This window comes from Hordeum vulgare, chromosome 4H (genome assembly GCF_904849725.1).
Source record: "Hordeum vulgare subsp. vulgare chromosome 4H, MorexV3_pseudomolecules_assembly, whole genome shotgun sequence".
NCBI classification, from domain to species: domain Eukaryota; kingdom Viridiplantae; phylum Streptophyta; class Magnoliopsida; order Poales; family Poaceae; genus Hordeum; species Hordeum vulgare.
Genome location: NC_058521.1, coordinates 120,384,506 through 120,456,594, shown reverse-complemented (window position 1 = coordinate 120,456,594; position 72,089 = coordinate 120,384,506).

Genomic DNA, 72,089 nt, shown 5'->3' with positions numbered 1-72,089 from the left:
CTCCAGATGAGATATCACAGAAACGGAAGCTTGCGGCGGCGGAAAAGTGTTTTCGTAGATGCCTTGATTTTTTCTGGATTTTTAAGGAATTTATAAGCCAAAGACCTAGGGCATGGGAGCGCCAGGGGGGCCACAAGCTTGGTTGCCGCAGCCTCCCCCTGGCCACGGCAACAGGGCTTGTGGGCCCCCTGTGGGCCCACTGCCTTGGCCCTCAAGCCTCCTGATCTTCTTCCGTTCTGCAAAAATTTATTTCGGGGATTTTATTCCGTTTGGACTCCGTTCCAAAATCAGATCTGAAAAGAGTCAAAAGTGCAGAAAAAAAAAGAACTCGCACTTGGCACTGGATTAATAAGTTAGTCCCAAAAAAGATATAAAAGGTAAACAAAACATCCAAAGTTGACAAGATAACAGTGTGAAACCATCAAAAATTATAGATACGTTTCAGACGTATCAGAGCCCTCTCCACCTCTCCATCGAGCTCAGGGTTTCCCCCTAGTGCTCCTCGACCCCTCGCCCGAGCCTATTGCCACCGGAACCACCGTCTCCGACGACCACCCGAAGCCGCAGCCGCCGCCGGAGAAGAAGGGGACGACGCCGTGTGTCCTTCTCTCATCGAGCTGCGGGTAAGTGTGTGTTCGTCGTAGACCGACCGTTCCATTCCCCCTTGTCCAAGGCCTCGTCGTCGTCTCTAGCGCCGGCGATTGTCGCCGGACAGCCGTCGCGTCCCTGTCTCCTTCCCCCTTGTGTGTGTTTAAAAGAGGCAGCCCCACCTGCCAGTGGCTGAGGCCTGCGGCCGAAGCGGTAAGTAGAGGTGCCCCCTCCACTTTACGCCTTCGACGTGGCCTCTGTCAGGTTATTTTTCTTTTTATTTAATTTCATATTTGACGAGCAACTTTGGCCATTTTTATCTTTTTATTCTTAAGTCCAAATAACTTGATTATTTTTGCATTGAGTTGGTACTGATCCCCTCTATTTTCTGGTAAAGTTTTGTATTTTTGTTACACTCATAGAATTTGTGATTAATAAAAGGTGTTATATGACTTTTTCCTTTCTTTTGCTATTTCAAATATATTTCAGAAGGAAACTTTGAAGACCAGGAGTGTTTGAACAATTCCACTGATCAAGGGAAGCCATTATATCCATGTGGTGTAGTATTGCATAGCATAACATACATTTTCATGCATTATGCTCACTTATTTTGCCATAAAATAAATGCCTAATAAATTATCAAATAAAAATATGTGCTTACTGTTATAAATCACTAGGTTTTCAATAACTTAGTGTTTGATATTGAGTCACCTGTCCGGGCATAACCGTACAACCACATCTTGCCGATATGGGAAGGCCGTGACTTGAGCTGATCGCGTGATCTTTCACCGGTACCTCCAAAGAGGGAGGGTTATGCACGCGTGCTACCTTGGGTCTGTAGACAGTGATAACCCTGTGTGCCCAGTTGAGTTGAGTTGGGCCCGTCCCTAGGTGGGATAGTTCAGTTTGGCCATGACGGTGGCAGGTGTCGTGAGGACATAGGGCCACCCAGGGCAAGACTCCAGGGGAGAGTGATTGCCGAGGGTACGATGAGAGAGTCATGGGTCAGGCAAGTTCCATTGGAGTAATGTTGGTCCACCCGAATGGTATGACGAGGTCAGTGCTCCATAGTGTGGGTAAAGTGTGCAACCTCTGCAGAGTGTCAAACCTATTCGGATAGCCGTGTCCACGGTAATGGACAGCCCGACCAGACCTGAGTAGATGGTCAACCATGCTAATATTAGTAATGATGGAAGAACTCTTCAGCTGAGTGGAGATGCTTGATGAGTATCTCGGTGGTTGTTAGAGTACATTCAGACCATGAGGAGTTGATAATCAATATAGCGAGTGGTATTATTTATAATTTGTTGCCATGCTATTGTTTGCTGCATTACTTGGTTATTGTGATCTTGCGAGTACATTCCGAGTTCTCACCTGGCATATCATGCCAGATGCAGGAGGAGCCGAGGACGGAGGTCCTAATGGTTCGTACTAGGAAGTGTCCACAACAATGTCCCTGTGTATGGAGTTGTCGCTGTGTTCCGCTACGCCATAGAAGTACTTAGTAGTTTCGAGGACCCACTATGTTTCATAAATAATGTAGATACTGTCGCAGCAACAAGGGTGCCTTTGGCCTCGCTATCATTGTAAGATATGTACTTGTAACCTTATGCTATCAATAAAGTCAGCTCAGTTCTATTCCAAGTTGTTGAGTGTTTCTAGAAGACATGATCTCTGGGTTGGAAACACTGGTAATCCGGTTCGTTGAATCGGGGTGACACAACGCTTGGTATCAGAGCCACGCTGATTGTAGGACACCCAAGTAGCCGCGTTAGTACGACGAGTAGTATAGAGTCGTCAGTATGCATTTGCTTGCTGCATCTTGAGTGCTTCATTGGATTGTTGCATGGCATGCATCATGATTCATTGTTTTACTAACATTTGGCTTTGTGAGTGTAGATGGCACGAGTTCCGTATCATTTTCAGTATGAGCCTGCACCATCCTCCTTCCCATCACTGCTTTAGAACATCTGGTTTCGACTATACCCTCACGGCGAGGAACCAGTGTACCAGGTGTTTCGGGAGTAGCTTGCCGAGTCCGTGTACGAGTTCCATGCTCAGGCTTACATGGTTGCCAGCTCGGATATTGGCAGCTATTCTTGCTCTACTAAGGGTGGAACGGCTTCTACTCCAGAGATGGCAATCCAGTTTGCTGCAGTGGAGGCTCTCACTGACTTGCGCTACCACGAGGTCGAGATGCAGACTCATCGAGGTTTCTTCCACTACCCCACCCTGTCGCCTTTGACAGGGCGAGTCATTTTTGCTCCTGTAGACCCGGCATGTGACCGTGCGACTGTTGTGCTGTCTCGCTATGTGAGCTCCAGCTATCATACGATTGTATCACTGGCTGAGGAGCTATCCCGTCATCGGGCGACACTTGTTATCGCAACTACAGTGCCACCCCCACCCCAGTCTTCTCTTCCACCCCCATACGCACCACCAGTTCCACCACCACCTGGATTTGAGATTCCAGCTAGCTCTTGAGTGCCGCCAGGCACTTCGTCTGGCACTCGCCGTGAGACTCCTTCTGAGTGGGCCTCACTCCTTGCCACTCCTGCTTCTCCGATGCTAAGACGTCGTGCTCCTTCTTCCTCGGGAGCAGGACCATCTCGTTAGCGTCGCCGTGTGGCCTTTGCTCCGGAGAATTAGGTCAACATCATTAGTTTAGACTCCGACACAGGATCAGACGAGGAGGAGTCAAAGGTCTTCTAGTGTTCGTGCCATCCGCGCCACTAGAGTCGAGGTTGGAGTTGTTGAGCATGCATCTTTGCATATGTCAACTGCCGTATGAGCAGTCTAGTCATGATGTTTCCCGCACTACCTTGCCATGAATGATGTTGAGTCGTATTGTATAATTATGTTATTTGCTTATTCGCTTTTCCATGTGAACTCTTTCCTAGTGTTTTATGACCATGCTTTTCCCTTATGGATGATTCTCATCGATTCGGTATTTTGCAATTGGAACAATAATTTAGGATGAAAGGAAGCTGTAGTCAAGGCGGCGATGGAACCTCTATCCGTCGATCCGCTAGACAGGCAAGTCAACCACCAGAAGACCTACCACCTCCACCACCCCAGGCACCAAATACTGAGCAGATCATGAGGATGTTTGAGGAAAAGAAGAATCAGGATCTTATGGAATTTCTGAGAAGCATGCATGCTATGGTAGGCCAGAATAACAACAACGGGGCACGTTCCAAGTTGTCAGACTTTCAGCGTACTAAGCCTCCCAATTTTTGCCAAGCCGTGGATCCAATTGAAGCTGATGACTAGCTAAGGACTATGGAGAAGAAACTAGACATAGCCCGTTGCGATGAAGCAGACAAGGTTCCTTTCGCCACTCACTACTTAGAAGGGCCAGCAGCTATATGGCGGGATAACACAAAGGCAACATGGCCCTGTGGAGAAGAGATTTCATGGGAAAGATTCAAGGAAGCATTCCGAAAATATCACATCCCTACAGGTATAATGAAGGTAAAGCAGAGAGAATTCCTTGCTCTTACAGAAGGAGGCATGACAGTAGCTGAGTAACTGAACAAGTTCAACAATCTGGCACGATACTCTACACATGACATATCCACTGAGGAAAGGAAGATACACCGCTTCATAGGAGGTCTAAATCATACTCTCCATTGTCAGCTCTGTATGCTGGACTTTCCAGACTTCGAGAATCTTGTGAACAAAGCCTTCATAGCCGAACGAGAGCTTAAGACCGGATACGTTGACCGCAAGAGGAAGTTTGAACCCAAGAAGAACAACAAGGAACAGATTTCACAGAAGCCACGTACCTGGCAACCAAACACCACCGTCTACAAGCCTACTTGGAACAATAGTAACAATACCAACAACACAGTGAGCCAGAACAAGGCCTTCGGCAAACAGCCAGTACTAGAGGATTGCCGCCGCAACAACACCTATTTCACTTGCGGCCAAAGTGGACACTATGCAAAGTAGTGCCCCACTAATAACGGAAAACCATCCTCTAACATCAAGCCGCAGGTCAACACCATTGGACGCTGCCGTAACCCTAAATGTAATCAAGGACGCATCTACCATATCTCCGTCGAAGAAGTGTGCGAAGCTCCAGACATCATTGTCGGTATGTTCCCTGTTAACAACATACCCGCAGTAGTTTTAATTGATTCAGGGGCTTCCCACTCAATTATTTCGAGGAGTTTTGCCACCATGCACCAATTTTCCCCTTCGTTGTTGGATAAAATCATGGTGGTACAATTCCATGGCTCTATGCTCAGAACAAATCTCATATACCGAGATCGGGAAATATGGATACAAGGAGCTACATTTCCAGCTGCACCGATTGCTACCGAATCCTCAGGATTAGATGTGATACTGGGAATGGACTGGTTGACACCCCATCAAGTGTGTATCAACTGTGCCACCAGAACTATGACGCTGGTTAATCCGGCCAAACTAACCATCCAATTTCTTGCCAACAAGATGAAGTCAAGGAAAGGAATGGCAAACGAAGCAAATGTCACTGACATGAACTTGATCCTAGTGGTATGTGAATTTCCGGACGTGTTCCCGAGGAATTACCGGGAATGCCACCTGACCGGGAGTTGGAGTTCGTGATAGAATTAGTCCCCAGTACTGCCCCCAATTTACAAGAAATACTATCTTATGCGAGTTCCAGAGTTGGCAGAGCTAAAGAAATAGTTGGACGAATTACTGCAAAAAGGATACATCCGCCCAGGCATCTCACCATGGGGATCACTAGTGCTGTTTGTGAAGAAGAAGGATGGAAGTTTGAGAATGTGCATAGACTATAGTCAACTAAATGAGGTCACTATTAAAAATAAGTACCCGCTCCCACGCATTGATGACTTATTCGACTAGTTGAGTGGAGCACGAGTATTCTCCAAAATTGACCTCAGGAGTGGGTATCATCCATTGAAAATCAGAAAAGAAGATATACCTAAGACAACGTTCACCACCCGATATGGCCTATATGAGTTTACGGTCATGTCATTCGGACTGAAAAATGCTCCATCCTATTTCATGAGCATGATGAACAAGGTCTTCATGGATTTCCTGGACAAATTTCTGGTAGTGTTCATTGATGATATCCTGATATATTCGAAGGATGTAGAAGAGGACAAGCGACACCTCCGTGCTGTCTTGGAAAGATTGAGATCCCCTCAACTGTATGCCATGTTCAGTAAATGCGAGTTCTGGCTAAAAAAAGTGGGATTTTTGGGACACATCCTGTCAGAACAAGGTGTGGCCGTCGACACCAGTAAGGTAACATAAGTATTAAACTAGAAAACACCAGCCTCGGTGACCGAAGTCTGTAGCTTCCGGGGATTGGCAGGCTACTACCGACAATTCGTAGAAGGCTTCTCCAAGATAGCTAAGCCACTGACGGGATTGCTCCAGAAAAATCAGACATTAATCTGGACGACAGCATGCGAAAGCAGTTTCCTGGAACTAAAAACAATACTAACGACCGCACATGTCCTAGTCCTTCCGGACATTCACAAGAGTTTTGACATTTACTGTGATGCCTCCCGATGAGAAATCGGCTATGTGCTGATGGAGGAAGGAAAGGTTGTCGCATACGCATCTCGACAACTACGACCAGATGAAGAGAACTACCCCACACATGACCTGGAGCTAGCAGCCGTGGTTTATGCCTTGAAAATTTGGAGGCATTACCTTATTGGACAACGGGGTGAAATATATACGGACCACAAAAGTCTTAAGTATATTTTCACCCAGCCAGATCTAAATCTCAGGCAACGACGATGGCTTGAACTAGTCAAGGACTATGACCTTGCAATCAATTATCATCCGGGAAAAGCCAATGTGGTTGCAGACGCTCTTAGTAGAAAGCCAATCACGGTAAATGCATTAATGGGAAGGATGCATCCGAAACTGCAAGAAGAATTCGCTAGTCTCAACATGATACTATGCGGTCCAACTACTCTACAGACCCTGGAAATTACCCCCACCTTCATAGAAGAAATCAAGAAAGCTCAAGGATCATATGAATGAATCAGGAAGATCAAAGAGTCGCTGACAAAAGGAAGGACAATTCCTTCCGAGTGGATAACTAAGGCATTTTATTGTTCGAGAGACGGATATGTGTCCTCGACCAGGATAGCCTCACACAACAAATACTCAGAGAAGCGCATGATTCCGCATATTCTATTCATGCAGGAGGTACGAAGATGTACCAAGATCTAAGAAAGACATTTTGGTGGCCAGGAATGCGAAGGGATATAGCCTAATATGTCGCTTGCTGTGATATATGCAACAAGGTTAAGGCAGAACACCAAAATCCCGCTGGGTTACTACACCATTTACCGGTTCCGCAGTGGAAGTGGGACGACATATGCATGGACTTCATTGCCGGACTACCCAAGTCGACAAGGGGCAATTATGCTATCTGGGTCACTGTGGATATGCTCACTAAAGTTGCCCACTTTATTCCGGTAAAGACCACTTTCAACGCCAATCAACTAGCTCACTTATACATGTACGGGATAGTAAGCCTCCATGGAGTACCCAAGTCGATCACCTCAGATAGAGGCTCTCTATCCACCTCGGCATTCTGGCTACGACTACATCAAGATTTGGGAACCATGCTGAAACACATCACAACATACCACCCTCAGACGGATGGACAGACAGAAAGAGTGTACCAAATACTGGAGGACATGCTTCGGTCATGTGCTCTCACCCATGGACCCAAATATGAAGACAACCTACCCTATGTAGAATTTTCTTACAACAACAGATATCAGACGAGTCTGAAGATGTCACCATTCTAGGCCTTATATGGAAGAAAGTACCGTACCCCTTTGAACTGGTCCCAAACAGGAGATAGTCGCATCTTTGGAACAAACTTGATGCTGGAGGCTGAGAAACATGTCAAAGATATTCTGGAATGCCTTCAAGCAGCCAAGTCCCGCCAGAAAAGGTATTATGATCCAAAGCACTGGGAAGTGACCTTCAAACCAGGAGAATATGCTTACCTCCGAGTAACCCCCATGAGAGGAGTAAAAAGGTTTCGCACACGGGGAAAGCTCGCACCAAGGTATATAGGTCCCTTTCCAGTGATCGCGAGAAGAGGCAGAGTCGCCTATCCGTTAGAATTACCGCCCGAATTGTCAGATGTGCACGATGTCTTTCACATCTCACAACTAAGAAAGTGTATTGCACCACCTATTAAGCAGGTCGATATGAGTGAGCTAGAATTTTCTAAGGATCCAACCTATGAGGAGAAATCCGTCAGAATCTTGGATGAGATGGAAAGAACTGCTAGGAGTAAAGTGCTCAAGTTTTATAAGGTACTCTGGGAACACCATACTGAGGAAGAGGCTACGTGGGAGAGAGAAGATTTCTTGAGATCCGCATATCCATACTTGTTCCCTGAGCAACCGAATCTCGAGGACGAGATTCATCCTAAGGGGGTAGGTTTGTAACACCCTGATTTTTCAAACTTTTTCCTTTCAAAATATTTTGGAGTTTCACTTGCAAATTGGTGGATTTTCAAATTTTCTCAAGCAAGCTGGACTGCAAGTCTCTGATTTCTTGTCACAAGCAACCCAAAACCTTTTGCCTCTTGCCAAAACCTTCCTTCGAATAATTTGCAATGATTGAATCTTTCAAATAATTCTTTTTCTATTTTGTGGAAATTATGGCATCAACATGGGTTGTGAAGCAACCTATAGTTGGGATAAGCTATTGAACCCAAAACGTTTTCCACATGTTCTCAGTATCATATGATTTCAAAATCTTCAAAAGTATTTCATTGCCCAATAAAAATTTTGGCTAGAAAAATTATTTCTTTTCTGACCAGAATTGTCACTTTGTGAAGCAACCCTATTTTTCCTGTTTTAGAAAATTCCCAATAAATTCCCTTAGCTCCAAGGGATCATATTTAGTTCAAATATGTAAAAACATCTGATGGTCTAGTACAAGTTTTGAGCAGGAAAACTCTGCTAATTTTTTGTTAAAACTGAACCTTTGTGAAGGAAGTGCTAGCTAGGGGTGCACCAATGATCTGAAATTTTTTGGCCATGTGTGCACTACTAAATAACACTCCTCCACCAAGTTTCACCATTAGCAGGGCCTGCATGTGAGTGCCATGAGCTCATTTGCATTCTGGACCAGAAAGATGATTTACAAAGGAACTATATTCATTTGATCTTCAAATTCTTTCAAAATTTGCCAGTCTGTAGTATTTCCTATGCTGATTAACCCACACATGCTAGTTTGTCCTAACCCTTACCCATTTGAGCTCTACATCCTCCCCAAGTTTGCAGGAAGAAGCTGTAGTTGATGCTACACTTCGCAGGAGTGAGTGACTGGTCAAACTAGTGATGGATGGTGAATGGTAAGAGTGAGGTCGACGCAATGGACAAGGTCCCCGGGCTTGCGTGGCCTTGTGGCAGCCGTAACCATGGTGACCACGGTACTGGCATGCCATAGTGCGCGCGCTGTGCAGCCCCCTATGGCAGTCGAGCCGCTCGTGCCGTCATTCGCTGCCCCTCCTTGTCCGTGGTGTCGAGGGCGTCCCTGGCAGCCGCGTGGCACCTCTGGAAGGCCCTGGATCTCCGGAGAAGGTCGCCGCCGCTCCCTGCCAAGCTCCTCCATAGACCGAACAGTCGGCTCCGGCCACTGTGGTCATCCGCGAGCCATTAATGGCGTAGGAGACGTCCCGTAGGCCCGTTGCCCTCCTCCATCACCTCAGGTCACTCCGCGACGACCAGCTCACCCCCCTGCTCCAGTTGCCGAGCTTATCCTCGCCGCTTCAGGAGATATCGGCCGAGCTTGTGGCCGACCTATTTAAGGGTCGCCCTGACCCCTTCGAGCTCTCCATCCCGCTCCTGCAGCCTCCAGTCGCCCCCCAAAGAGTGAGCCAAGGCCAAGAGGCCCTCTGGCCTCGAATCATCGCCGGAGCTCCGCCGCTTGCAGCCCCACCATCGCCAGCTCTAACCACCCTCCCCAGAGCCCTCTCCACCTCTCCATCGAGCTCAGGGTTTCCCCTGGTGCTCCTCGACCCCTCGCCAAAGCCTATTGCTGCCGGAACCACCGTCTCCGACGACCACCCGAAGCCGCCGCCGTCGGAGAAGAAGGAGACGACGCCATCTGTCAATCTCTCGTCGAGCTGCGGGTACGTGCGTGTTCATCCTAGACCGGACATTCCAGTCCCCCTTGTCCCAGGCCTCGCCGTTGTCCCTATTACCGGCGACCGTCGCAGGAGAGCCGCCAAGTCCCTGTCTCCTTCCCCCTTCTCTCCGTTTAAAAGAGGCACGCCCCACCTACCAGTGGCTGAGGCCCGTGGCCGAACCGGTAAGTGGAGGCGCCCCCTCCACTTTACGCCTTCGACGTGGCCTCTGTCAGGTTCTTTTTCTTTTTATTTAATTTCAAATTTGACCAGCAACTTTGACCATTTGTATCTTTTTATTCTTAAGTCCAAATCACTTGATTCTTTTTGCATTGAGTTGGTACTGATACCCTCTATTTTCTGGTAAAGTTTGGTATTTTTCTTACACTCATAGAATTTCTGATTAATAAAAGGTGTTATATGACTTTTCCCTTTCTTTTACTATTTCAAATATATTTCAGAAGGAAACTTTGAAGACCAGGAGTGTTTGAACAACCCCACTGATCAAGGAAAGCCATTATATCCATGTGGTGTTGTATTTCATAGCATAACATACATTTTGATGCATTATGCTCACTTATTTTCCTATAAAATAAATGCCTAATAAATTATAAAATAAAAATATGTGTTCACTGTTATAAATCACTATGTTTACAATAACTTAGTGGTTGATCTTGAGTCACCTGTCCGGGCATAACCGTACAACCACATCTTGCTAATATGGGAAGGCCGTGACTTGCCCTGATCGCGTGATCTTTCACCGGTACCTCCAAAGAGGGAGGGTTATGAACGCGTGCTACCTTGGCCCGGTAGGCGGTGATAACCCTGCGAGCCCAGTTGAGTTGAGTTGGGCCCGTCCCTAGGTGGGACAGTTCAGTTTGGCCACGACGGTGGCAGGTGTCATGAGGACACAGGGCCACCCAGGGCAAGACTCCGGGGGAGAGTGATTGCCGGGGGTACGATGAGAGAGTCACGGGTCAGGAAAGTTCCATTGGAGTAATGTTGGTCCACCCGAATGGGATCACGAGGTCAGTGCTCCATAGTGTGGGTAAAGTGTGCAACCTCTGCAGAGTGTCAAACCTATTCGAATAGCCGTGTCGACGGTAATGGATAGCCCGACCAGACCTCAGTAGATGGTCAACCATACTAATATTAGTAATGATGGAAGAACTCTTCAGCTGAGTGGAGATGCTTGATGACTATCTCAGTGGTTGTGAGACAACCCCCGGGCATGAGTAAGTTGATAATCAATATAGCCAGTGGTATTATTTATCATTTGTTGCCATGGTAGTGTTTGCTGCATTACTTGCTTATTGTGAGCTTGCGAGTACATTCCAAGTACTCACCTGGTGTATCATGCTAGATGCAGGGGAAGCCAATGACGGAGGTCCTGATGGTTCGTACTAGGAAGTGTCCACAACAGTGTCCGTGTGAATGGAGTTGCCGCTATGTTCTCCTACGGTGTAGAAGTACTTAGTAGTTTCGAGGCCCCACTATGTTTCATAAATAATGTAGATACTGCCGCAGCACCAAGGGTGCCTTTGGCCTCGCTATCATTCTAAGATATGTACCTATAACCTTATGCTATCAATAAAGTCAGCTCAGTTTTGTTCCAAGTTGTTGAGTGTTTTCCAGAAGACATGATCTCTGGGCTGGAAACACTGGTAATCCGGTTTGTTGAATCGGGGTGCCACAACGGGTCCGTGACCAGTAGCTATGTGCTGTATTCTCTCCAATCTTGTGCTTTAATGTTTAGTCCTTGTGAGCTGCTCTACATGATCAAGGCATCTATGTACTTTTCCTGCTATTGCTATGCTTGGTTTGCTGGGATCCAATGGATTATGAGATTATGTTCAGATTTTGACGAGTTATATATTTGATTATGCTTTTATATTTTGTTCTTGAGTAATTCATGCATGTTCTCCGTTGCTTTTTATTGCTTTGGCCGAGTAGTAGATTGTAACTCCAAGAGGGAGCGTTATGCATGATTGTGGGTTCATGCCCCCTGATGTCTAGCTTGAGTGACAGAAACATGAGATTAGGGGATGTGTTGTTGCCACCAGGGAGAAAACAACGGGTCTCGTGACCACGGTTGCAAGGATTGTTTACCTTATGCAAAGTTCGTTAATACAATTGTCCGTTGCTTTGAGTTTACACTTTGGGTGGGGCTCGCAACTTAATACCAGTGAGATGTTTTGGATAGATATCTCAAGGTGGGTGATTAGTAAGTAGATGCTGATGAATAAACGATTTACTTGTCTTGGCGTATTGCCCGTTACTTTTGAGCCTATAACTTTCTAGTAGCATAATTAGCATTGTGGTGCGTTTATAATTATCTCAACTGCCCAACTGTAATTTGTTTACCCATGCATAGTTGTTTATCGTCTTTTGGGAGAGAGATATCACTAGTGAACATCATGTGACTCTGGTCCATATTACCACCATTGTTTACACCTCCACCAATACTGTTTTTATTTACTTTTCCGTTGCAATCACTATCACTATTCCCGCTTGTGTTTTGATCCCTTGCAAACTACAAGGCCGGAGAGATTGACAACCTGTCTGTACTCGTTGGGAGCAAAGTTATTTTTTGTGTGTGCAGGTCCACATCTTCTGCTAGTGCCAGAGCAGCGGACACCTACTTGTTGATCCTCGGGGTCCTCCTGGTTCGATAAACCTTACAGTCCCCGTGTAAGGGAAATTTGCTGCTAACTACATCTCCACCTTCCACTTGGGGTAACCAGCAAGGGGCGAGAAGTATATCCATCAACTCGTCATTAACCCACCTCCTCTAACTGCCCATGAACTCTTTTGGTCATCACACCCCTCCCGGGAGTCCTCCGACACCCTCCCGGCACTCCGGGTACACTACCGATGAGCCCGAACCGTTTTCGGTGACCAAAACAGGACTTCCTATATATCAATCTTTACCTTCAGACCATTTTGGAGCTCCTCCTAACGTCTGGGATCTCATCCGGGACTCCTAACAACCTTCGGTAACCACATACTATTCCCTTTACAACTCTAGCGTCATCGAACCTTAAGTGTGTAGAACCTATGGGTACAGGAGACATGCAGACATGACCGAGACATCTCTCTGACCAATAATCAACATCGGGATCTGGATATCCATGTTGGTTCCCACATGTTCCATGATGATCTTATCGGATGAACCACGATGTCGGGGATTCAATCAATCCCGTATGCAATTCCCTTTGTCTACCGGTATGATACTTGCCCGAGATTCGATCATCAGTATCCCCATACCTTGTTTAATCTCGTTACCAGCAAGCCTCTTTACTTGTTCCGTAACACATCATCCCGTGGCTAACTCCTTAGTAACACTGAGCTCAATATGATGATGGAGTACCGAGTGGGCCCAGAGATACCTCTCCGTCACATAGAGTGACAAATCCTAGTCTCGATTCGTACAACCCAACAAACACTTTCAGAGATACCCATAGTGCACCTTTATAATCACCCAGTTACGTTGTCACGTTTGGTACACCCAAAGCACTCCTACGGTATCCCGGAGTTGCACAATCTCATGGTCTAAGGGAATGATACTTGACATTAGAAAAGCTTTAGCAGACGAACAACACGATCTAGTGATATGCTCAGGATTGGGTCTTGTCCATCACATCATTCCCCAATGATGTGATCCCGTTATCAATGATATCCAATGTGCATGATCAAGAAACCATGATAATCTATAGATGAACGAGCTAGCGAACTAGAGGCTCACTAGGGACACATGTTGATATATATATTCACACATGTATTACGGTTTCCGGTTAATACAATTATAGCATGAATAATAGACAATTATCATGAACTAGGATTTATAATAATAACCACTTTATTATTGCCTCTAGGGCATATTTCCAACATCTACTAGGCATGGGCACAGTCATGGTACAATAGTCAAGAGGGAGACGCCGAGCGCGCACGGTAAGAAAAGAAAAAACCAACCAAAATTCACGAAAACCAGAAGACCAAGATCTTTACTAAAACTAGAGGTGAACTTGTTTGCAGGGCAAAAAGGGGAGATGCGGCTGCCGTGTCCAACACGGGTCAACCTGGTGAGCTTGTTTACAAGTCAAAAAAAGAAGGGAAAAAGTGGCTGCCGTGTCCAACACGGGTCAGCCTAGAAAGAAATGTGTGTGCCATGTAAAACACGGGTCAGCCTGATAGAAATGTGGCTACCGTGTTCAGCACGGGTCAGTCTGGGGTTAGTTGTAGCATGCGGGGTGTTTTCTTTGATCATTATCCAAGCGCGATGCATTAGGCTTCCACTTGGGCATGGGCATAGTCGCGGTTCGACGGTCATTCCGCCAGCGCGGAGCATAGGGACTTCCATTTGGGCATGGGTGGGATGCCCTCCCGAGGCCATGAAGTGGCTCGTTGTGGGCTTGCACTTAGGAGGATCCGGGGTGTGTACAGCCCCAAACTCCTTATTATGTGAGATTGTCACAGGCGGTGATAATTGGGCGGACACCCCAGGCACAAGGCTGAGGAAATCCTAACCCAGTCTTTAGGTGCTTCTGTGCATTTCAGCGCAGAAGTGCGCATGTTGGTGCAGCACTCCAGTGGTCCAAACACGAGCGCCATCGCGCCTCGCACGGCCATAAGAGCGTGGTGGTGTGCCCCTATGGCCCAAACATGAGCGCAGTCGTGCCCCATGTGGCCGCAAGACCACTAAACTAGGGGAGTCGTTATGGGAGGTGACAAAGCGCCTGCCCATTAGAAGTGTGAGCCAAGCCGCATTCTCTTCATCTGCCCGTGACAGTTCTCCGAGGGGGCGTGACACTAAGGACCTTGGTGAGATGACTAGAACGGGTGGCTAGCCAGTGAGCCAGAGCTCGACCACTTAGATTTCTTATCTCTTCAAGGAAAAGTCCTGACACAAATGCCGTGTCTAACCCCCCACCATGGAACCATCATAGGGCGGTTGCGGGGGCGCGTCAGCCCCCAGCAACGGCGAAAAACCATAGCTTAAGATTTAGACAAACGACACCATCTCATGTGAAGGTTAATCGAGTTCGTTACACATCCAGAAAACACATGCTCGAGATGATGCAAAATACAGGGAATTACTTGAGTCGAACAAATTAGAAAGTCACTTGATGACCATGCTGCCGCAGGAGCGTCATGCTGCTTGAAGACGCGTGACGCGGAGGTGTGCCCCTGAGGTGGGGGGGCGGCCGACTCTTGAGGCTTCGAGGGACCATGGGGTCTCGACACCTCACGAGGCATGCATGGCCCGCACCTCTTGTAGCTCACCGATCTCCTAAGCGGAGAACTCCCATGCTCTAGGTGCTTGGCGCCACACTCTCGGCTCATGGGGCATGTGCCGGGGCGTGCCTCCACATGGTCCCCGAGCGCCCCCTCATCACACCAACCAAGCCAGGTGGCTTCCTAGCAGGAGCCCCCGACCCCGGCATACGTGGGTGGTGGGCGTGGACTCCTATGCCGGAGGGAGGCAGGCGCCAGCTGGGGGTGCGAGGTGTTGGAGCAAATAAGCCGCGGCTGTGCGGAGGCATGTGTGCGCCGTTGCGTTGCATCAGGGGGTGCGTGTGTGTGCGCGCACTTGGAGCATGACAGGGTTCATCCGTAGGGACTAGGGCGTGTGTGCGTGCATCCTAGTGGGTGTGTGTGTGGGTGACACAGTAGGAGGAGTGACCGCGTTCACGCGTGGGTTATGGCCGCGGCGATCGTGTAAGTGCGTGACGGGCGCGCGCGAGTTAGAGCGCGCGGGGCGTGGGCTGGCGAGTGGGGAGTGTGTGGTAGCGCGGCCTGACATGTCAGTGCACGTGGGTATAAAACCCCCTCTCCTCCTGTGGATTTAGCCGAGGTGATTGAGTCAGTGCTCAAGAGATAAACAGAAAAGGCCGTTGGCGCGGCGAGGTGTTTGTGCGTGTGGAAATTTTCTGCGTCCCTCCTCCTCTAGTTCCACCTTGTCTCCGGTGATCACCGGCCGGAGGCGGTTCCATTTTTGACCTTACATTTGGTATCAGAGCGAGGTTAGTGGAGGTGGTTGCGGCGGCCATGGCACTGGTCCAGTACTGTGGTGGTGGCGGGTCGATGTCGATGCAGATCCCGTCGCTGACACCGACGAACTACACCTCGTGGGCGATCAAGGTGGAAGCGATCCTTGATGCCCAGGGGTTGTGGGTAGTGGTGGAGCCCGCAGATGGTGCCGTGGTGGACGCCGGCAGGAGCAAGACGAGACAGGCGATGTTTCTCAGGGTGCTGTCGAAGGATGTCCTGATGCAGGTGGCGCCAAAACCTACGGCGAGGGAGGTATGAGAGTCCCTCAAAGTTCGTTTCGTCGATGCCGATCGGATGAAGGCCGCGCGACTAGTGATGCTACGCGGTGAGTTTGATCAGCTGCACATGGACGACGGCGACGACCTGGATGCCTACGCTCGGAGGGTCTATGGCACGACAACAAGGTACGCAGGGCTTGGTGCGATCCTTGACAATGCGCCGATGGTCAAAAAGTTGCTAGATAATGTGCCCGATTGCCTGTACGCGGCGATGCCGGGCTTGGAGTAGTTATGCGACGTTGATGCCATGCCGTTTGAAGAGGCGTTGGGGAGGCTCAAAGCCTTCGAGGAGCGCACGTGGTGACGGGGATAGGGCAGCAGGCGACCGGAGGAGCAGCAGATGCTCACGGTGGTGGAATGGCAGGCTCGGCAGCGATAGCACAACGACGGCTTCAACGACGACGGTGGCAGAAGTGCCACGTCGAGCGGCAGAGGAAAGCGGGACGACAGGTTCTACAACTGCGGTGTGCGCGGCCATTTCCGGCGGGACTGCTCGAAGCCGAAGAAGGCGGAGGCAGCGGAGGAACCGCTGCTGATGGACACCGGCGACGAGTTCGGCGGTCCGGGGCTCATCTGAGTCGCGGCTCAGGAGGTGATTGTTGGAGCAAATAAGTTGCGGCCGTGCGGAGGCATGTGTGCGTCGTTGCGTTGTGTGAGGGGGTCCGTGTGTGTGCACGTGCACCTGGAGCATGACAGGGTTCAGCCGTAGAGACTAGGGTGTGTGTGTGTGTGCGTCCTAGGGGGTGCATGCGTGGGTGTATCTGTTGGTGATAGAGTAGGAGGAGTGACCGCGTCCACATGTGGGTTACGGCCGCAACAATCCCGTACGTGCGCGACGAGCGCGCGCGGGGCGTGGTCTAGTGAGTGGGGAGTGTGTGGTAGCGCGGCCTGGCATGTCAGTGCACGTGGGTATAAGACCCCCTCTCCTCGTGTGGATGTAGCCGAGGTGATTGAGTCAGTGCTCAAGAGATAAACAGAAAAGGCGCGGTGAGGTGTTTGTGCACCTGGAGGCGATCACCGGCCGGAGGCGGTTCCATTTTTCAACTTACACGAGGCTCGTGATTCCGGCGTCTATTGCGACACCCTCCGCCCTGGGGGGCCGTGGTCGTGGCGGCAGGGTGGTGCCGTCCTAGGGCGCACTCCGTGAGGCCACCTGTGTCGAGCATCCTCTTGAGGCAGATTGCTTCCGCTGTCACCGTGGGGTCGGTCGCGCCGGCCTTGGTGAGCGTTGTCACCGAGGTCATCCCTTCTGTTGCTGCCATGGTCACCTTCGTGCCCAGCAACACGGGCGACGCGATCCCTGTTCCGGATGGCGCATTCACTGTGGGAAGACCCGAGCGCCCGGCATTCCTCCGTGTTGTGAGTGCACGCGTTGTGGTGAGCACAGAACACCCCTTCGACTCTTTCGGAGGCGCCTCGGCAGGGGCCTGACGGTGGCCCAAAGCCGCTTACCGGGTCCCAAAGGAGAAGAGTACGACATGAGGTGGACCCTTCTTCGGCCCCTCCGGCAGGGGCCCGACCGAGTCGCCGCACGACGGTGGAAGCGGCTCGCTGGCCGAGCCCCCCGCTTCCGGCATCGGGGTCCGAAGCGAGATGTAGGGCGCCAGGGTCCTCCTAGAAATGATGATGAGCTTGGCGATGTGGTTCGCCCAGGTGTCGTATCCTCCTTCCGTCGGGCGATGGCGGAGCAGTTCGCTCGCCATGAGCAGCGCCTCTTGCGCGTTCAGGTCTCCCACATGGACACAAGCTGAGGAGGATCACGTTGGAGACGTGGCGAAGTGGCCGCCATGTCGTACTGGGGGTGAGGGGAGATGTGTTGCTCGCGGGTGGCGCGAGAAACAACGATGGTCTCTACGACGTTGGTGGGTTGGTGGTGGCCATCCGGCACCGAGCGTTCAGGGCGCGCGCGGCAAGCTACAGAGATGGGGTCGAGGAAGCTGGAGCCAAAACTGGAGCTGGAGGATGGCTGCGCACCCCTACCTAGCACACCAAATATTGGAATCGCGGCTAAGCAGACCCAGAAAGGTTCGAACACTAGGGTGTAATCACCCTCCTACCCTGTTGTGCCTCTCAACCTCACAGCGACTCTCCGGTGGTTCGAGCTAAGGAAGATGAATAAGAACACTCACACAGTTTACCTAGGTTGAGGCCACCTTGCCGTGTAAAACCCTACTCCTGCTTGTCTAGATTACTTGTGGGAGAAAGAGTAAGTACAAGGCGGGTTCTTGCCCTAATGGATTCGATGCCCTGCTACGGAGGTCGGGCCTCTCTCTTATACATGCCCTGGTCCTCTTGCGCCCCAAAGCACTTGGTGGGAAGGGTTCTCACAACAGCCATTCCGAAAGGGGAAAGGATTGCAGTCCATCCTGACAAAGGTGGTCTTTGCGTGCCAAAGCTCTTCGTCATGACACACCGGTGGGCTTGGGGGTGACCTCTATCCCGCCGAGGCCCCATCTTCGGTCCTCTTGCACCAAGTAGGAAATCTTTGGGGGCTTCTTTGGGATCCCGCTGGCTGGCTTTATTCCCATAGCACCAAAGAGCAAAGCCTCTATGTTTGTGCTTGCTGGTACCTCTCCCGCGCGGCGTACGTAGCTTGTGTCGCCCATGTGAGCGGGTGAAAGCACAATTGCTCCCTAGGGTGGTTTTGATAATTGATCACAACCTATGCATCATTGGACTAATATGTTTTCCAAGTATATTTCAGAAAATGTTCAAAAGATGCTATGGCTTAAGGTTTATGTGGAGATGCCTGATGACGAGATGACGTATATACTTCTTGCTCCTCGTTGGTTACCCTGAGTGGAAGGTTGAGATGTAGTCAACAGCAAGTTTTCACTTACACGGAGACTATAAGGTTTATCGAACCAGGAGGACTCCGAGGATCAACAAGTAGGTGTCTCATACCCTGGCGCTAGAAGAAGAAGTGGACCTACACACACAAATAACTTTGCTCCCAACGAGTATAGAGAGGTTGTCAATCTCTCCTGCCTTGTAGTTTGCAAAGGATCAAAACACAAGCGGGAATAGTAATAGTGATTGCAACAGAAAAGTAAACGAAAGCAGTAAATGATGGAGGTGTAAGCGATGGTGGTGATATGGACCGGAGTTACGTGATGTTCAGTAGTGATGTATCTCTCCCAAAAGATGATAAACAACTATTCTTGGGTAAACAAATTACAGCTGGGCAATTGACAGAATTATAAACGCACCGCAATGCTAATTATGCTACTCGAAAGTTAGAGGCTCAATAGTAATTGGCAGTACACCAAGACAAGTAGACCGTTTATTCATCAGCATCTACTTGATAATCATCTACCTTGAGATATATATCCAAAACATCTCGCTGGTATTAAGTTGCGAGCCCCACCCAAAGGGTAAACTCAAAGAAACGGACAACTGCATTAACGAACTATGCGTAAGGTAAACAATCCTTGCAACAATGGTCACAAGCAACGTTGTTTTATCCCTGGTGGCAACACCACATCCCCTAGTCTCATGTTTCTTTCACTCAAGCTAGACATCAGGGTGGCATGAACCCACAATCATGCAGAACGCTCCCTCTTGGAGTTACAATCTACTACTCGGCCAAAGCAATACAAAGCAACAGAGAACATGCATGAATCACTAAAGAACATAATATAAAAGGATAATAAAATATATAACTCATAACAATCTGAACATAATCTCATAATCCATCGGATCCCAACAAGGCAAGCATAACACTAGCAAGAAAATTACATAGATACCTTGATCATGTAGGGCAACTCATAAGGGCTAATCATGGAAGCACAAGATTGGAGAGAAGACATCACATCACTACTGGTCATGGACTCATGGTCCAAGGAGGACTACTCACGGCACGTCCGGGAAGCGTCCATGGCGGTGGACGATACATCTCCATCGTATCTACTTTTCCAAACTCTTTTGCCCTTGTTTTGAACCTAATTTGCATGATTTGAATGGAACTAACCCGGACTAACGCTGTTTTCAGCAGAATTGCCATGGTGTTGTTTTTGTGCAGAAATAAAAGTTCTCGGAATGACCTGGAAACTTACGAGGATTTTTTGTGAAATATATAAAAAATACTAGCGCAAGAATTACCCGAAGACACGGAGCTAGGGGCCCACGAGCCCAGGAGCCCCCCTAGGGCACGCCTGGCAGGCTCGTGGGGCCCACGTAGCTCCGCAGCCTCCAACTCCAACTCTATAAAGTCCCTCTCGTCCAGGAAAAATTAGGAGAGAAGAGTTCATCGCGTTTCACGATACGGAGCCGCCGCCACCACCTGTTCTTCCTCGGGAGGGCAGATCTGGAGTCCATTCTGGGATCCGGAGAGGGGAAATCTACGCCGTCGTCATCATCAACCATCCTCCATCGCCAATTCCATGATGCTCTCCATCGTTCGTGAGTAATCTCATCGTAGACTTGCTGGACGGTGATGGCTTGGATGAGATCTATCATGTAATCGAGTTAGTTTTGATGGGGTTTGATCCCTAGTATCCACTATGTTCTAAGATTGATGTTGCTACTACTTTGCTATGCTTAATGCTTGTCACTAGGGCCCGAGTGCCATGATTTCCGATCTGAACCTATTATGTTTTCATCAATATATGTGTGTGCTTGATCCTATCTTGCAAGTTGTAGTCACCTACTATGTGTTATGACCCAGGAACCCCGGAGTGACAATAGCCGGAACCACTCCCAGAGATGACCATAGTATGAGGAGTTCATGTATTCACTATGTGCTAATGCTTTGTTCTGGCTCTCTATTAAAAGGAGACCTCAATATCCCTTAGTTTCCATTAGGACCCCGCTACCACGGGAGGGATGGACAAAAAATGTCATGCAAGTTCTTTTCCATAAGCACGTATGACTAAATACGGAATACATACCTACATTACATTGATGAACTGGAGCTAGTTGCATATCACCCTATGTTATAATTGTTACATGATGAATGTCATACGACATAATTATCCATCACCGATCCAATGCCTACGAGCTTTTCCTATACTGGTCGTTGCTAAGTTACTTTACCGCTACTTCTGTCACACTTGCTATACAAATTACTACTGCCACTGTTACCACCGCTAGCGTTACTATCAAACTACTTTGCTACTAAAACTTTGCTACAAATACTAAGTCTTTCAGGTGTGATTGAATTGACAACTCAACTGCTAATACTCGAGAGTATTCTTTGGCTCCCCTTGTGTCGAATCAATAAATTTGGGTTGAATAATCTACCCTCAAAAACTGTTGTGATCCCCTATACTTGTGGGTTATCAGTGTAGAAGCTCCCAGAGGTCAATCCTCCCTCCGGTAGGGTGCCAGGAAGAGGTCTCATGAAGCTCCTGATCTTGGAAGCACTGCGGCGGCGGAACGATGGAGAAATACGTGATTATGGATGTCATGGAAGGGTTTCCTCTCGGAAGAGTAAATATAGGCCCAAGGAAGGCGTTAGAGGAGGTGGGATCCACCCAGGCGGCCTGTGGGTGTGCCAGGGGCCAGGCCGCGGCGGGAGGTCGCCTGGGCAGGCCCTGGCCTCCCTCTGGCCAATCTTCGGTGATCTGGAAGCTTCCGTTACGCTGATTTCTATATATTGTTCTCGCGATTTTTGGGGCTCCGGAAAATTGGGTAAAAGCCCGTGCAAGAAGATATCAACAGACAGAAACTGGCAATTGGTGCACTGAGTTAGTAGGTTAGTCCAAATATGTGTAAAAAGATATAAAAGTGAAGCAAAACATATAACAATGTCACCTAAAAGATCATGGAACAAGCAGAGATTATAGATATGTTTGGGACGTATCAACATCCCCAAGCTTAATTCCTGCTCCTCCTCGAGTAGGTAAATGATAACACAATAATTTCTGTGGTGACATGCTAACACACATATAAGAACTTCAAAGTAAAGCAACAGAGATATGCATTTCGAAGTCAAGACAATAACAAGAAAGAGTCTATATATAGTATTGAGTTTAGCAAAGTAAGAACATAAAGGTGCAAGAGCTCTCGCTGTCCGTGACTTGAATGCCTCCAAATGGTGTTTGCATGCAAGAAGTGGGAGATGGGTTTAGAGAATCAAATTTTTTTAATTGAGAACTCAATCTGATAAACCTCACACTTGGTCTCCTTCGGAATCTTATTTTGACTCATCCCCAGACCACTAGCTAGGCACAGGTCAAAATGATCCTCTCCCTTTTGAATTTGATCACTCATGCAATGGATGAGCGTAAGCAAGATATGTTGGCACTTAGGATGGCAAATAGAATAATGATGGGTGTTGGGGATATTATCTATTGATAACCCGCCTAGTTGGGCCGGGTCACCAAATCAGGCGATTCATCTAAGCATGGTTCGGGCCTTGGCCTGGCAAGACTGAAGGTTGTATGGTGCTTTACAACTTCAGGAAGGTTTCCAAGCTTTGGAAGATGGCGACTTAGAGATCGTAAGAGTCATGGTTTGTAGAAAGGAAAGTACCCTTGTGAACCCTAGGGACTCGACCTGTATATAAAGGCGAGTCCTAGGGAAGAAGAGGGCGGGTTAGAAATCTTTGAGTGCTAGGTCAGGCGATTTACGCCCTCCTTGTAATCGAAACTCCGTCAATACAACTCAAAGCAGGACGTAGGCCTTTACCTCCTCACGAGGGGCCAGACCTGGGTAAATCGCCGTCTCACTCCCATTCAACCCCTTTGAGTCGCCACCAAAGTGCGATGGCTCCAATACTAAGTCCTTTCACGAGGACATCTGCCATGACAAAGCCACGACAGTTGGCGCCCACCGTGGGGCCTGCGCACGGTGGAGTTGAGTTCTCAAAGGGAGCCCTACCAGGGTTTGGGAGAAACACGACGGGGCTCATGACCCGGAGCCACCGTGGGAAGTACTACATCAATAACTTGCTATGGGGGCCCGAGGCGGATTCAATCAAATCTGGTTACAGGGTCCCCTTCGGCAAGATCAACGTCTTCATCGGCATGATCGGATCATCCGTGCCTGAGCCGGACATCTCCACCGACATCGTCGAGCCAGCCAGGTACGTCCGCCCAGTAATAACGCCGAATCTAACTCGCCCGGTCTTTGTTGGGTTCACGCAAGGATCGGAGGAACCAGAACACTCAGCGACCCAGGAAACCACACCAATCAACACCGATGACGAATCGTTTATGGGCGATTCAGATTCAATCCAGTCTCTACATGGAGATTGTCTTGGGGGCTTGTCGCTGGCCATGGACCCCGAAGTTCTTGACCGAACCCGCCGCCAGATCGCCATTTATATGGCTGGGGCGACTCAACCCTCGCAAAACCCGACAGGCGGGGATGGAACTGGCGAGACATCTAGAAGCCCGGCCGCTGTCTTGGTGGAATTAGCAGCAGAAATTACAAGGCTTATGGCGACTCCCATCACACCGGAAAACCAGGAGGCAGTAAACACAGAATTGGCGAAATTAAGAGAAGTAGTGGCAAAAGCTCATCGGGATGCCGAGGTGGAGTCCGCCAGGATCGAGACCCGGCAAGCTCAAATTACCGTCGAGAGAACTCGCTTAAACACTGAGAACTGGCGGCTCGAAAGACATCAGCGTGCATCTGACACCGTCCATCAGCGGAGGCACCAGGGCTGCCTGCCCCCTGATCTCAACCCGACCCGCCTGTTCGATACTCCGCGAACTCCCGGGGCGGGAGCCGCCCCAGGGGGAGGACCGGGCCAACCACCTAACCTGCCGGTTCAGCCAATTGAGGATCGCATTCCCTGATTCCGGACACCTCAAGGTCACTTTTCCAACCCAGTGGACAACGTCCTCGCCACAACTCGCCATTTGGAATCTCTTCCGATTCACAGCAATACTCCTGCCGAGATAGAAGCAAGGAACGCCATTGAGATGTTGAAAACGACGGTCGTTCAAAAAGCCCAGTTCTCACATAGCCTAGATAGGCTGCACTCCACTCCCCAGGCGAGTCACACCAGGAGTTGGCCAGAGGACCAGCCCACTGTAAACAGCGGACCGCGGCTCATGCCCCAGGACAACCCGCCTGATCATCAAAACCCGCCGGGCCGGGATCTCCCGGACATCCATGTCGCCCCAGCCCCTCTCATCGGGAGCGGTGGACGGGTGGGGGTGTCGTGCTTGGCCCCCGCCCTTCGCAACGAACGAATGCCCAAGGATTTTAAAGGACCAAGAAAGGTGCCTAACTACACCCCGGACCTTGAGCCGGCGGCGTGGGTCAAGAGTTATGAAATCACCATGGACATGCTCGACGTAAACGAAGCAGTCTGCGCCAGATACTTCACGATGATGGTCGAGGGTTCAGCACGTACTTGGTTAAAAAACTTACCCCCCAACTCCGTCCAGACCTGGGCTGAATTGAAAGAGCGCTTCATCAAAAACTTCCGAGGAACCTGCAAATGCCCAATGACGATTGTTGATGTGCAGCACTACGTTCACCTCCCCGATGAGTCGGCCCACCATTGGTCACGGCGGGTCGCGAAAATTATTCATTCATCGGACGGTATTACGGCGGCTCAGGCGGTGTTGATCCTCGAGCAGAATTGCCACTACGAACCTCTGGTGCAGAAGTTGGGGCGACTCAAGCGAAAGGTCCAAGACATGGGGGAGCTAATGGATACCCTCACTAGATCCCGGTGAGGATGGTAAAACTAACTTGCCAAGGAAGGGCGAATCACCAAAAATCATACCCGTTTCCACGGACATAACCGCCACAATCAGGGAGCCAATGGCAAGAGAAGGCAGCTGGAGGAATCTTCAGATTTAGTCGCCAATACCAACACCAACAATGGCAACCAACGATAGAAGAAAAACAAGGGGTATAGTGGTAAAAAGCCGCGTAACTATGAAGAGTTACTCAAGGGCCCTTGCCCGCATCATGCCATGGCAGACGGACCGGCGACTCATTCCTGGGGGAACTGTTACGTGATGCGGGACTTTCGGGCAGAGGCGATCTAAAAAGAACAAAACCCTGACCCGGACCAACGGTAGGAGCAGTTGCTGCACCCAACCAATGTCAGAACCCCTTTGGCGGTTTTCCCGAGCCGGGGGCTCAGGGGGGCTCGCAGCCGAGCAGTGGCCAGTATCCGGTGCATCACCAGCGGCGGTATAACCCGCCCAGAGTTTTTCAGCAACCGCCCCCACAGGGAGCTTCGAAGGGACAGGATGACAACGGCGGCTTTCGCAACAACCCCAAACAGTTAAGCAATGGGCAGTACCACGTTTTCACCACCAATGCATGCAGGCGTGATAAAAAGGTGAGTCACCGGGCGTACAGTGTGTCTGAGCCGGCACTTCCCAGGTACCTCCACTGGTCCGAGCAGACCATATCATGGAGTAGGGAGGATCATCCACCAAGAGTTGACAATCCTGGCGACTTAGCGCTGGTCGTAGCTCCCCAAGTTGGGGGGTACACCCTGTCGAAGGTACTAATGGATGGTGGCAGCAGCATTAATATCTTGTATTTTGACACTTTCCAAAGGATGAACCTATTGGAAAAGGATTTGATGCCTTCAACCACGGTATTCCACGGAATCGTCCCGGGCAAGTCGGCGTACCCCATAGGCTGAGTCAGACTCACAGTTGCATTTGGAACACATATAACTACAGGAGTGAGTCGCTGATGTTTGAGGTGGTCAAATTGAAAAGCCCCTACCATGCTCTATTTGGGCGGCCGGCTTACGCTGGTTCATGGCTCACCCATGCTATGTTTACCTTAAGCTCAAGTTGCCTGGTCCTAAGGGACCCATCACGGTCGATAGTGATAGAAGGATTGCAAAGGAATGTGAAGAAGGGGACGCGGCTTATGCGGAAGTCGCCTGCGCTGCAGAGGAACTCAAATATCATCGGGCCAATGTTGATCCGGCTGACATGTCACCCTTAAAGAAGCCAACGACAGATGTTGAGTCGCCCCTCAAGTTCAAACCTACGGATGACACTAAAACGGTTGATTTTGTTCCTGGCAATTCATCCAAGCAGTTCACCATTGGGACGGGTCTGGATCGCAAATAGGAAAGCGCGCTCATCGAATTCATCCGTGAGAATCGGGACATCTTCGCATGGAAACCTTCTGACATGCCTGGTGTGCTGAAAGAATTCGCTGAGCACCATCTTAATGTTGACCCAAAGGCAAAACCTATCCAGCAGTATCTTCGCAGGTTTAACGAGGAACGACGCAAGGCAATCTGGGAAGAGGTTGCCCGTCTCTTAGCCGCCGGATTCATCGTAGAACTTTCCCACCCCAGATGGTTGGCTAACCTGGTCTAGGTACTCAAAAAGAATGGTACCTTCCGTATGTGCATTGATTACACGGACCTCAACAGAGCTTGTCCGAAAGACCCTTTCGCTCTTCCCCGCATCGACCAGATTATTGACTCGGTGGAGGGATGCGAACGTTTGTGCTTTTTGGACGCCTACTCTGGATATCACCAAATCAAGATGGCTATGGAGGATCAAGAGAAAACAGCGTTTATAACCCCCTTTGGGGCCTTTTGCTATGTGTCTACGCCGTTTGGGCTTAAGAGTGCAGGGGCGACTTATCAGTGCTGCATCCAGAATTGCCTCCGCCGCCAAATCGTACGCAACGTCCACGCCTATGTCGACGACATTGTCATTAAAACCCGCCAGGGGGAACACTACTAGAGGATCTCAAGGAAACTTTCGGTAATCTGCAGGTCTATCATATGAAGCTGAATCCCACCAAGTGTGTTTTCGGTGTTCGTGAAGGGAAATTGTTGGGCTTCCTGGTGTCTGAGCGTGGCATTGAAGCTAACCCGGACAAAATCGAAGCAGTTACGTCCCTTGGAAAACCGGCAAATGTTAACCAAGTCCAACGAATGGCGGGTCGCATTGCGGCTTTAAGTCGCTTCGTAAGCCGCCTGGGAGAAAAGGTGATTCCCCTTTATCAATTACTAAAGAAATCCGACCATTTTGTTTGGACAGATGAAGCAGACGAAGCTTTCGAAGCCTTGAAACGACAACTGGTCAACCCGCCGGTCTTGGCCGCCCCTACTGAGAAAGAACCCATGCTTTTGTATATTGCGGCAAACTCTAAAGCAGTAAGTGTGGCGGTGGTCGTTGAAAGGAAGGAGGAAGGGAAGGAACACCCAGTGCAGCGCCCGGTATATTTTGTCAGCGAAGTGCTAACTCTTTCCAAGCAACGGTACCCACATTGGCAGAAGTTAGTGTATGGGGTGTTTATGGCGAGTCGGCAGCTTAAGCATTATTTCCAAGAGCATCCCATCGCAGTGGTTAGTTCCGCCCCCCTCGGGGACATCATCCAGAATCGGGAGGCAACAGGGCGGATCACCAAATGGGCGATTGAACTTGGGCCGCATCACGTACGATACACCCCTCGTACATCCATTAAGTCTCAAGCTTTAGTTGATTTCATCAATGATTGGACGGAGTTGCAGGCCCCAGAGGACAGGCCTGATCTTACATACTAGACTATTTATTTTGATGGATCCAGACAGCTAGAAGGCTCGGGGGCTGGTGTGGTATTGGTATCCCCTCAAGGAGATAAATTCGGTTATGTCCTCCGACTCATGTTTCCGTGCACTAACAATGCTGCGGAATATGAAGCTTTGCTTCACGGCTTGCAACTCGCCAAGGAGATGAACCTTACGCGGGTCAGATGTTTTGGCGACTCTGATCTGGTGGCGCAGCAAGTTTCAGGCACTTGGGATTCTCAAGACCCCGTGATGGCGGCTTACAGAAGAGCTGTGTCTGATGTGGCGGGTCATTTCCATGGCTATCAGGTTGATCACATTGACCGCCGCCTCAACGAGGCAGCTGACGCGCTTTCACGTCTTGGTTCCCAGCGAAAGACGGTTCCCCCCAATGTTTTTCTGGATATTTTGCATAATCCCTCCGTGAGTTTGCCGTCGGAGGAGGAGTTGGCGATACCAGATCCCGAGTCTCAATTCGTGGCGGCTCTCCACATCACGCCGGATTGGGTTCTTCCCTATCTGGCCTATCTCGCCCGGGGCGAGTTACCAACAGACGAAGTTTCGGCCCGCCAAATTGTTCGACGGAACAAATCCATGGTGATCATCAATGGCGAACAATATAAGCAGAGTGCCTCTGGAGTTTTTCAACGATGCGTTTCCTCCGAAGAAGGATGCATAATCCTAAATGACATTCATTCCGGAGATAGTGGGCATCACGCCGTGTCACGCTCTTTGGTTTCAAAGGCATTCCGTCATGGTTTCTTTTGGTTGACGGCTCATGCAGATGCAGAAGAGATAGTTCGTCGGTGCGAGGGATGCCAGCGTTATGGACGACAGGCTCATGTGCCGGCTCAACAACTAAGAGTGATTCCCATCACTTGGCCTTTCGCGGTCTGGGGGTTAGGCATGGTTGGCCCCTTTAAAATGTCATCCAACAAGAAAACCCATTTGCTGGTGGCGGTTGATAAGTTCACCAAGTGGGTTGAGGCAGAACCTATTGGAACTTGCGATGCGGAGACGGCGGTCAAATTCTTAAAAAACCTGATCTTCCGGTTTGGATATCCACACAGTATGATTACTGATAATGGCACTAACCTGTCTCAAGGGGCGATGCAGGAGTTTTGCCGTCGAGAGCATATCCGGCTTGATGTTTCTACGGTCGCTCACCCGCAATCTAATGGGCAGGCGGAACGGGCGAATCAGGAAGTTTGACGGGGAATCAAGCCCCGACTCATGGTTCCCTTGGAAAAAACCCCGGGATGTTGGGTTGAAGAGTTGCCTTGAGTGCTATGGAGCATCTAGACCACCCCGAATCGGTCCACGGGTTTTACCCCTTTCTTTCTGGTCTATGGAGCAGAAGCTGTTCTTCCCACTGACATAAGGCATGACTCGCCTAGAGTCGCCGCTTATGTGGAACAAGACAACGAACTGGCGCGTCAATACTCTTTGGACGCCTTAGAGGAGGCACGTGACTTGGCTGCGGCCCGTTCGGCCATCTATCAGCAGGATCTACGGTGTTATCACAACCGCCGGGTTAAGAGCCTAACCTTTCAGGAAGGCGACTTAGTGCTTCGGTTGATACAGGATCGTGCTGGCATGCATAAGTTGTCACCACCATGGGAAGGACCGTTCGTCGTTAGCAAAAATCTTCGCAACGACTCTTACTATCTGGTGGATCTCCGGCCTAACCGGCCAACCACGGAGGCTGAGTCGACTCGCCCCTGGAATATTGCCCACTTGAGGCCTTATTACACTTGAGCTTTTAAGCTCCGCATTTTGTAAGTTTTTCGGTTCTTATTATGAAGCAATAAAATTAAAACGCCTCCCGACTTGGGGGCTTCCTCTCATTGAGATCAATTTTATTATCCATGTTGGCCTATGAAATCATTATTTTGGGTGGCGCTTGAGCTTTTTGACTTGCCCCATCCTGTCGCGACCTTATGAGCCGACGAAACTATTATCTTGGGTGGTGCTTGAGCTTTTTGACTCGCCCCATCCTGTCGCGACCTTATGAGCCGACGAAACTGCTATCTTGGGTGGCGCTTGAGCTTTTTGACTCGCCCTATCCTGTCGCGACCTTATGAGCCAACGAAACTGCTATTTTGGGTGGCGCTTGAGTTCTTTTTGCCTCGCCCTATCTTGTCGCGACCTTATGAGCCGACGAAATTGCTATCTTGGGTGGCGCTTGAGCCTTTTGACTCGCCCTATCCTGTCGCGACCTTATGAACCGACAAAACTGTTATCTTGGGTGGCGCTTGAGCTTTTTGACTCGCCCTATCCTGTCGCGACCTTATGAGCCGACGAAACTGCTATTTTGGGTGGCGCTTGAGTTCTTTTTGAATCGCCCTATCCTGTCGCGACCTTATGAGCCGACGAAATTGCTATTTTTTACCTTCCTGGCACTGCCGCAAGGTTTTTCAGACTTTTTTCTGATTCGTCACAAAATATTTTTTTTGGGGCGACTGCTATTTGCTATCACTTATTATTCATTGAGATGGTTTCACATATGTTTTTCAAGCTTAGAACAGGTTGATGATCAAAATAACTCTATCTATGGCGGATTAAGCATCATAAAAGAGCCTCAAACGGCGGATCAAGTATTTCAAAACGCCTTAAGGATGACATAAGGATTTTTTAAAGGTATCACAAAAGCAGTATCGATTCCTAAAGGAGACCTATTACATGGCTCTCATGGCCAATTCAATGAAATTTTATTCTACTGACGCCCTTGGATCAGTCTGCTGCGAGCTTTGGCCAACATCAACCTGCAAGTCGCCCAGTACCCAGTTACAGACAGAGCGGCAAATTCATCTTCATCGGCCAGGATTGATGAAATATCCGCGTCCAAGTCAAAAGGATTCTTGGGTCACCGCGGAGTTAATCTGGTCGTCACAAAAGTTGGCGGGTTGACCTTCTTGTTCTTATTATCATAGGCGCCCTGGTATTTTGATAAGTCCAGGCTTGCAGCAAGCTGAGCCGCCGCCAGACGGGAGTCCTTGACAACACGCTGAAGTCCTCTTCGGCCAATTCTGACCCATCATCCTTGAGTTGAGGAAAGCCCGCCGCTACTTCTTCTGGGTTGATCTCTGGAGCATATGCTAAGCATCGACTCAGCGTAGTCAGCACTCCTTTCCGGGCGGCTGACCGAGTTAACTCGCCAATCTGGGGAGGAAGCGTGGATAGGCAGCCAAGCATCTTCTTTATTGATGTTATAGGCTCCTTGGCGCCCATCACTGCTTTCACAGTCAGTACACTGCCGGTATATAGCTGCTCTGTCAGCGTGTAAATCGCCTTCAGTGTTAGGACGCAATCATCCTGAAGGTTGGCGGCTCTCGGACCTGTATAAGGGGTAATGATAATCAGCGACTCAGATAAGAGTTATGTGTTTAAAAATGTCAAGAGTTAGAATTTTGCCAAAGACGGCTTGCGCCATGTTTGAGATATGTCGTTTTAAACCGGACAGCTCTTGTTGCACAGTAACCAGCTTGGCTTCAGCCTTTCCTGCTCGCTTTGTTGAAGCATCTTGGTCAGCTTGCGCCCTTTTCAAATCGGCTTTTAGTTTTTCCATCTCAGCTAAGACCAGTTGATACATCTCCTCTGATTTGGCCCGGGCATCCTGCTGATCAGATAAACTTTTCTTCAACTCACCAAGTGCTGATTCAGTCTGCATAAGAGATTCCTGTTGAAGCATATGGTTAAGGGGCAAGTCTCAGAACTATTGCAAGCAACATCCCTGACACTTTGGGGCTAATGTATAATTTTTTCAGACAAAATTATACTGCATCAAGACCCGGCTCATCTTTTTACTAATGACCCGGCCCTTGGGGGTTACTGGTCGAAAGTTTTTTAAGTCATCAAGACCCGGCTCATCTTTTTACTGATGACCCGGCCCTTGGGGGTTACTGGTCGAAAGTATTTTTAGTCATCAAGACCGGCTCATCTTTTTACTGATGACCCGTCCCTTGGGGGTTAATGGGGATAATATAGTATACAACAAAACATACCTCATGTTTGTTTTTCAGCATCCGAAGCAGGCTTTTCTCCATCTCATAACTCGCCTCCAGGCGGCTTGCAAAACTAGAGAAAGTTCTTTGAATTCCAAATGTTCATATTGAGAGAGCTTAGCCTTGGAGAGTTCATACTCAGGAACAATTTGAGATGATGATTACACATGCTTCGATAAAACCGCTGTGGCCGGTTTAGAGAAGCTGGTACTAGTGATAATTACAGCGTCCGGGTCTTGTGATGTTGTCAATGGACTTGGCGGCTTAGGGGCATCCATTGTTTCCTTGGGAGAGCTAGGGAGATGCACTTGATCCTCAGGTTTGTCTTGGTCCGGGTTATCTTGGATCGTCGCCGGCTCTTTGATAGGCTCCGAGATTATGATGGGAGTTGACCCGCCAGTTTTCCTTTTCTTCGCCTGTGCCCTGAAAGAGGAAAGAGCCGCATTTAAGGACTGAAAATTTATCACCATCAGATTCAAAGTAAAAATTATCAAAAGACTTACCCAGGGACACGGATCATTGGCGGAAGTGCCGACATTACTGAGTCGCCAGATGTAGGAGGAGAATTCTGCAAGAGTTGTACGTCGAAGATATAAGCGGGTTACAAATGCGATCCAAAGAGACATCAAGAAGTGTTGTTAAAGGATACCTCATTTGGCCTTTTCTTGTTCCTTGTTGGTAAAACGGACACCAGATCACCGGAATGACTTCGGGTCCTCCGATTTGAAGTGTATTGTGCTTTCTTCAGAAGAAAATTTGGGTCCAAACAAGCATTTGGATGTGAGAAGGGAACTTTCCCACAAATTCGCCTGGCCGGCTTAGGTGCAGAAGGAGAGGAATCGGAGGAAACAGAAATTACCTCTACGGAATCCTCCTGGCTTTCGTTGTCTTCATTCTATTCAAGAGGTGCAGAGGTATAAATACAAAGATAACAGTAATGGATGGCGAGTTAAGATAATATAGGTTTTTACCTCCGAAGGTGCGTCGCCGACTTGGGATTCATCGGCCTCGGATGGTTCAGTCACAGCAGCTTTGCCCTTGCCCTTGGTTTTCTTCTTTGGAGGCGGCGTAGCTTGCTTCATGGCTGGCTTTTTGGGCTTCTTGGACCAAAATTATCACCTTTCTGAAATGGCATATGTTATAAGAGGCCATAATTCGAATGAGACATAAGAAGTAAAAGACAAAAGGCGGGTTAAAGTTGCTTACCTTGGGTGCTGGATTAATCTTGCAGAAGGGTTTGAGACCTATTTGGCCGCATTTTCCCGCAGGCTCGCCGGTCAGCTTCTTGATGATGGTGACAATATCACTTTCCGTTAGAGCCGTGTGGAAGTAACATTGAGGATGATCTAGAGTTCCGTCAAATTCACACATTAACCCTTCCCGACGACTTAAAGGGAGGATCCGCCATTCGACCCAGCAGCGGATCAAGTCAACCCGAGTAAGGCTGTTGTTTGTCAAAGATCTTAACTCGGACAATACTGGGATAAAATCTGATTCTTATTCTTCGGTGAGCTTGTCCGGGAGCTTGAAATTAGTTGGGAGGCGATCTTCCCTATAACCCAGAAGCTTGTTTTCACCTACAGGCGAGGTCTCTTGACAATAGAACCAAGACTCGCCCCAGCCTTTGGGGTGGCTTGGCATGGCGAGTGACGGAAATGGGCTATCCCTGCGGCGCTGAACATTTACAGCGCCGAGCTCCAGGCTGGGACCATTGTGAAATTCTGTTTGGCGATTTAAGTGGAAGAAATAACAGAATAAGGGAACTGAGGGTTCCATCCGCAGGTAAGCCTCACAAAACACCTGGAACTGGCATATGTTGCTTATTGAATTGGGCCCTAGATCTTGGAGCTGGACATTCATGAAAGCCATGGCGTCTCTGAGGAACTTCGATCCAGGAGGCTTAAAACCCCGCTCAAGGTGTTCAACGAAAACAACTATTTCCCTTCTTTGGGATTGGGGATTTCTTCTCCGGACCCGGTGCGCCAACCGATAACATCCTGAGGGTCCAAATTCCCCGTTTTCACATAATCCTCTAGTATGGCATCATTAACCTTGGTAGGGAGCCAGTCACTTTTGAAGACGGCGCCCATGCTACAAAGGGATAAAGTACGGGTGAATTGACACGCCAAAATAGCTATTGTAAGAGGTGAAGCGATTTCATTTGACTCGCCAAGAAATTTGTCCGCTGGCTGAGGAGTTTTTTTGATCCGCCAATGAAAGCCCGGGCCAGATTGTTAGGGCGTCTTACGAAACATTGGCTACTTAAGGGAGCGGTGTTTTCAAGGCATCGGAGGCATTTGTCCTAAAAAGGTGAAGTATGAAGACTACAGAGAGTTTTCACATAACAAGCCGTAGATTATGGATCTAATGGACTAATGGAAATAAAAACAGAGAATGACCGGATACGATGACCTACGACTAAGATGGGATAATACTGTTGATTTGGTGAAGTATTACTCTAAGTGCACAAATCGAGAGCAGACAAATAAAGGTATTAAAGACATTGGTTTTCTCATCATCGTCGCCATCAACTAATCAGGAACAAGTAACACCTATTCGAGAAAGCGCCAAGAACATGGCAGTGATGAACTTGGAAAGAGAATGTGGATTTGCTCTTGAATAAACGGAAACCTAACCTGGTGGATTCGGCTGGGGATGGTCGACGGCGATGAAGGCTTCCGGATGGATGCGAAAACCTCGGGCGGCGACGAAGTATTCAGCGGCGACGAAGTGTTCGATGGCGACGAGGTGATTGACGACGACGAGGCGGTCGATGACGGAGAACTGCTCAGCCGTGGCGAAGTGCTTGGCGGCAACAAGGTCTTCGGGCGGCACCAAAAGCTTTCGGACGACGGCGAGAACCACAGTTGGCGGCGGAGCTCTTGGAAGGCGATGAGGGTTTTCGCTGCGGTGATGGGGAGAAAAGGCAACAAGACTGGTGGGTGGAATGCGCCCAGTCCTGTCCCCCCACCTATTTAACATGACAAGCGCTGGAGTCGAGGCGCCACGAGTAGGAACCGCCAAAGGATTAAGATTCGCCATGATGGCGCTCCGAAAATTTTGGGATAGCAATACCAAAGGATCTGTTGGGATTACATCATTATCTTTTCCGGAATTCAAGGGATAAGAAGGTACCGACGGGAAATGGTTTGGCGATTTAAGTCTTTCCGCAACAGGTGGCGGGTTAGGTTCATGGCGTATGGAAGAGGATGAAAAATGAATCGCCCTTAATAGAGCAAGAATATTGGTGTGAAGAAAATTCAAGTCAATCTGGGGCCTAATATTGGGGATATTATCTATTGATAACCCGCCCTAGTTGGGCCGGGTCACCAAATCAGGCGATTCATCTAAGCATGGTTCAGGCCTTGGCCTGGCAAGACCGAAGGTTGTATGGCGGTTTACAACTTCCGGAAGGTTTCCAAGCTTTGGAAGATGGCGACTTAGAGATCGTAAGAGTCACGGTTTGTAGAAAGAAAAGTACCCTTGTGAACCCTAGGGACTCGACCTGTATATAAAGGCGAGTCCCAGGGAAGAAGACGACATGTTAGAAATCTTCGAGTGCTAGGTCAGGCGAGTTACGACCTCCTTGTAATCAAAACTCCATCAATACAACTCAAAGCAGGACGTAGGCCTTTACCTCCTCACGAGGGGTCGAACCTGGGTAAATCGCCGTCTCACTCCCGTTCAACCCCTTTGAGTCGCCACCAAAGTGCGATGGCTCCAATACTAAGTCCTTTCACGAGGACATCTGCCGTGACAAAACCACGACAATGGGGAAGGAAGAAAAAAAGGGTGTGAAAGGCTCACATCAATGAGGACAACCATAGGCGAGAGAAAGCCGAATGATAGATATGATGTGAGGAGTAGGGATTGCCATGTAACGGATGCACATATGGTCTATGGTATGCTCTCCAATGGAACTAGTGGGGGTGCATCCAACATGCTTGCTCATGAAGACCTAGAGCTCATTTCAGGAGGATCATCATTGGAATATGCAAGCCAAGTTCTATAGTGTAAGGGTCCCCACATAGTTATGCACGAATAATAATCTCTATGTAGTACCAATATAACAATGGAGTACGAGTGTGGACCTTTCAAAAGGAATAGTAGTGTTGCCCCCTTCTCTCTTTTTTTGTGTGTCCTCTTTGGCTCTTTCTTTTTATCTCTCATTTGTCCTCTTTGGGATCTTTTAATTTGTCCTCTTTGGGATCTTTTAATTTGTCCTCTTTGGGATCTTTTAATTTGTCCTCTTTGGGATCTTTTAAGTCATTACCTACTGGAAATAAAGATTTTCATGAAAATCTACTGTTTCTCATGATTGCCAAAAGGTTTTTGCAAAGGAAAAACAAGCATGATATTTGCAAAATGATAAAAACGCAAAACGTGGCAGAATCTGTGAAAAACAGAACAGCAAGTAGTAAATAATTTTTCGGGCCACTTCTGCAATTCAAATAAAAAACTCAGAACAGATGCCAGTAAGAAAATTATATAGAGCATGCTGTAAAAAACATTCAGATCAGAAAGACGAACCGGTGATTTTTGGCGAATTTTTCCATCAGGCAGACATAATCTATTTCTAGACAACATGTCACAACTTTTGAACTTTCTTGCAGTCGGAGGCTAAAACTTGGCACAAAGCTTAAAAACAAAGATGCAATGATGTTGCTACAGTAGTAACAAGCATCAAGACCACTAAAACTGAAAATAAAAACAAATTGGGTTGCCTCCGAACAAGCGCTTTCTTTTATGCCTTTGAGCTAGGCACGATACAAAAAGGAGGATCAAAACTCACCAAAGTCATTGGTGTCAGCAAAACCTTCAAATGGATCCTCAACAAGTTCATCCTTATTTTTCCTAGGAAACAGTTACGTACCTTTCGCTTGCCCATGTAAGCGTATGTGTCCTTTACCTATATCAATGAAGCCTTTCGTGGCTCGGAGGAAGTCCCTTCCAAGCACTATGTTTCCTTGGTTTGGCTTCATGATGAAGAAATCAACCGTTGTGTTCCTTTTAAAGAATGTAACCTGGACATCTTTTACCTTTCCCTGGATTTCAGAAATATCCCCATTAGCATGTTCATGATAGGAAGAAAAATTGTCTATGTTTAAGCTCAGAGAATCATAAACAACTTTTGGCATTGTAGAAACCATGGATCCAATATCACAATAAGCATGGAAGTCTTGGTTAGAGATGCTAATTCTAACAAAAGGCTCCCAGTCATCATCTATTTCCAAAACATTTTTCTTATCAACCATGGGTTTCTCTCTTTCTCTTAAGTTTAGAGCATCTATTTTGCTTTCAATGGTAGCAACTCCATCTACAATAGTGTCATATCCATGACCATAAACAAGGTATTTAGACAGACCATGTATAATATCAAGAGGTCTAGCCTCTTCACACTCTAAAAAATCTCCTTGAGCTATAATATCAAGAGTGTGTTTACACAAATTAAAAAGACCAAGATAAAAATTTCTAAGCACAATTTTAATAAGTATCTACGGCATAATTCTTTCATGTGCTTCAGAAATTCTATACCAAGCCTCCTTCATATTTTCTCCATTCCTTTGATGGAAATCTAGGACCTCAGATTCCCTCAAAGCATCAACCCCTAACATGCTGGACTAAGCGGAAAGAAAAACTAAAAGCAAAGTAACTAAATTTGTTGTTGTGGTTTCTGCCATAAGACTCTAAAGAAAAATCTAGAAAACAAACTAACAAGACTAAAAAGCAAAGGTAAAAGATAGCGTGCAACTCCCCAATCTTGAAGACTGGAGTCCCCGACAACGGCGTCAAAAAACTTGCTTGATGACGAGATGATGTATATACTTCTTTCTCCTTATTGGTTACCCCAAGTGGAAGGTTGAGATGTAGTCAGCAGCAAGTTTTCCCTTAGACGGAGACTGTAAGGTAGATCGAACCAGGAGGACACCGACTTTCAACAAGTAGGTGTCTCCTACCATGGCGCTAGCAGAAGACGTGGACCTGCACACACACACAAATAACTTTGCTCCCAACGAGTACAAAGAGGTTGTCAATCTCTCTGGGCTTGTAGTTTGCAAAGGATCAAAACACAAGCGAGAATAGTAATAGTGATTGCAATGGAAAAGTAAATGAAAGGAGTAAAAGATGGATGTGTAATCAATGATGGTGATGTGGACTAGAGTCACATGATGTTCACTAGTGATGTTTCTCTCCCAAAAGACGACAAACAACTATGCTTGGGTAAACAAATTACAGCTGGGCAATTGACAGAATTATAAACGCACCGCAATGCTAATTATGCTACTTGAAAGTTAGAGGCTCAATAGTAATGGGAAGTACGCCAAGACAAGTAGACCGTTTATTGATCAACATCTACTTGATAATCATCCACCTTGAGATATCTATCCAAAACATCTTGCTGATATTAAGGTGCGAGCCCCACCCAAAGTGTAAACTCAAAGCAACGGACAACTGCATTAACAAACTATGCGTAAGGTAAACAATCATTGCAACCGTGGGCACAAGCACCGTTGTTTTATCCCTCGTGGCAACAACACATCCCCTAGTCTCATGTTTCTATCACTCAAGCTAGACATTAGGGGGCATGAACCCACAATCATGCATAACGCTCCCTCTTGGAGTTACAATCTACTACTCGGCCAAAGCAATCCAAAGCAACGGATAACATGCATGAATCACTAAAGAACATAACATGAAAGGATAATCAAATATATAACTCATAACAATCTGAACATAATCTTATAATCCATAGGATCCCAACAAACCGAGCATAGCAATAGCAAGAAAATTACATAGATGCCCTGATCATGTAGGGCAGCTCACAAGGGCTAATCATGGAAGCACAAGATTGGATACAAGACATCACATAGCTACTGGTCATGGACTCATGGTCCAAGGAGGACTACTCACGGCATGTCCGGGATGCGTCCACGACGGTGGAGAAGCTCCCGGAGGTCAATCCTCCCTCCGGGCCGGGAAGAGGTCTCATGACGCTCCCGATCTCGGAAGCGCTGCGGCAGCGGAACGATGGAGAAATACGCGATTCTGGATGTCATGGAAAGGTTTCCTCTCGGAGGAGTAAATATAGGCCAAAGGAGGGCGTCAGAGAAGGTGGGGCCACCCAGGTGGCCCGTGGGCGTGGCCAGGGGCCAGGCCGTGCTAGGAGGTCATCTGGGCAGGCCCTGGCCCCCCTCTGGCCCATCTTTGGTAATCTCGAAGCTTCCGTTACGCTGATTTATATATATTTTTCTCGGGATTTTTGGGGCTCCGAAAATTGAGTAAAGCCCCTGCAAAAAAGACATCAACAGACAGAAACTGGCACTGGGTGCACTCATTTAGTAGGTTAGTCCAAATATGTGTAAAAAGATATAAAAGTGTAGAAAAACATATAACAATGTCACCTAAAAGATCATGGAACAAGCAGAAATTATAGATACGTTTGGGACGTATCAATGCCCCTGGATGCGAGAAAGGAATAACATTGGCTCAACCTTCAAGCTAGAAGACTCTTCATTGTATATTTGTGAGAAATCACTTTTGAGTCCATAGGAAAGCCAATACTATTAAAAGGGAGTGAGGTAGTAAAATGAATTGATTGCTCAAATGCTCAAAGTTAGCTACCAAAACACTCAATCATTTTTCCCACATATACACTCGTCAAGTTCCACATACACAAATTCGGTGTCACCAACATTCCCATATCGGACCCACCGAGTTTGACCTCAGACAGAAACCCTAGCCATTCCCACCAAATTAGTGCAGCCGAAACCAAGTCGGTGCTACCGAGTTCAGTGTGACCAACACTCTGTTGCCAAGATACACAAAATCAGAATTTCCGAGTTTGAATATCGGTGCCACCAAGTTTAGTATTCTGACCATTAGTCACCTTTTCGGTGCCACCGAGTTTCATATATCGGTCTCACCAAGACTCAAAAGTCCACACCTTTAGTGCTAATCGGTACCACCGAGTTGTCAACTTCGGTGTCACCGAGTTTTCCCTTTTGTTTTTAACGGTTAGATTTTGGTTGCTACCTATATATACCCCTTCACCCACATCTATTTTGTGGGAGAAGCACTCAGAACATACGCTTCACTGCCAGATCCATTTTCTGAGAGAGAACCACCTACTCACATGTTGAGATTAAGGTATTCCAATACCATCATTTGAAACTTGATCTCTAGCCTCCCCAAACTTCTTTCCACCAAATCAACCTCTCCTACCCATGCATATTCTGTAAGAGAGTGATTTGTGTTGAGGATACTATCTTTAGAAGCACAAGAGGAAGGAGTTCATTGATGTACCACATCTATTACCTTTTGGAGGTGGTTCCTCCTAGATTGGTTAGGTGTTACCTGGGAGCATCCTACATCATGTTGTGGAGTTGAACCAAGATGTTTGTAATGGCAAGGAGATCGCCTACTTCGTGAAGATCTATCGTGAGTAAAGCTAGTCCTCCGTGGATGGAAGCTGTGGTGGAATAGACAAGGGCACTTCTTTGTGGACCCTCCGTGGGTGGAGCCCTCCGTGGACTCTCGTAGCTGTTATCCTCTGTGGTTTGAAGTCTCCACTAACATGGACGTACGATAGCGCCACCTATCAGAACCATGCCAAAAATCGCTGAGTCAACCTCATGCGTTTGATCTCCCTACCTTACTCCTCTGCTTTACACTTGCATGTGTGTAGGGTGTGCTTGACTTGTTATAACCGTCATAGATGTTTCTCAAGTAGAATTGGGAAAAGGCAAAAAAATTATCTTGTCAAGTAGTCTAATCACCCCCCTTTAGACATACTTCCGATCCTACAAGTGGCGTCAGAGCTTTGATATCCATTTAATTGGTTTAACAACCTAGGAGAGTATGGCATCTCGTGAGGGAAATTATCATCGTAGATGTCCATATTTCGATGGCACTAATTTTTCTAGTTGGAAGCATAAAATGAAAATGCATATTCTTGGCTTTAATCCTCATGTTTGGGTTGTTATTCATGTTGGTGTGCAAGGTAACTTCTTTGGAGAAGGGCATGAGCCAAATCATGATGCGAGAGCTGATGAACTAAAGATGTTGAACCTTAATGCTTAAGCCTACGATATCATCATCAACTACCTATGCCCCGAAGAATTCAACAAAATCAGTCGTCTTGAGAATGCAAAAGAAATTTGGGATACTTTGGTTCATATGCACGAAGGTACTGATTCTGTCAGAGAATCTAAGTTGGATGTGCTTCAAAGTCAGCTTGACAAGTTCAAGATGAAGGATGGTGAAGGTGTTACTGAAATGTACTCCAGGCTAGCTCTCATCACCAATGAGATTGTCGGCTTAGGAAGCGAAGAGATGACCGACAAATTCATCATCAAGAAGATACTTAGAGCTCGCGATGGCAAGTATGACACAGTGTGCACATTGATCCAAATGATGCCAAATTACAAAGATCTCAAGCCAACTGAAGTCATTAGTAGGATTGTTGCTCAAGAGATGTCACTCAAGGAGAAAGATGAGCTGCACAGCAAGTCAAGTGGTGCTTATAAAGCTTCATGTGATGCTCCCGCTACTTCAAAGGACAATCTTGTCACTGATGAAGAGATAAGCCTCATGATCAGAAAATTCAATAGGTTCTATAAGAGTAGAGGCAAATATAGAAGCTCAAGCTCGAGACATGAAGAGAAGCATTCGTCCAGTCGTGACTGAAACTGCTATAATTGTGGGAAGCCAGACACTAGTCAAATGAGTGATCGGCTCCCTACAAAAGAAGGGAAGAGACACCTCGAAGACGAAGCTCAAGAGATGAGTCACCTCGCAAAGAGAGAAGGAGTTCTGATCACTATGAACGAAGACACTTACGGAGAGGCAAGGAATCGGATAATAAGGACAAATAGACCAAGAGCAGTTCAAGAAGAAGACATCAAGCTCATGTTGGTGAATGGGTGTCTGGATCCGAGTCTAATCACCACTCTGAGAGAAGCTATCACTCCCACTCCAACTATAGTCAAGATGAGGTCTTGTCGGCTTTGCACTTGTTTCCACCAACTCCTATGACTTATTTGGTTCACCAAATGAGGGAGTCAGAAACTGCTTCATGGCTAAAGGCCCCAAGGTATCACATCTCGAGTATCTTGATTTTCATAGTGATGAGGATGACTTGTTACGATAAGATGACTTGATTCTTGATAAATCTAGTGATTGCACTGAAAATGAACTTGCTATTTATCATTAGTCAAGAGAAACTAAATGATGATGATAAGAAAGAAATTAAACGACTAACTCAAGAATTAAAAACTCTTAAGTTAGCTCACGAGACTACTCTAGAAGATCATAGAGAGCTTGCAAGAACCCATGAGAAGCTACGCTTCGAGATCCTCAACTTGGAGCAAGAGCATGAGTTCTTAAAAGCGATCAATGATGATCTTCGAAATAAGAGTTCTTCTTATCTAGCCAAACGATTACTCTTGTCCAACTTTATTCCACAAGTTAAACATAGGAACACTAGTAACAAAGGCAAGAAGGTTTCTTCATCTAGTACCAACCATGCTAAGGCTAAAACAAATAATGTTATTGCTACTAGCTCTATTCATTCCACTAATGATTCTCTTAGCCAAGCTACACTTGAGCAAGAAAATGATCTATTGAAAGGGATTATAGAGAAAGGTGTCTTCAAGAGCCTTGCCAGAAGTAAACAATTCGAGGAAATTGTGCGCAAGCAAGGAGGACATCAGAAGAAACAAGCTGTTGGTACATCAACGTCAACGGAGATGTTTGGGAAGAAGGTCCATCTCCCACTCCTAAGTTTGTTCCCCAAGAGGAGAAGTCTGATCTTACTCCTCCCAAAGGAACAAGCTCACAAGATTGCCTTCTACCACAAGACTACAATGGCAAGGGAAAGCTTCAAGACGACATTGACCTATTTGAAGAAGAACCCCAAGCCAAGGTCAATTGGGTTCCCAAGGACACCAATAGCTCTACCTCAACAAGTGCTACCACAACTCTAAGGATTCCCATCAACTTGATGTAGATCCCCAAGAGGAAGAACTAGGGAAGTTCTTGAGGGGTGACTTCGCCAATGAAATTCACTCTTATTCATTTTGGCAAGAATTATTTGCAATCAACCGCAACCATATGCATTAGTTCAACGAGTCACACATTCCCTCAAAGATAAGCAAGGAACAAGGTAATTAATGCATCTTTGGACATCATTTCATTTATGTTTAACTCCATGTCCGTAGATATTCTTGCATATGTTCCTCGTGCTTTGGTACTAAACCCTGTAGGTGAGAAAAGTATGAAAACAACAAGGATTGCTCCCAACTCAAGATGATCTTCATCAACTTTGAGCATCCACCACTACATCACCTACTTGAAGTATTCTACGAAAAAACCCAAGGTTAGTTCATCCCTCTTAGTGGGGATGTCATATCAAGGGGGGGGCTTTACTCTAAGACTTGAGTATAAGAATTTCCTAAGGATATGAACACATTAATGCTTATGTAAAAGTGGTAACCCCAGTTGTGCTTAACAATGAGTATGACCTATGATCAAGTATTCTTACTTGGCTCCTATATCAATATACTCATATATAGATGACTTTGTCATCGCCCAAGTGATTGATAGCTGCTAGGATGATTGTGCATGTTCACCATGTTTTTCTTTATCATTCTTATTGTGTGAGCATGTTGGTCTCCATGTGTTTGATCATTCAAGGACATCCAATTGTTGTTATTTGGCTCTTGATTTATATTTTTCCAATTGGATGGACAAGAATGACTAGGATCCTTCTCTAGCTATATATGCTATCTCATCTCAAGTTCTATCCATGCTTCATCAAAAAACTTGAACAAACACTTCTCGATCCCTCTGTGTGAAGGAGCACTTGGAGTTCTGTATCGTCAATGGATGACCTCCAAAACCTCCTTGTGAATGAACTTGGTGAAATCAACTTCACAAAGTCGGTTCCACCAATGTACAGAGTTGATCTAGGTTTTCCATCCCGGTACCACCGGAATCACAAACTCGGTTTCCCTGTCAGCTGACAGTAGAGGAACTCGATGACACCGATTTAGCAATCTCGGTGACGCCGACACCGAATGGGTATATATACCAGCGGACCGAATATTTGACTTCACTTCGTCAAAGTCGTTTCACCTCAAACCCTAAGCTGCCTCGTGGACCCCTAATCATTGCCCTTGAGTTTGCGTGCTTCTCCGCCGCTGGGAATCGCCATCGCTGATGGAATCTTCAGCACTGTCACCGCCATAGACCGACCACCACCAAGCTAGGGTACGGTTCGGACCCCCTCTATGTTCCTCCATCTAATTCATACGCAATGGGAAACTTCTAACCACAAGCCATTATGCACAACCTCTCTATCCACTAGATGAATCTTGTAGATTAGAGAACTAGGAAGTTTTTAGGGTTAACAGTCCGCAGACACCATCTTGTTGACTCCGAGTTTCAAAACTCGTTGCTACTGATTTTTAACCTAGGGTTCCTAAAAATGGACTCGGTGAGACCGAGTTGTCATTTTTGGTTCCACCGAAATGATGACCAAGTTTCTGTTAAGGAGTTCATGTGTTGCGGAGACTCTGAAAGTTGAAACTCGGTTTCACCGATATGTGTTCTGTAGAAAGTTAAAACTAAGGATTTCTGTGTTCAAATTTTCAAAAAACGTATGAATTTTGTGATGCTCATCCTATCTGTCTTTCATATATCCACTTACCAGGTTTTGTTGTTGCTGCTGAGTTTGTGCTTACCTGTCAGATATGTCTGGATCAGAAGATTGTCGAATGACTTTAGAGAACATAGTGTTGAGATGGACTCAGGCACTAGTCCAGAGAAGACTAACTCTGACCCTGGATCCTACAGCTCCCATGGTTTGCCCAAGGCAGCCACCATGCAGAGGAAGAAGCTGAATTTTGATGAAGAAGACTCAGACTTTGTGCCAGAAGAAACTTCAGCTCCTTCAAAGTCTCCAAGGAAAGTTGTCAGGAAAGTAACTGCAACCCGTGCTGATATGAGAGGACCTGAATATGCTAGGAAAAGCACAACACTTTCCAAGGATGTACCTACCAAGAACGCTAGTGTGTAGAGGCCCAGGAAGAGAACTGTTCATCTTGTTGGGAGAAAGACTTCAATGTTTGAAGACCCAGAAGATGTCGAGGAAGAAGCTCTTGAGGAGATCCCAGTTCCTCCCAAGAAGAAGGAGTTGATGGCTGATGCAATGAAATCTGCTCCTAAGCCTCCTGCCAAAGCAAAGAAGGATGTAGCTCCCAAAAGAACTACCAAGGACATACCTACAGCTGCCAAGACTAAAAGCCATGCATCTAGTGCCCATGCTGCAGAGGAGGAAGAAGATGAGAATGTACCAAATCTCAGGAAGCTCAGAGCAACCCTTCCAATTCACAATGCTTCTCATCGAGTAGCAGAAGATATGAAGAAGAGGAAGGATGCTGGACTAAGAAAGTGGAGAGCTAATGATTCATATGTTGTCGGAAGAAGAACTATTGTTGATCCAAGGTTTCACACCAAGCAACAACAAGATTTTTATGAGACTGTGTTGTTTGACAAGAGTCCTGTTGTCAGTGATATGAGGTATGTCGAGTGGGCATATATCAAGGAAAATGAGAATTTCTTTCCCCATGTCCAAGAGAACTTCAGATTAGTGGACATTGGAAAGTTTGTTGGCAAATAGATGACCCCATGGAATGGTGAGCTGGTCATGCAATTCTATGCAACTGTTCATTTCTATGATGACTCTTTAGTCTGGATGACTGATGGTCACAAGTATGAAGACACAATTGTTGAATGGGCTGCTATCATTGGTGCCCTCAAGCAGGAAGATTGGGATGTAGATGTGTATGCAGAAGCAAAGTATAGTCACAACTCAATGGCCAATATGTACAAGACAATTCCACACAAGTACTTGGCCAGTCACAAGATGGGTTCAGTGTACTTTCTGCAAGAAGACATTCCTACGACAAACACTATTCCGAGATACACCCTGATGCCTTAATTAGGAGATGGAAAGATGATTAGAGGACATTCCATCAACCTGCTGCACGTGCTAGACACCCATACCAGATTCAGAGTGATGGATTTGATAGTAGAGACTATCCAAAGAAATGTTGCGAATCAGAAGAAATCCTGTGGATATGCTCCTTACATTCAGATGTTTATCATTGCCAAGCTAGGCAAGCATGCATATCTACTTGATCGTCCCCATCGACCTCTGCAGCCATAGTTTGAAGATAATGAATTGGCGATGGATGAAAATGATCCCAACTCAGCTGCAACAAAAATAGGCCACCTCTAGTTCCACAGCTCAGAACTCAAGCTGAGAAAATGGCATTTCTAGTTAGCACTATCCAAGGCATGGAGAAGAACATTCAGGAGATACTGCAAAGTCAGGAAAGCCTTGAGAGAGTCGTGGAAACAAAATTTCATGACATGGATCTGAAGGTTTCTGAGTTGACAACTATAGTCAAACAACTTTACCATAAGTTGACTTAGTGGAGATCCCACGCTCAGAAGATGATGCGGAGGAGGAGGAAGAGTGTACTCCTACCACTACTACTTAGTTCAGCACCAGACCTAGGTCAGCTGTTGTACCTTCTCAGTTGACAAGACAGACATCTTCAGCACAAGCTTCAGCACCTTCAGCACCAGCTCCAGCTCAAGCTCCTTTAGTATCAACTCCTCCAGCTCGAGGACATTCAGCAGAAGCCTTCACAGACGCTCTTCTGTCGAGCCCGTCATCAGCTTCCAAGAGAGACGAGTAGTTCTATACTTTTGAACTTTTTGGGAACTTGTTTCCAAAGGGGGAGAAATGTATAGATCATAGAATTTGTTTGATAGAGAGCTTTTGACCTTATTTCCTCTCATTTGGCTATTAAAACTTTGGTCTTTTGGATGACTTTATCCTCTGTGTGAGCATACGCTTTACCTTGTGTGATGCTATACTATTATCTTTTATCTATCTTTGGGATGGTGAGTCACTTATCTTGTTGGTGCCACATGTATTGTTGTTCATTCCTATTTTTTTACGCACCACTAAGATGTATGTAACATGAAAGAGTAGCCCATGATCCTAATCGATTGTGCATTTGCATTCAAACTCAAATTTTAAATAATGCACAAATTTAGGGGCAGCTCTTGCTTTTCACATACTTCTCAAAGCGTCGATGCTAATCATTCATTATATCTTTTGTCAAAGCTTTGATCTATATGTTGTCATCAATTACCAAAAAAGGGGGAGATTGAAAGCACAATTGCTCCCTAGGGTGGTTTGATAATTGATCACAACATATGCATCATTGGACTAATATGTTTTCCAAGTATATTTCAGAAAAAGTTAAAAAGATGCTATGGTTTAAGGTTTATGTGGAGATGCCCCTGGATGCAAGAAAGGAATAACATTGGATCAAGCTTCAAGCTAGAAGACTCTTCATTGTATATTTGTGAGAAATCACTTTTGAGTCCATAGGAAAGCCAATACTATTAAAAGGGGTGAGGTAGTAAATTGAACTTATTCCTCAAATGCTCAAAGTTAGCCACCAAAACACTCAGTTATTTTTCCCACATATCCACTCTATCAAGTTCCACATACACAAATTCGGTGTCACCAACATTCCCATATTGAACCCACCGAGTTTGGCCTAAGACAGAAACCCTAGAAATTACCACCAAATCATTGCAACCGAAACCAAATCTGTGCTACCGAGTTCAGTGTGACCAACATTCTATTGCCACGATACACAACATCGGAATTTACGATTTTCAGTATGAGTGCCACTGATTTTGGTCATCTGACCGTTAATCACCGTTTCGGTGCCACCGAGTTTCATATATCGGTCTCACCGAGATTCAAAAGTTCAGACCTTTAGTGCTAATCGGTACCATCGAGTTTGCCCTTTTGTGTGTAATGGTTAGATTTTGGCTGTTGCCTATATATACCCCTTCACCACCTCTCATTCGTGGGAGAAGCACTCAGAACACACACTTCACTGCCAAATCCATTTTTCGAGAGAGAGCCACCTACTCATGTGTTGAGATCAAGATATTCCAAACCATCATTTGAAACTTGATCTCTAGCCTCCCCAAACTGCTTTCCACCAAATCAACCTCAACTACCCATGCATATTCTATGAGAGAGTGATTTGTGTTGAGGAGACTTTCTTTAGAAACACAAGAGCAAGGAGTTCATTGATCTACCACATCTATTACCTTTTGGAGGGTGGTGCCTCCTAGATTGTTACGTGTCGCTTGGGAGCCTCCTACTTCGTGTTGTGGAGTTGAACCAAGATGTTTGTAAGGGCAAGGAGATCGCCTACTTCGTGAAGATCTACCGTGAGTAAGGCTAGTCCTCCATGGACGGAAGCCATGGTGGACTAGACAAGGTTGATTTTTGTGGACCCTCCGTGGGTGGAGCCCTCCGTGGACTCTCGCAGCCGTTACCCTCCACGGGTTGAAGTCTCCACTAACATGGACGTACGATAGCGCCACCTATCGGAACCATGCCAAAAATCGCCGTGTCAACTTCATGCATTTGATCTCCCTACCTTACTCCTCTACTTTACACTTGCATGTTTTAATTTCCTCTGCTATACTATTAGAATTGCATGTGTAGGGTGTCCTTGACTTGCTATAACTGTCGTAGTTGTTTGTCAAGTAGAATTGGGAAAAGGCAAAAAATTATCTTGTCAAGTAGTCTAATCACCCCCTCTAGACATACTTTCGGTCCTATAGGGGGCAGGGCCGTGCGACCCCAACTGGTTTCCCTTGACTAGTCCACCCCGTGAGGGACTCAGGGGCGTCCTCAGGACGCACCTTGGTGGCGTGCTGCTCCATGCGGTCCTTGTCATCGATCCCTCGCGCCTGCCTCGTGAGGCAAGGGCCCTCGTGACGGTCTTTCTTGGTGGGCCCGCTGTCGGGCCGAACCACGCGTGCATAGTGCATTGCGCTTGGCGACGCAAGCCAACGGGTCTGGGTATCCTCGGTCCCAGGGGCCCAACAACCTTAACAACTGTCCACCCACGTATCAAATTATCAAAGTAGCGAACACAAATCAACTTAACATGATGAACATGACTAGACAGAAATTCCCATGCGTCCTCAGGAGCGCTTGGTTAATATAAGAGTACTTTTAGGCTTGTCCTTTGCTACAGAAAGGGTTGGGATACCTTTCTGCACCTTTGCTACTATTTGCACTTGTTACTTATTACAAATGAGATTGGTACAAAACTATATATCATTGTTACTCATAGCATTTGTAGAGAATACCTTGCTGCAAACAGCTTATCATTTCCTTCCGCTCCTAGTTGGGTTTGACACTCTACTTATCAAAAGGACTATGATTGATCCCTATACTTTTGGGTCATCAAGACTCTTTTCTGGCGCCATTTCCGATGAGTGAAGCACCTTTGGTAAGTGGAAATTGGTAAGGGGACATTTTTGATACGGGCTGAAATTTATTATTGCTTATCACTATGAACAGTCACCCTTTGAGTGGTTGTTCGGGGCATCTTTGCCTCAAACAGAAGTTGAGAAAGTTATTCCTCAATCTACTGAACCTACTGAAAATATTTATTATGTTATTCCTTCAGGTATGGTAGAGAAACTGTTGGATAATCTTTATAACGGTTTAACTCATCCTGATTACCATTTGATATATGTCAATGAGATTTGTGGATTGATTAAGCTTTCAGGTCTACCCGAAGACAAAGTTAAGAAGAAAATTTTCCCTTTATTTTTGGAGGCAAAGGCATTAATGTGTTACATGCTATTGGATGATATTGGATCATGGGACTGGAATCGCTTGAAGCTGGAATTTCATTAGAAGTTTTATGATATGCATCTAGTTTATTGTGATTGGAACTTTATTTATAATTGATTACCTCGTGAAGAAGAAAGTACCGCTCAAGCTTGTGGGAGGATAAAATGTATTATGCACACTTTCCCCAACCATGAGCTCTTGAGAGAAATGACTATACAAAAAAATTATGCTCAGTTTTCTCATGATGATCAAGCATTACTCGATTCTTGTACTACTGGTTCCTATACAAAGGTGCCTATTGAATTCAAATGGAATCTCCTAGAAGATATTAAACACAACTCTAAAGATTGGGAATTGGGCAAAGGTGAAGATTCAGGTGTAAAGCTTAATTTTGATTGTGTTAAATCTTTTATGGAAACAAATGCTTTCCATGAGCTTAGCAATCAATATTGTCTTGACTCTAAGATAGTAGCTACTTTCTGTGACTCTTTTGTTACCCATATTGATCTTCCTAGGGAGAAGTGGTTTAAATATTATCCTCCCATTGAAAAATCACTTGAGAAACTTGTTAAAATTAAGAAGTAATAAATAATTTTTAGCCATGTTGATCGAGTTGTTCCTACTACTTACATTGAGAAACCTACTTTTCCTGTTAGGATTGGGGAACATGCTAAGGCTACAATTATGTTTAAAAAAGTCATGTTACGACACCGAAACCCTCTGAACAAATAAATGTTGAGCCTAAAGTTGTTATGGTAAAAGATAGTTGATAATGTTTATGGTCAGGTTATTTACTGCTCTGATGAAGCTGCTAGAATTGCAAAACCTGTCAGAAACAAGCGGGATGAGCTCGATAAAAACAAATCAGTTGTGGGCATGCATGTTGTCTTAGTTAAAATTGGAGATCATTTCCACCATAGCTTGTGTGATATTGGTGTTAGTGTTAGTGCTATACCTTTTACATTATGTCAAGAAATTATGCATGATATAGCACCTTCTAAGATTGGAGATATTGATGTCACTATTAAACTTGCAAACCGTGATACTATTTCACTGCTTGGAATTGTTAGGGATGTTGAAGTATTGTGTGTTAAAGTCAAGCATCCCACTACTTTCCTAGTGCTTGGTTCAAAACAAGATAACTTTTGTTTCATTATATTTGGTAGACCTTTCTTGATTACTATTAATGATTAGATTAATTGTGCTACTAAGAAGGTCAAAGTAAGCTTTGGTGACATGCCTCATCAATTTAATTTATCCGAATTTAGTAGACAACCACATGAAAAAGAACTACCTAATAAGGAAATAATTAGTCTTGCTTCTATTGCCATACATTTTATACTTGTGACCTGCGATGGGTTTTCCGTGAAGAGGAATGGGTTTTCGCAGCAGAACATGGGTAAGTATTTCCCTCATTTATGAAACCAAGGTTTATCAAACTAATAGGATTATCAACAACAACCGTCTTCAGCGGTTGCACACAAAAGAACAAATAGCTTGCACCCAACGCGGGCTAGAGTGTTGTCAATCCGCTTGGTCTCGTTATTTGCAAGCAAATGAGGTGTGTAGATAATTGTAAACTGCGAAATAAAATTAAAACTAGTAAATGGCAGCAAGGTATTGAAGGTTTTGTAGATATATGGTGAATAGACCCGGGGGCCATAGTTTTCCCTAATGTCATCTCTCATGAAAACAACATATGGTGGGTAAACAAATTACTATTGGGCAATTGATAGAAAAGAGGTAGTTATGCGATATTCACGACAATGATTATGTGTATAGGCATCATCTCCATAAACAAATAGGGTGACTCCAACCTGCACCTATTACTATTACTCCACTCATGGATCGCTATCCACCATGCATCTAAAGTATTAAGTAAAACAGAGTAATGCATGGAGAATGATGACATGATGTAGATAAAGTATACTCAAACAATATGAATAAATCCCATCGTTTTATCCTTAGTAGCAACAACACAAAGACGCATCTTGTCCCCTTCTGTCACTAGGATATAGAAATTCACCAGGTTGAACCTACTACAATGCACCTCTCTCACAGAAGAAATATTAGTCTTGTTGGCCAAACTATTTCAATAGATCAGATAGAATTACAAAGCTATCATAATCATGAACATAAGAATCATATTAGTATTAAGATAAGACTCAAATATTTATCATGAATAATATGAACATAAACCTACAATTTATCGGATCCCAACGAACGCACCGCACAAAAGGATTACATCATATGGATCAAAGAAAAGATGTGATGATCATTGTATTGAAGAACAAGAGAGAGAGATATTGACATCTAGATACTAGCAATGGACCGGTAGGTCTATGGTGAACTACTCACACATCATAATGAGGGCAACAAGGTTGATGAATAGGCCCTCCATGATCGATCCCCCCCGCAGGGTGCTAGAACGGAGCTCGAGATGGCCTCCGGTCGGAACAGAGACTTGCGATGGTGTAAAACTGTTTTGGGACTGCCTTTAGGGTTTTGGGGATATATGAGAATTTATGAGCTAGAAAACGGAGTCCGGAGAGCCTCGAGGGGCCCACAAGCCAATAGGGCGCCCCCACGACGCGCCGTGTTGGCTTGGGGGTCCCTCGGGTGGCCTCCAGCCTTCTTCTTATACCCATTGGTCTTCTTTTGGTCCGAAAAAAATCTCCAAATTTTTTGAGGTCATTGGACTTCCTTTGGTACTGAAAACCTGAAAAGTGATAAACAAGCAGAAAACAGCAACTGGCACTGGGTAGTGGGTTAATAGGTTAGTGCTCAAAAATAATATAAATTGGTAAATAAATACCCAAAAAGTATCCTAGAATGATAATATATCAGCATGGACCAATCAAAAATTATATATACGTTCGAGACATATCAAGCATCCCGATGCTTAATTCATGCTCGTCCTTGAGTAGGTAAATGCTAAAAACATATTTTTGATGTGACATGCCGATTATGTAATCTTATGCATGTATGCTCATTGAGAAACGATGAATTAACAAACATTAACATATCAATACTTATAAGTATAAGCACCAAAACCGTTAATCTTTCAAAGTATACGATCCTCAAAGATTGTTTTACCTTCATTCATCTTATTATATTAGCAAGGAATGGCTCCATATTAACCACAAATGTCAAGCACCATGGTGCCCAAGTCAAGCAAATGGATCATAATTTTTCAATATGCATCAACTTTTTATTCTTCACGGAATACATGAGCATGAATCATTGGACATAGAAATAGGTGGAATAAAATATTGTGGTAGGTATTAAAAAGGGGTAAAAATTGGAGAAGATAGTCTAACATCAACTAGGTGTACCAATGGGCTATGGAGATGCCCGTCGATAGATATCGATGCAAGGAGTAGGGATTGCCATGCAAATGATGCACTAGAGCTATAAGTGTATGAAAGCTCAACTGAAGCTAAGTGGGGTCTGCATCCAACTTGCTTGCTCATGAAGACCTTGGGCATTTGAGGAAGCCCATCATCGGAATATACAAGACAAGTTTATGAAAAATTGGTTCCCACTAGCATATGAATAATATAATATGAGACTCTCTATATGAAGACCAAGGTGCCGCTTTGAGGAACAAGTGTGGTAAAGGATAGTAGAAAAGTTCCTTCTCTCTTATTCTCTCATTCATTTTTATGGTGGGCTCATTTTACCTTCCCCATTTTTATTTCCTCACTAGGAAAATTCTCTAATAATGATGGTAATCACACTTTTATTTACTTACAACTCAATATGAAGACTGATAGGGCGGTATGACTCTGTATGAATGCCTCTCGGAGTGTACTAGGATGTGCAAAGATCTAGCATGACATCCCCAAGCTTAGGCGCTTGAGTCTTACTATAATATTACCTCGGGATGACTTGGGCATACCTAAGCTTATGATTTTTCGGCTTCTCATTCCTTTTTCCATCAGGATAATACCCAAAACTGGAAAACTTCAATCACATAAAACTCAACAAAACTTCGTGAGATCCGTTAGTATAAGGAAGATATCAAATACTTTAGGTACCTTTATAAGTTGATTCTAATTTTATTTTAGCATAAGGTATTGTATTCAAACTTCTCCATGCCTTATACCCCATGATACAATCCGTAGCATCATCAAAACAAGCAAACTATGCAAGCAAAAACAAAATCTGTCAAAAACAGAATAGTCTGTACTAATCTATAATGAACCTATACTTTTGTAACTCCAAAAATTCTGAAAACATAGGATGGCCTGAGAAATTTGTACAACAATTGTGTAAAAAATGCAGCTTAATAAGAAATTCCAGTAAAATAAGAGAAATTCTGCACTAGACGTCAAATTTTTTGTTTTTACACCGTATCAATTCTACTCATCATACAAATCGTCCCAAAGGCTTTACTTGGCACAAACGCTAATTAAAACATAAAAACACAATCATTATAGTAGCAACAATCATTTATCACAAACAAACATAAAGTAAAAGAAAAAATAGAGATAACTATTGGGTTGCCTCCCAACAAGCACTATTGTTTTACGCCCCTAGCTAGGCATATTGCATAGTTTCAAGTATTGGACCCCTTCATGTCTTTCAAAGTTAGTTCCTAAATTTTTTTACTTAATAAATAACCTTTGTAAAACCTACTTTAAGAACTCAAGTACTCAATGGGATTTATACAATCATTTCTCACATCACTATCATCTAAGGGTTCTTCGTATAATACATGGATTTCATCACTAATAGGTTCCCTAATAGTGTTTTCTTGCCAATATTCACTAAACCATTAACTAATTGCTTTACCAATCCATTCAAATTTATCACAATGCAAAGAAATAAAGATTGTGTTGATTCTTTAGGAAGCACATTCCTCCTCATATTCATATCAAATCCGTGATAGTCGTTAGATTCCAACCTATGCATAACATCTTTATTACGGAGGATTGTTTCTATGGGAGGACATTATTCCATAGGAGGTAAAACATTATTTTGCTTCACGCAAAATGTAATCAAATTCATTCATAAGGATGGTGATAGCAAAATTCTTAATCTCGGGATCATGCAAGCTAGGGAGTCCCAAGAATAAGTTTTGAAGCATAGGATGGAGATGCACAAATTTTCTTTCCATTTTCAACATAAGCATGGTGATAGCATCCACAGATCAATCTGTTTAATCAAGTATATATCCCTTAATGAGAGGGGAAGCTAGCTAATACTCAAAGAATTCTCGGATGACATGCTTTCCAATAATGTTCCCATTACCCACATGATAAATTTTAGAATTTAGAGTCGTATGAGTGTTAGTACTAGGGACTTGATCCATATGAGGATCATGAGTGGAACCAATAAATTTTAGTATTGCTTCATCTAAGTCACTAGTGCTCTATTCACAAGTGCTTTCAATAAGAACTTTCTCAAATTCAGACAGGGTAGCAGCTTCCAAGCGAACTAGAGAGCAAAGAGGCAAACTAGTGACAAGCAAAGCAAGAAAAGGTAAATATATTTCTATTTTTATATTTTACGAGACAAACTAAATGTACCAGCAGATAAAATGAGGAACGCGTGAATGAATATTTGTGTGAAGTTACTCGGTAGTTGGTGATGATATTCCCCGGCAATGGTGCCAGAAATCCTTCCTGTTACTTGTGATCTGCGTTCGACTTTTCGTGAAGAGGAACGGGTTATCTGTGACATCCCAGTTTTTGGCTTTCCTGACTTACTAACTTATTTCAAAATTTAGGACCAATTAAAATTTTTGTGAATGCTTGTGATGCTTGGAGTGACTATTGTCTGTCTGTTTGTTTTGCATGTGATTGATCTCCATTAATTTTTGCCATTCTCTTAATCATCTTCTCATCCCATGATCTCCTGCCCAATGATCATGCCATGTGTTAGGATAAATATCTGTTTTTACCAAATATTATTTTCACCAAAAAGATTTTCTTTGAATTAAACTTTCAAACCCCTGAGATGAGGTTTGTACTAGAAGTCCTCAAATTAGGGAGTTTCTTTTGCACCAAAACTTTTATTTGAAACCTATTATCAACATGACTTCCAAAAACCATCTTATTATTATTTTAAAAGTTATTTTATTATTTTATTTAAAAGCCCTTCTCTCAGGCCATAAATGGTCTCCTATGAAGGAAAACTATTTTTATTACCTTCAAAATATTTAAGAAAGATTGGGGAAACTCAGTGGATATATTTATTCCACATTTATGAGTTTCAAGACCTGGTCATGTTCAAAATATTGGGCAAACCCCTTCAAAACCATTCCTGCCTATTTCAAGATTTTGGAATATTTCTATAAGAAATATTCTCAATAAATTCCAGTAAAATTATAGCATGTCATCTATGGTATTCTTGATTATCTTGCCAAGTTTCATTTTAATCCAAGTTGATTTGACTCCCCTAATCACTCTAAAACCTTATCTGTCCAGAATCAAATTTGAGCAACTTTACATTGTGAAGTGTCTCCAATTGTACTCAAATTTGGTGGACATGTTCCAGTACTCCAATGAGGCATCCACACCAAGTGGTACCCCAAGGAGAATAGAGGAACTTGTCCTAAAACCCTCAAAACCTCTCTGTTGATTTCTGACTTTGAGAAACTTTACATTATAAAGTTTGTCCAATTGGCCTCAAACTTTTCGTCCATGCCTTAATGCTCAAATAATGCCCCTACACCAAATATTGGATTTGTGGGAATTTATTTGAATAGGGTTCTAAGCACAAACCCATTTCTGCCCCTTTCTAGGGTTTTTCAAGTCTACATTGGAAAACTTCTCCAGCAAATCCCAAATTTGGTGTGCAAGCCTATTTTCATCTATTAATTGATCCTGTTAAGTTTCATAGCCATTGGAATCCATCTGGTAGCATAACCACAGATCAAACACCTTGTGTGCACTCACTATTTTGGCTTCTATTGCCCCTTCTACTTTATTCCTTGAGCTCAACTTTCTACCACAGCCTCACCTAGTTACATTTCACCTCTAGTAACTTTCCCATGGCCACTGGTCAATTATTCGGGAAGGACCCTTTGTAACTTTCTCTCGTTTTCACCCTTGGCAGCACTGTTTTACCTCACTTTCCATTCTTCTTCTTAAGCTATCACCCCCAACTCTTTCCAGAGAACCTAATATATGCCAAGGCTTCATTTAGAACCAAGTTATGACATGCTCATGTGGGAAAAATGAGCAGCACTTCTTCAAATAGATTTCTGGCTGAATCATGGCTTTGAACAGCAAGTAGTAGCTATCCTTCTTTGTTTGATCTGAAACTTTGCAGTATTAAAGCCCTTCCATGCCTAGCACTGCCAGACATAGTTTCTCCCCAAGTCTCCCCACCTAAGACCCACTTTTATCAGCTCCAACTTTGCTGTTAGAAACTTAACAGCAGTCAAAACCCCACCTAGACAGCTGCAACTTGGTCCAGACTTCACCAGTGCATCGTGGCAAGCATTCCTTGCACGGTTGACACCTTGGCCTGGCCAAGGGGTGCCCCAGGACACAGGTGACCGTGGTGACCACCACTCTAGCGTGCAGTAATGGTGCTCTGCACCCTCTTCTCCTTCTGTAGCTCGGTCCCCTTCTTGGCACCATGTCTCAGAGTGTTAGAGCATCCCCTTTTGACCGTTCAAGCCATTCCCCTCCACCAGCAAGCCTCCAAAACCCCTCTGGCACGCATGTCTACTCCGTGCCCTCGGAGCTCCGGGAGCTCCCAAGCTTTCTTCGGTTCTCCCCTCTCCATTTGAAGCCTACCCAAGCCACTGATGCCTCGGCAACTCTCCCTCTCTCCCTGGAACCACCCTTGAGCCCTCTTCCCTCTCCCAAGCTCCTTCCCCTCATCCCATGGCCGCCATGGCCAACTTCGGCCATGCCCTAGCCGAATCTTCCCCTCCTGGAGCAGCAGCAACTCGAGCAACGGGCTCCCCTTTTCCCTTGGGACTTCCCCTACAGCCCTCCGCATTCTCCCTCTCGCCCCATTTCTTCCTCTAGCCGGCCGAGCCACCGCCCCACCGCGGCAGTGCCGTCGGCATCCTCCATGGCCGAAGGCCTCGCCTCCAGGCGCTCCTAGCGGGAGTAGGCTCTTTCTCAAGCGCGGGAGGCTGCTCGCCCCGAGCCCCTGCTGGATGGAGCGCCGCCGAGCAGCCGCCGGAGCCAGCCTCTGCCCCGGCTGGCCCTGCCCCGTGCGCACACAGATCGGGAGAAGGAGGAAGAAGACCCGACAGGTGGGGCCCCACGTCAGCCAGCCACCGGTCGGGTCCTCTCTTGTTAAGTGGACGCGCCCTCGCGTATTTGCGTCTCCACCGAGCCGAAGGCGTATTTCCAGGACTACGCCTCCTGCGTGGATCCCTCGCTGCTGTCCGAGCCACTGGGCCGGCCCGAAGGCCTAATTAGCGCCCTAAGCGTTAGATAACCTGAGGCTAAGCCTTTTTCCCTTTTTCTATCTGATTCAACTTCAAAAATCCATTACAAATTCATTCTAACTCCAAATCTGTTGATTCAAACTCCTGCAGGATCCTAAAATCAAGCTCTATCCGAATATGTGCCTTGCACATTTTTCCTAGAAACCTTTCTGTGGTACTATTATTCAAATGCAGATTTGAATATATTTAGCCCACCTTTGTAAAATCCGATAGGGTTCAAATCAACTCCAATTGGAGTGATTCAAATTTCTAGAACCTTCATAAATCATTTCCAAATTTTAGAGCCTTGGTCAACATTTTTATCAAACTTCATTCTGTTGCTTATAATAAATAACTTCCTATTACTATTTATTCCACATTAGAAAATTCCTAGTAAATTCATTTCAACTCCAAATCCAGTGAAACCACTTCCTAAAATACTTCTAAAATCATTCTGTGATAAATGGGTGCCTCCACTCATTTTTAACAGAAAGATTTTTGTTGGCTTATTCAATGGCCACCTATTGCTCCTTTCACCTATTCAAAAATCCTTGATGATTCAAATCTCCTGTGAGAAGCTTCAGGAGGCTTACTATGGTTATTTCCGACGTAGTTGACGGTAGATGGAGTATTCGGGGACGGAGCGGAAGACCCCGAGGACTTACGTGAGCAAGGCAAGCAGCCCTTTTGCCATGACTTAAGTATATAAAATGATGCATGCTAGAATAGCAAGTATTTCCCGTTGCATGTGATCACGATGCTGGTTCATCATTTATGTGATGGTACCGATGGCTTCTTCGAAGCACTTGCATTGATAGTAATGATATTCACCTGGCTCCTCGGAGCGCAAACATGATGAGCTGACCCTACCATCTACGAGGTTCATGCTACTGTCGTGTTGACTAGTAAAGTAAGATCACTGCATTAAGCTTGACCCTACCCCGTGAGGGTCATGTTATACCATGTTGACAAGTAATAATAGAGCATTTTATCATGAGCATGTTGATGAGTTAAATAAAGAGTTTATGAAAACCCCGTCGGGTGCCACTAAAGCCCGAGGGTGAGGATGAGTTGGTGATCACTTTTGGTGAAGTGATGCACCGGTGATTTTGGTGTGAGTATGGTTTCGGAAATGGATTAGATTTATGATGTGTCGACCGTCCCAACCTTACCAGTACGACCACGATACCCCTTTATGGGAGGGGCTTTGTTGATTACTCTGGTCGGTACTAGCAAAGAGCCACATTACTAGTGGCGGGAGTGATCGGTGTCACTCTCGTGATGGGGTCATGCCAGGTAGGACGACTATGCCATTATTATGAGTTCCAGGCACACTTTGGTCCCTGCATGGTTGATACAGTCCAGAGTCGGTGCTCGTAAGACGTACAACATGTGGGCTGGTTACCAATTGAGTGGATATCTTTGTCTAGTATCGTCAGGGGAAAGATGATGATCGGGTACTTACCTTAGGTATATGTGATATACCGCGAGTCGTGGATGACACTGAAGTTTCCCGTTTCTCGTGGGTCCAGCGTACTACCTCTGCAGAGTGTAAACTATTCGAATAGCCGTGTCCACGGTCAAGGACAGTTGGGTGGTGCTGCTTAAACTACGACATGTGTTTCCGCATAAACCAAGTGTGTGTGCGTGGAGTTAAAAAGGTGTTGTTATGATAATCACAATAATATGATCAAGTTCGGTGGCTTGACATATAGGGTAAACCCGGATGGTTTAGCCCTCATTAATACCTTGAGGTTATGACAAGTCCGATGACTTGGCATACAGGGTGAACCCGGTGTGTTCAACCCTCGTCAGATATGTCAATATCTATAACCTGTTCTTCAAAAGTAATTCTTTAACCTGATGCATATACATGATCATTCCACCTAAATGAGTTATACTAAAGATGCATGATAATGTTATCCTTCACTTTCATTGTTCGTATCATGGGCTGTTTGCGAGTACATTCAAAGTACTCATTGGCTTGCCACTGGTTATTTCATTGACCAGGTATGAAAGACAGGATACGGTGAAGATTAACTCGGTGACGTACTTGCGAGCTAGGACGCTTCCCAGTCAGAATACCTGTAGGATAAGGCTGATGGCATGGGTTCACGTTTTCAACCAATAATTCCTCTATTGGTCTAGTTTGGTGCTTTGACCTTTAAGGCCCAATGTATGTAAGACTCGACCGAATAGGTCATTTATTGTATCAAACGGTATGTATGGATGTAAGACTCTATTATTCAGTACCTGTGTTCAGTGAGCATGGATCCTTGGGATCACTGGGCACGGCGATCTCGACTTACCAGTCGGGGTCCCCACAGAGCTGGTATCAGAGCCATCCTGACTGTAGGAAGCCCTTAGCTAGCACGGACGTTAGTTAGGATAAAACTGCTTTCCAAATCCTTCAAATACTTACAAAACTTATATTTTCTCAACTCTCCAAAAAACTTCAAAGAAATTGAAGGATATGCTCTATCCTTCCACTCTTATTTTCTTGACACTCCTCGTCTACTTTTTCAAAATTTGCTAATGGTTGCTAGAGCCTTATGCCCTTGTGACCACGGGATAAATTGAAATCCTCGTGGGCAGCCCGGAAGGAAGCAATCTTTCCACGCAAACACCTATGCTGAAGGACAGAGAACACCACTCCGCGACCAGACGACACCAACAGAAGTACCTCTAAGAGGAACGAGGACATCGAGGCATAGAAGATGGTGAAACCCTGGGCACTGTTCGAGAGTGATGCCACTCTCGCCTATGATAATCTGGACATAATATATGCTAAACTTGATCTGCATCACTAATAGAGCGACCGTGTCAGTTATAAATAATTGTGTCGACCACCACCGGTGGATGAGAATCTTGCCACTTGGTCCGCCTCACCTTAGTGAGCAGGAAAACGGTTCTCTTCATCCCTCGCTCTAGGTGTCGATATCGCAATTAGTATGATTGACAGATCAGAACTCTATCATGTCATGCAAATATCGGTGCATGAAGGTGTCCACCTGAGACTCTCGAAGCCTCTGAAGACAAGAAGACGATGACAAGATCATGAAGACAATAGAAGACCCTACCAGTGACGGCTATGAAGAACCACCTTTGTCAGCAATTTCCCAGACGAGAAGACAATCAGAGTTCCTTACAACTCAAGCGAATTGGTTCAGCAAGCGACAACAAGAGGCGTGACAACACCCTGAGAAGGTCCAGAAGACTTAGCAGACTCCTCTCCGGAGCAAGAAGCAAGCACGACTGTCGAGTCCCAGAGCCTAGGATAGGATGAGCCGCGAATTCCATATGCGAAGTCGAGTCCGTGAAGTAGTTCGGATGGACCATGTTGTGTGTTGTTTGTTTTTGTTGTTTATGCTTTGATATAAGTCGCACTTTTTCTTAGGCAACAAGCATGCGGTTATATCACTTGACTTATTTTGATGTTCAAAATAATTTTAGCACTTGTTTGAGTTGATTTTCCAACGCTTGTTTGATTGCGCTGAGACCCTTAGACATTCCCCTTGGTACTCTCTCTCTTTCTCTCATCCCTCTCGACAACTGAAGACGGCAAGGCAAGATGCGCCTAGGATCCACTTCGAAGGACGACTGACGTTGAAGACACTGACTGTACTATGCTTAACCACACGCAACCCGTAGGAGTGTGTTTTTCCCTCGAGATTGGAAAACCACACTAGACCAGACTAACCTTCACAAGCCTTTCCGGCTCAAATTTTCTGGTCATGTGTCTAGTACACGGACTAGCCAGAACTCGTGTAGGTCCCCGATAAACCCCGCTGAGCACCGAGTTCCTTGTGGAACAAGTGATCACCGTGAACAAGTATCCTTCCATCTCAAGATAGCACTCTAACCTTGATGCCATAAGAGGACCGATCTCCGATATGAGAGCATTAGACTAAGATTGTGGTGATGATGATATGTGTCTTGAGGATATAGCTAGACTAATTTTGGTGGATCGTGAGACCCTTATAAAGGTAGGTGGATTTGGTGGAACGAGTTGATACAGTAGTATAACCTGCATAATCTGGAGTAAGATTGGATTTAGTAGGATGATTATGATCGTGAACCTTATTCTTGGTGATATGCATGACTTTAGCTAGTGGTTGGCATAATTTGATGCGCTTGCCAAGATAACTTGGAGTATCAAGTAGACTTCTTATTGGATTTGAGTCTTGGATTTAAATAGGTAATCTTAATAGAATATTGAGGATGACAAAGACCACATGGTTCGGAGTAAATTGGATTTAGCTCGTTAATCTCGATCATGATACCATGATTCTCGGTGGATATAGAATGCGTATACTTGGAGTTTTCAAATAGATTTACAACCTATGTACTTGGCCTTGGAGAATGGATGGCCATGATTATTGAAGTTGGTGGATATACTACGACGTAATTCTTGCAGTAATATGTGAATTACGAGGACTCTAGGAGACTATGTAGAACCCCATCAATGTTGGATTTGTAGGAGTAGTGAGTCTAGTCATGATTGGTCGGATTGATGGATTACGTGATCAGATTCTTAGGAAGGAAACAAAATACTGGATTGGTCTACTACGTGTTTCCTTAATATAGTAGTGTAGTACCCTGTCCATTGGATGACTAAGGTGGTCAATTGGATTTGTTGTGCCTCAGATTCAATCGTGGTAGCTGTATGTCTCCCCAAGGTCGTTGCATAGTAATGCATGTATAGTTGGGGCTACGCCATACTTGTAAGTGTTTGGGTTTAGTTCTTCCCCCAACTCGGAGTTGACTAGCTTGAGCTGTGTGGAGTTGACCCACGTAGGATGATATCCTTGATGAGACGAGGTGATGTTGTCTCAAGTTAGCAGTCGAACTATTGGCATCTAAGGAATGTGCTTAGAGATAAGATGATAACTGTTCGCCCACATCCTAAGTTCCATAAGACCCTAAAGCTCCGCCGAGCCACAAGATGGACGGATTACGACCATAGAAGACGACTCTAAGTCGTTGAAATGTGGACAGTACCCGCCCATAGCAAGTCCCGTTCTCCTCACCCGACTTTTCAGCACTGTGCTTATGTCATGTTTGGGAAGGTAGGTTGTCATCCTCACTGATGACATACTTACTCACCCAGTAAGAGGAAGAACACCTTAGTCCTGTTTGGACGAACCCCAGGAACGCCAATTGTTATACCTCTCGAGGGTACCGTGATATCTCAAGAAGGCAGACTTCTCGAAGCAGTCCCAAGACGACGGAAGTCTAACCTACTCCAGCAAAGACGAAGAACCGCCGTGGCGAGGAAGCCACGACAACGGCAATGAGGCAACAAGAAGTCAACCACCGACCACGCGCCGACCACATCAACGACGTCAAGAAGCCTCGACGACACAGAAGAGCGACGCATTTTATTGCAACTCCAACATCGACTACGCCGACCACAACATGCTAGGCAGTAAGGACAGACCCACTGGGAACAACCTCTACCCGGACCACAACTGCGCCTACGACCACACAGCACACCAGCGCTTAACCATTTGCCACTATGACACACCTCGGTTCCTTCATAAGAAGAGACTGCAAGGACACCACTAGCACACTAACACCACGCGTGCACCGAGCAGGCGCCTAATCGTCATGAACCCTGCCACCGCGGAGAGCCACCGTGCGGGCAGCAGCATCCTGGCGATCATCGTGGACAATCGCACAGTACAGTGTCGAGACCCCGACCAGCAGTGCCACCATCCCGGACAGGAAGATGATGAGCCATCCCGGAGTCTCGTCAGCCATTGGCATCCTCCCTCGAGCACCTGTAGTAGAAGAAGAAGAGGACGGAGCAGCAGCAAGTGGTGAGGCTGGGTGGAGACGAGGAGGACTCCCTGGCCAATTTATAGCCAGGACCGGAGAGCCACTAGCCAGGCCACCAGCCCTGTTTGCCGCTCGACCGTCGGTGCTCGCTGGGAATCCCAAGCAGTGCCGACATACCAGGCCCGCGAGGTGGGTGCTTGCTGCGCCGGCAGATGGCTCACCGCACGCCATCGTAGGGCGGCCCCGGACACCGTACGCCCTAGGCACCGGAAGTGGAGACAACACCCGGGGCTCACCCAAGAAAGAAGAATCAGAGGTAGAAGAAGAGGCTGACGGCGGACCCCGGGCCCACTTGTCAGCCGGAGCAAGTAGCAGGCAACAGGTACGGCTAGCAACCATGTCTGACAACTCCCCCTTTCTCCAACATCCTCGTAGAATGCGGAGGCACCAATAAGTGGTATTATTGAGGTGACCCCATGAGACCGCATTTACATTGTCACTTCTAGTAAGTCCTGCAGCATAACCGGAGCAAACCCTTGCTTCCGTCTTAACAAATCTCGGGGACGAGATTTTCTTAAGAGGGTAAGGTCTGTCACATCCCAGTTTTTGGCTTTCCTGACTTACTAAATTATTTCAAAATTTTGGACCAATTAAATTTTTTGTGAATGCTTGTGATGCTTGCAGTGACTATTGTATGTCTGTTTGTTTTGCATGTGATTGATCTCCATTAATTTTTGCCATTCTCTTAATCATCTTCTCATCCCATGATCTCCTGCCCAATGATCATGCCATGTGTTAGGATAAATATCTGTTTTTACCAAATATTATTTTCACCAAAAAGCTTTTCTTTGAATTAAACTTTCAAACCCCTGAGATGAGGTTTGTACTACAAGTCCTCAAATTAGGGATTTTCTTTTGCACCAAAACTTTTATTTAAAACCTATTATCAACATGACTTCCAAAAGCCATCTTATTATTATTTTAAAAGTTATTTTATTATTTTATTTAAAAGCCCTTCTCTCAGGCCATAAATGGTCTCCTATGAAGGAAAGCTATTTTTATTACCTTCAAAATATTTAAGAAAATTTGGGGAAACTCAGTGGATATATTTATTCCATATTTATGAGTTTCAAGACATGGTCATGTTCAAAATATTGGGCAAACCCCTTCAAAACCATTCCTCCCTATTTCAAGCTTTTGGAATATTTCTATAAAAAATATTCTCAATAAATTCCAGTAAAATTCTAGCATATCATCTATGGTATTCTTGATTATCTTGCGAAGTTTCATTTTAATCCAAGTTGATTTGACTCCCCTAATCACTCTAAAACCCTATCTGTCGAGAATCAAATTTGAGCAACTTATATTGTGAAGTGTCTCCAATTGTGCTCAAATTTGGTGGACATGTTCTAGTACTCCAATGAGGCATCCACACCAAGTGGTACCCCAAGGAGAATAGAGGAACTTGTCCTAAAACCCTCAAAACCCTCTCTGTTGATTTCTGACTTTGACAAACTTTACATTATAAAGTTTGTCCAATTGACCTCAAACTTTTTGTGCCTGCCTTAATGCTCAAATAATGCCCCTACACCAAATATTAGATTTGTGGAAATTTATTTGAATAGGGTTCTAAGCACAAACCCATTTCTGCCCCTTTCTAGGGTTTTTCAAGTCTACATTGGAAAACTTCTCCAGCAAATCCCAAATTTGGTGTGCAAGCCTATTTTCATCTATTAATTGATCCTGTTAAGTTTCATAGCCATTGGAATCCATCTGGTAGCCTAACCACAGATCAAACACCTTGTGTGCACTCAGTATTTTGGCTTCTATTGCCCCTCCTACTTTATTCCGTGAGCTCAACTTTCTACCACAGCCTCACCTAGTTACATTTCACCTCTAGTAACTTTCCCATGGCCACTAGTCAATTATTGGGGAAGGACCCTTTGTAACTTTCTCTCATTTTCACCCTTGGCAGCACTGTGTTACCTCACTTTCCATTCTTCTGCTTAAGATATCACCCCAACTCTTTCTAGAGCACCTAATATATGCCAAGGCTTCATTTAGAACCAAGTTATGACATGCTCATGTGGGAAAAATGAGCAACACTTCTTCAAATAGATTTATGGCTGAATCATGGCTTTGAACAGCAAGTAGTAGCTATCCTCCTTTGTTTGATCTGAAACTTTGCAGTATTAAAGTCATTCCATGTCTAGCACTGCCAGACATAGTTTCTCCCCAAGTCTACCCACCTAAGACCCACTTTTATCAGCTCCAAGTTTGCTGTTAGAAACTTAACAGCAGTCAAAACCCCACCTAGACAGCTCCAACTTGGTCCAGACTTCACCAGTGCATCGTGGCAAGCATGCCTTGCACGGTTGGCACCTTGGCCTGGCCAAGGGGTGCCCCAGGACATAGGTGACCGTGGTGACCACCACTCTAGCGTGCAGTAATGGTGCTCTGCACCCTCTTCTCCTTCTGCAGCTCGGTCCCCTCATTGGCACCATGTCTCAGAGTGTCAGAGCATCCCCTTTTGACCATTCAAGCAATTCCCCTCCACCAGCAAGCCTCCAAAACCCCTCTAGAACGCGTGTCTACTCCGTGCCCTCGGAGCTCCGGGAGCTCCCAAGCTTTCTTCGGTTCTCCCCTCTCCATTTGAAGCCTACCCGAGCCACTGATGCCTCGGCAGCTCTCCCTCTCTCCCTGGAACCACCCTTGAGCCCTCTTCCCTCTCCCAAGCTCCTTCCCCTCATCCCATGGCCGCCATGGCCAACTTCGGCCATGCCCTAGCCGAATCTTCCCCTCCTGGAGGAGCAGCAACTCAAGCCACGTCGGGCTCCCCTTTTCCCTTGGGACTTCCCCTGCAGCCCTTCGCATTCTCCCCCTCGCCCCATTTCTTCCTCTAGCCGGCCGAGCCGCCGCCCCACCGCGGCAGTGCTGTCGGCATCCGCCATGGCCGAAGGCCTCGCCTCCAGGAGCTCCCAGCGGGAGCAGCCTCTTGCTCAGGCGTGGGAGGCTGCTCACCCCGAGCCCCTGCTGGCTGGAGCGCCGCCGAGCAGCCGCCGGAGCCAGCCTCTGCCCCGGCTGGCCCTGCCCCGTGCGCACATAGATTGGGAGGAGGAAGAAGACCCGACAGGTGGGGCCCCGCGTCAGCCAGCCACCGGCCGGGCCCTCTCCTGTTAAGTGGAGGCGCCCTGGCATGTTTGCGTCTCCACCGAGCCGAAGGCGTATTTCCAGGACTACGCCTCCTGCGTGGATCCCTCGCTGCTGGCCGAGCCACTGGGCCGGCCCGAAGGCCTAATTAGCGCCCTGAGCGTTAGATAACCTGAGGCTAAGCCTTTTTCCCTTTTTCTATGTGATTCAACTTCAAAAATCCATTACAAATTCATTCTAACTCCAAATCTGTTGATTCAAACTCCTGCAGGATCCTAAAATCAAGCTCTATCCGAATATGTGCCTTGCACATTTTTCCTAGAAACCTTTCTGTGGCACTATTATTCAAATGCAGATTTGAATATATTTAGCCCACCTTTGTAAAATCCTATAGGGTTCAAATCAACTCCAATTGGAGTGATTCAAATTTCCAGAACCTTCTTAAATCATTTCCAAATTTTAGAGCCTTGGTCAGCATTTTTATCAAACTTCATTCTGTTGCTTATAATAGATAGCTTCCTATTGCTATTTATTCCAAATTAGAAAATTCCTAGTAAATTCATTTCAACTCCAAATCCAGTGAAACCACTTCCTAAAATATTTCTAAAATCATTCTCTGATAAATGGGTGCCTCCACTCATTTTTAACAGAAATATTTATGTTGTCTTATTCAATGGCCAACTATTGCTCCTTTCACCTATTCAAAAATCCTTGATGATTCAAATCTCCTGTGAGAAGCTTCAGGTATTTTTCTTATGACCAGAGAGGTCCAAGAAAAATATAACTTCTATTTATAGAACACTTTTATTCTGCTGGATGTGTGGCTTACTATGGTTATTTCCGACGTAGTTGACGGTAGACGGAGTATTCGGGGATGGAGCGGAAGACCCCGAGGACTTACCTGAGCAAGGCAAGCAGCCCTTTTGCCATGACTTAAGTATATAAAATGATGCAGGCTAGAATAGCAAGTATTTCCCGTTGCATGTGATCACGATGCCGGTTCATCATTGATGTGATGGTACCGAAGGCTTCTTCGAAGCACTTGCATTGATAGTAATGATATTCACTTGGCTCCTCGGAGCGCAAACATGATGAGCTGGCCCTACCATCTACAAGGATCATGCTACTGTCGTGTTGACTAGTAAAGTAAGATCACTGCATTAAGCTTGACCCTACCCCGTGAGGGTCATGTTATACCATGTTGACAAGTAATAATAGAGCATTTTATCATGAGCATGTTGATGAGTTAAATAAAGAGTTTATGAAAACCCCGTCGGGTGCCACTAATGCCCGAGGGTGAGGATGAGTTGGTGATCACTTTTGGTGAAGTGATGCACCGGTGATTTTGGTGTGAGTATGGTTTCGGAAATGGATTAGATTTATGATGTGTCGACCGTCCCAACCTTACCAGTACGACCACGATACCCCTTTATGGGAGGGGCTTTGTTGATTACTCTGGTCGGTACTAGCAAAGAGCCACATTACTAGTGGCGGGAGTGATCGGCCTCACTCTCGTGATGGGGTCGTGCCAGGTAGGACGACTATGCCATTATTATGAGTTCCAGGCACACCGTTGGTCCCTGCATGGTTGATACAGTCCAGAGTCGGTGCTCGTAAGACGTACAACATGTGGGCTGGGTACCAATTGAGTGGATCTCTTTGTCTAGTATCGTTAGGGGAAAGATGATGATCGGGTACTTACCTCGGGTATATGTGATATACCGCGAGCCGTGGATGACACGGAAGTTTCCCGTTTCTCGTGGGTCCATCGTACTACCTCTACAGAGTGTAAACTATTCGAATAGCCGTGTCCACGGTCAAGGACAGTTGGGTGGTGCTGCTTAAACTACGTCCTGTGTTTCCGCATAAACCAAGTGTGTGTGCATGGTGTTAAAAAGTTGTTGTTATGATAATCACAATAATATGATCAAGTTCGGTGACTTAACATATAGGGTAAACCCGGATGGTTTAGCCCTCTTTAATACCTTGAGGTTATGACAAGTCCGATGACTTGGCATACAGGGTGAACCCGGTGTGTTCAACCCTCGTCAGATATGTCAATATCTGTAACCTGTTCTTCAAAAGAAATTCTTTAACCTGATGCATATACATGATCATTCCACCCAAATGAGTTATACTAAAGATGCATGATACTGTTATCCTTCACTTTCATTGTTCGTATCATGGGCTGTTTGCGAGTACATTCAAAGTACTCATTGGCTTGCCACTGGTTATTTCATTGACCAGGTGTGAAAGACAGGATACGGTGAAGATTAACTCGGTGATGTACTTGCGAGCTAGGACGCTTGCTAGTCAGAATGCTTGTAGGATAAGGCTGATGGCATGGGTTCACGTTTTCAACCCATAATTCCGCTATTGGTCTAGTTTGGTGCTTTGGCCTTTAAGGCCCTATGTATGTAAGACTAAACCGAAGAGGTCATTTATTGTATCAAATGGTATGTAGGGATGTAAGACTCTATTAGTCAGTACCTGTGTTCAGTGAGCGTTGATCCTTGGGATCACTGGGCACGGCGATCTCGACTTACCAGTCGGGGTCCCCACATTATCTTAGCATAACGTGGGTAAGTATTTCCCTCAGTTATGAAACCGAGGTTTATTGAACCAATAGGAATATCAACAGCAACCGTCTTCAGCGGCTGCAGAAATAAGAACAAACATCTTCCACCCAACGCAGGAAACAGAGTTGTCAATCCCCTTGGTCTCGTAATTTGCAAGAAAATAAGGTGTATATATAATTGTAGGTAATTGTAAAATGCAAAATAAAATGAGAACAAGTAAATGACAACAAGGTATTGAAGGTTTTGTAGATATATGGTGAATAGACCCGGGCCCATAGTTTTCCCTAATGGCATATCTCATGAAAACAACATACAGTGGGTAAACGAATTACTATTGGGCAATAGATAGGAAAGTGGATAGTTATGCAACGTTCATGGAAATGATCATGTGTATATAGGCATCACGTCCATAAAAAAATTGACCAACTCCTGCCTGCACCTGTTACTATTACTCTACTCATCGACCACTATACAACATGCATCTCGAGTATTAAGTAAAACGGAGTAATGCCTGGAGAACGATGACATGATGTAGACAAAGAAAACTCCAATAATATGAATAAACCATGTTGTTTATTCTTAGGAAAAGCAAGACAAAGATACATCTTGTCCTTTTTTGTCACTAGGATATAGAAATTCGCTAGGTTGAACCTACTACAACGCACCTCCCTCACCAAATAAAATATCGATCTCTTTGGCGAAAGTATTTCAATAGATCGGAGAGAGTTACAAAGCTATCATAATCATGCACATAAGAATAATATTAGTATTCAAAGAGGACTCAAATATTTATCATAAATAATATGAAAATAAACCCACAATTCATTGGATTCCAACAAACGCACCACACAAAAGGATTACATCATATGGATCAAAGCAAAGATGTGATGATCATTGTATTGAAGATCAAGAGAGAGAGAGAGTGCCATATAGGTACTAGCCATGGAGCCGTAGGTCTATCGTGAACTACCCACACATTATCATGAGGGAAGCAAGGTTGATGAAGAGGCCCTCCATGATTGATCGCCCCTCCGGCAGGGTGCCGGAACGGATCTCCAGATGGCCTCACGTTGGAACAGAGACTTGCGACAGCATAAAAAGTGTCTCACGACTACCTTTAGGGTTTTGGGGATATATGAGAATTTATAAGCCAAAGAATGGAGCCGGGTGTGACCTCCCCGGATTATGGTACACTAACCCTTGTATTTAAGCTACAGTAACATGGGGATTAAGCTAATCCATTTTGCTAATCCAAGTATGATCAATGTTGGAATCAAATCTCAATTCAAATTCTTTTGCAATTCCAATTCATTTGAAAAGTGGATTTAAAATTTTTCCAAACCGGTAAATAAAAATCATGAATGGGTTGCAAATATTCCATAAGCATTTTTTAAACTGTAACCAAAATTTTGTGAGTTCTTCTCGTACCTGAAAATAAATAAACAGAAGCCAAATCATTTTAATTATATGCCTTTTAATTTATGTAAGGACCAAACTTATTTCAAACCACCCCAGACTTTTGTGGCAACTTCAAATATTGCAACGAGATTTTTTGACGAGGTTTCACTATTTTACAAAGGTCCAAATTGTGTTAAACAATTGCAAGGCAAAAATAAGTAATAAAAATAAAACAGAAGGAAAATAAAATAAAAGGAAAGGAAATCCCTCCCCCACTAGCCCCTGGCCGAGCTGGCCAACCGGCCGGCCCAGCCACCCGACCATAGTCGGCCCATCTCTCCCCTCACTCCCGTGGCTATATAAGGGGCATCCCCTCCCCAACCATAGTCTTTCCCCCTCCTCCCCACTTTCCCCCACCCGAGACCGGTGGCTCCACCGCTGCAGCTCTTTCCGGCGTCGAGCGCCGCCCCGGCCACCCCCGTCAGCCACCGGCGGTCGTGTCCCCTCCGCCGGCCTCCTCGCTCTCTCCCTCGCTGGCTCGATCGAGCCACGCCGCCCATCTGCTCTCCAAGCAAAAGTGAGGCTGCCCCCCTCACTCACCTCCTCCCCGTTGGCCGCTCCTCCGGTGTACCCTTCCCCGTCAGCCACGCCCTCCCTTATCTCCGCCAGCGCCGATGTTGCTCCCGAGCCCATCATGGTCGCACCATGCGCCATGTGCCCGGGCCCCGCTCGCGCTAGCTGTCGCACTGCATGCCGACCCACATGCCAACACCTACGCATCCACACCCCACGGGCGTGCAACGTCATGCCCACCCGCACGGCCATATGGGCTCGCCACACCCCTGTCCACACACACCCGCCTGCCCCGTCCATGTTGCGTTGCGACCCTCACGAGCAGCTCGCACCCTCTGCTACCCGCTCACGAGAAGCTCGCACCCTCTGCTACTCGCTCCTGCCTGTGCTTTCATTGTGTGCGCTCCAGCTGCTTCACCTGTCCCACCGCTGCAGCCGCTTGGCCATTGTCGCGTCCACCGTGCCCCCGCCTCTGGCTCACTAGAGCCCTTTTACCCGACAACGTCCTGCCAACCCCCCTCGCCATGCATGCCATCGCGCGCCAGCTGCTACTGCTGTCGCGGACTTCCCACTTCCCAACCTGCCTTCGGGCACCCGAGGGGTTGGTGGGTAAGCCCCAGTCCCCTGCAACGTTCACCTGGTTAAACCATCGGTAGCATGGGTCACTAATCATAGGCCCACATCTCTGATTAACACAATGGTAGAAAATATATATATAAAATAAATAGTTAATTAATTGATTGATTGGTTAATTAATTAAGTAATTAATTAAGTCATTAATTAATACGATTACTTAGTTGGCCTAATTAACCTTTGATTAACTTGTCCAATTAATTAGGATAATTAATGAATTACGTTAATTAAACCTAATTTTTAATTAAATCTATTAATTAATTAGGAGTCAATGACATGTAGGACCCACTAGTTCGTTTGACCAGTCAAC